This window comes from Spea bombifrons, chromosome 12, assembly GCF_027358695.1.
Source record: "Spea bombifrons isolate aSpeBom1 chromosome 12, aSpeBom1.2.pri, whole genome shotgun sequence".
Classification (NCBI taxonomy): domain Eukaryota; kingdom Metazoa; phylum Chordata; class Amphibia; order Anura; family Pelobatidae; genus Spea; species Spea bombifrons.
Window position 1 is genome coordinate 4258519 of NC_071098.1, and position 65038 is coordinate 4323556.

Consider the following 65038-nt stretch of genomic DNA (forward strand, 5'->3'; position numbering starts at 1 on the left):
GGCTGGAGCTAAGACTGATATCGTCGTGAGACTCGTGACTAGTAGTAGTGCGAGCAGGAAGAATAGACTCTGCACTTGGCCTCTCAGTCTCAGGCTCCTCTGCTACCTCGCTAGGTGGAGTTCCACTATGTGTAGCCCTCTCTCTAACTGTCTTTACAAAAATTTTGTAAGGACTTGGTGGCTTGCTAGAGGTACTAGGAGGACATGGCGTGGCGGTACCAGTGGGAACAGTAGGCGCAGCACTAGTGGTGGTAGAGGCGGGGGTGGTGGTGGTGGTGGTTTTCCCTACAAAGGAATGAGATCGCTTTGGTTTGGGACCCCTCTGAGTCTTGCTGCTAATTTGGCTCTGCTTGGTACCTTGCATGCTGCTGGTGGATGGGGAAGATGCTGCTTGGGGCAAAAGGCACTTCTTTTTAGTCACTGGGCTGGTACTACTTGTGCTACCCTTTAACTTTGAACGTGCTTCTGGTGCTTTAGGCTTTCCGTAAAAAACCATAGAGCTTGTGGGCCTAGCCGCACTACTACTGCCTGCTTTTGGTGCCTTTCCTTTACTTGATGATCCTTCAAGCAATGCTTCCCCAAATGATAAGCGAGAGCTTGGCCTACTTGGCCGACTAGACTGACGCAAAGGCTGCATCTTAGAGCTGGTGGTGGTGCTGGTGGTGGTGCTGGTGGTGGTGGTGGTGGTGGTGGTGGTGGTAGATGGAGCTTGTCCCTCCTTAGTCCCAAAAGGAGGATCCATTTCAAATTTTGTGTTGTGTGTGTAGTGTAGTGTAGTGTAGTGTAGTGTAGTGTTTAAAAAACTATAAAAAAAAAATAAAAAAATAAAAATAAAAAAAAGGAAAAACGAATTAAAGACAAAAAAATTAGAGGAAGTTCTCTTCAGTGCTACTGCTTAAAAAGTAAAACTATGCACTACTGCACTGTGCTGTGTGCAATCTGCCAAAATCCTAAAGTTATTTAAATTATTAACTCAAGATTAACTATTTAATAACTAGCAGTATTTTATTTTTAATTTGAATTTACACGGGCCTAAGAGCTTAGCCTACTACTATGCTAGCCTAAAGCTATATTTCCTTACTATAAGTCTACCTCTAGGCAGACGCTCTCAAACCCACTAAGCTAAAGTGAGGTTAAATCAGATTCAGTATATGATTTATTAATTAATATTAAGTTATATAATATTAATAGATTAGAACTAATTTACTTATATATTATGTATTATAGATAGAAGAATATAGATTATGAATTAGAATTTAGAATTAGAATTACTTATATTATAGATTATGAATTAGAATATTATTATTTATAATATATTATAGATTAAGATTAAAGAAGATTAGAATTATTTTAGTACTACAGCTAGTAGCTTGAAGCTTTGCTTAGTACAGCTCGTCACAGTCAATTTTTCTTGAAAAGAATTAGAAATAAAATAAAATGTCACAGCAAAACAGTTATCTTCACTGCTTGCTGCACTCACTAGCCCAACAAGTTCACTTCACTGATGGACTGAGGTGAGCAAAACACTAAGGGTACTTTTAATAAAATTGAAATAAAATGTAAAATAAATGAGAAAATCTTTGCAAAACAGTTAACGTCACTGCTTGCTGATCAAAAAAAAACACAGCACTTATGCGGCTGCACTCACTAGCCCAACAAGTTCACTTCACTGATGGACTGAGGTGAGCAAAACAAATGAAATAAAATGAAAGATTAATTAAGAAAAATTGACTTGGTCTCTTACTGTTGCTAAAACAAAGCACAAACTATAGAGCTGCAGCACCAGTACTAATAAGATTAGCTGAACTATACGCTAGTAGTAATTAATTAATATTATTACTTTTATTTATAGCTAATTTAATTAACTATTAAGATAAGAAAGAATTAGAGAATTATTGATATTACTGATTTTAGATTAGACACTAGTAGATGTTCTGAATGTCTACAGTACACTCTACACTAGTATACTATTACTAACTATAACTGACAAATATATATATTTTATAATGAATTCAATTATTAATTATATTAATTAATATTACTGATTTTAAATTAGACACTAGTAGATGAATGTCTACAGTACACTCTACACTAGTATACTATAGTATATATATATATATGACTGACAAATATATATATATATATAATATTATAATGAACTATTAAATTATAGATTCTATTAAATTGTAATTTATAAATTCTATTTAATTTATTTAAGCAGGACAGGCAATAGGCACTAGTGCCAGCCCAGGGCAAGGGCACCCCAGTGCCACTGAGGCACTGGGTGCACTGTCAACTCAACAGCACTTACACTAAAGTTGATGACAAATTAATTTTAAAAAAATTAAATTAATCAAATTATTATTATTAAATTAATTATATTAAGTAGCACTGAAGTGAGGATGAAGTACACTGTGAGAAAGGCTTACCAGTCTCACACAGAACAGAACAATCTCTCTCTGTAACGCTCGGATGCAGCACAGCAGTGTTGCCAAAGCAGTCACAGCGAAAAATGAATGGATCTCTCAGGCAAGCTCTGGTCTTATAAAGGCGCCTTCAGAATTCAAAAAACAGCAGCACAGGCATTGGACGAGACCCTTAGCGTTACGTCACAAGAGTGAGCTGATTGGACAGACGAGGATCAGCTCACTCCTGTTTGAAATTTTGGCGGTTGCGCGGCAAAAACGAAGACGATCACGAAGAATCTTCGATTCTTCGTGATTGTGAGTCTTCGTCTTCGCCTACGGTTTGCCGGCACTGTATTCTGTTCTACGTTCCTTCGGAACGAACAAAAAAACGGCCTCTTCGTGCTCGTTTTCATGTTCGCCCGAAGACGAATGCACAAGTCTAGTACTCACCGTGGCTTTTCTATTAAAAATCATGTTTTTATTACCTATTAGAATACCTAACATAGAACCTGCCGGCAGATCGGCCCCATTCGGCCCCCGTCTAGTCGCCCGTTTCTCCTGCTGTAAAGACTCAAACCTTAATCAGTTGTTGGTCTCGTCTTAGATTCAGGAGCCGTATGCCTATCCCATGCATGTTTAATCCCCTCACTGTGTTACCCTCTACCACTTCTGCTGGGAAGCTGTTCCACTTATCCACCACCCTCTCAGTAAAGTAAAACATTCTTCCATTCCATCTCAGCCTCTGATGTTTTTTTGATTACGGCCTCTCGTTGTAATTTCTCCTCCTTTGAAACTTGTTATTTATAAAACACTCATTTTCCTGCTTGTGAAGTCTCTATAATGTTTGATGTTTTTTTTTTTTGTTATGTTTATTTTTCTGAAAGCCCACGAATTATTTTGCTTGTTTTTTCTATATGATTGATAAAAATATTTGCCGTTATCTTTTTTTCTTCAAAGAAATCTATACCCTTCCACCATAAACACAGATCTCTGGGGACGGGATGACCCCGAAGCCAGTTCTCAGGAGTCTTCAAAGATCGAAGAAATTGTCTGTTTGGGATATAAGGAACTCACAGGGCGGCCGACGCGAAACGACTAAACAAGGGACATCAAACTGCGTCGCACCTACATACCTCCCAAGTGTCCCTATTTAGGAAGCACAGTCCAAGTCTTGTTTTTCCTCCCCGATGCCCCTCTTTTCTAGGAGGTCAGAATGTTTGCTGGGTATGAGGGGATCGCAGGGTTCTACAGCCCTAAAAGCCCCAATAATGTGTAAAGAAACAGCAGGAAAAACTTTATAAATAAAACGGGGTAAATAATTTTTTTTCTTTCCTGTTACTCAATTTAGTCAATAGGTCCCAAAGACTTTTCCTTAAATATTTAGGGGGTATTTTGGGGTAAAAAAATGCTATTTATGGGCTGATGGTATATTCTGTATGATTGAAAGTCCCCAAAAGCATCGAGTACACCAAATGATGTTCCTGTGCGGTCCACGCGTGGGAGTGTCGAGGAATTTTAATTGCCTCCAAACATGCATTTCTAATAGGATAATAATAATTAACCAACTGGAATTGCTGGAATTGACTGAAAACGACGCACTTGGAGTGTAAACTATCTGATTGATACACGATCCGCTTTACATGAGCAATTATATCCAGATTGGAGTCAACGTAATTATCCCTGCGCTTTCACCCGGAAGAAGTGTTACTATAAATATGACCACACACACATATCCATACACATATCCATACACATATACATACACATATACACACACATATACACACACATATACACACATATACATATATATATACATACACATATACACACACATATACACACACATATACACACATATACATATATATATACATACACATATACACACACATATACACACACATATACACACATATACATATATATATACATACACATATACACACACATATACACACACATACACATTCACACACACATACACATATACATACACAGATACACACACATATACATACACATATATACACAGATACATACACATATACACACACATATAAATATACACACACATACATACACAGATACACACACATATACATATACATACACATATACATACACATATACATACATACACATATATACATAAACATAGGAGAGAGAACAAGAGGCCATAATCTAAATCTAGAGGATCGGAGGCTTAGATGTAACGGAAGGAAGTTTTACTTTACTGAGAGGGTGGTAGATAAGGGGAACAGCCTCCCAGCAGAGGTGGTAGAGGGTAATACAGTGAGGGTATTAAACACGCATGGGATAGACATACGGCTCCTGAATCTAAGGCGAGACCAACGACCGATTAAGGTTTGAGTCTCTACAGCAGGAGAAACGGGTGACTAGACGGGGGCCGGATGGGCCTGATCTGCCGGCAGATACTATGTTTCTATGTATGGCAGTATGAGCTGCCTCTGACATGTGCGGAGCTAGTGGAGTAGCTGTCTGAGAGTCCTGGGAGTGGGAGTTCACACCAGCTGGGGTTTCGGATATTCTCCCTGCCTTTGCAGTAAGCGCCCGAGCTCTATAAATAGTAAAGTCTATAGGATCTCATACTGAGGGTAACCGGAAACTGTTATCATGCGCCAGCTGGATCGCCGGTGACCCTCAGTGACAGTGTCAAGGAGCCGCGTCTCAGAAGGTTCATTTAAGGCATTTTGTTTCTGATAAGACTCTCTGCAGATCACGCAGGAAAACAAATTGCAGACGTCGTCTTAAGAGATCAGAAACCGCGCACACTGGATTTCTGACGATTTAAAGATTTTTCTGAGGTCCTTCATGATTTATGAATAATAAGTCATATTTTTATAGCATGAATTATTGCATATTAATATTTTGTAATATATATTGTAAGCTCCCAAGTGCAGGGCCCTCTCGTCCATCTATAACAATGTTACAATATGTTGATATGTGCTATACAAATCAATAAATAACAATAATAATACAAATAATAATAAAATAATAATAAAAAAAATAGCAATTAAAATAATAATACAAATAATAATAATAACAATAATAAAAATAGCAATTAAAATAATAATAATAATAATAGTAAAAATAATGCCAATTCTATGTATGGTCATCTTTCAATACATTCGCTGCCGCCTATTGTAACAGCGCTACGGAATCTGCTGGCGCTATTTTATATTTATATAAATAAAAGAAGCGCAATGCTTTAGTTACATAGTAATTTATGGTGAAAAAAGACACCAGTCCATCAGGTTCAACGCGGCTGCTGCTGCACATAATATTATTGTGATGTTTTGTGTTAACGTCCGTTTGGAACGTTGAGAAGTAGGAAATGATGAGAAGACAGATGGATCTGCTTAAAAGGAAAAGCGTTGGAGAATAAAAGCGCAAAGTACTTATAGAGTACGAGTTACTTGGTACCTATAGGGAGAATAAAGTGTTAGATGCGGCTTGGTCTCCATGTTGTAAAAAAAAAAATACCTGGCCCCTAAAGCAGCTTATCTTTTCAGCCCTCTTGGACAGCTGGACAATGACAAACAGCCACTTGCAGTAGTGAATACCGAATAATAGAAGAACAAAAGGAGGCAGGAGGGTATATTGGAGGTCAATGCGAAAGGCTCAAAAGATTTGAAAAGAGGGCAATGATGGATCAATTGGGAGAGTCATCAGGGAGCAATCAGGGAGGGCGTTCAATGAAGGAACAAAGTCAGGAGAGGTAATCAGAGGAAAATAACACATAAATAAACTGGGGACATTAAAAGGAATGGAAGTGAATGATACAAGGAAACAACATGGAAGTATCCAGAACTTATACAGGATCTAGAAATCCCAATAGAAAACAAAGGAGATAAAACAACAAATAAAAATCATCAAAGGTAAAATTGAGAAATTTGAAACTAAATAGTAAAAATAGTAAAATGATCTAAAATGTCACTAGGAACAGAGGACCCTGATAAAATATTGCGTATTATTTACACATTATAATTTCTTATAAGGATTCAAATATAAAGATTCAGTAAAGGATCCAGGAAAATGAAATGAAAATGAAAATTTAACATTAAAAAATCCCAGTCTATGCAGTTGGTCAGCGAAAATATACATTTTAATTTGAAAACAAGTCTAAAAAAAATATAATAATAATTGAGGTTCTTGTAGATCTGTAAATTTAAGGGGTTAAAGTTACAGCCCGTATTCCGAAGAGGTCAATTATGAATGGAATGCTCAAAATCATGAGTTATTTTTCTTGGGTTTTGATTTACCTCACGTACCAAATCAAAAAAAAAACTGAAACCTTAAATTTTGAAGGATCTTTGTTGGATTCGGTTCTGTAGGAAAAAAGAAAAAAAAAAAAGAACCTGATACAAAGTCTCAACATGAGGTTCATCGTGAATGTGCGTTCCTGGCTTACAAGAATTGAAGTCTTCCCATTCACACATAAATGAGCAATGAGTCCTCCCGGGAATAATCAACTTTAATCCCGCAGAAAATACACAATTTGTTCACTAAGGGAGTAGCCAACTAGCATTTTCCAAGAAGCAGATGGTTTTGGCCAACCCTCCGGTTTAAAGGGCACTTTGCCACTAACATTTCAGGAAAAACACATATATGTTTGTTTTTACTCTAAATCCCCGTTGGTTGGTTGCATTTATGCGTTTTAAGTCGATTTTTGACTATTTTGGCCAGCTGCAGGTGCATCGATTTAATTTGATCCTTTTCAAATTACCGTAACTGGCAGGAAGGGTTCATAAATAAATAGTTTGAGCAAATACACTCTTTTTTCTTACATCATTATTTAGTTTAGAGTAATCTTCTTCAAGACCAGAATCTGGAGGTTTCAAACCAGGCCAACTATGATTAATAACGTCCAGTGACACACATCCATAGTCATGCCAGCTGCCGGGAACTACAACTCCCATCATGCTCTGCATTCGACGCAGCTACAATGACTGCGGTTACTTACTAATACAGTTTTTAAAAACCCTAAAAGAGCAAAATGATTCATTCCAGTGAGCATCAGAGAGTGGAGTCCAGGCACTAGGCCCTTCAATCTAAGTGACAATTTGTTATTTGTTTTATTTGTTGTAAAAATATAAGTATATCACATATAGAAAGTTGTATACATTGTGTCTCTTTTAGATAAAAGGCTTAATCTAGTGGGAATTTTAATTGGTGAAATTGGATTTATTTTGGCTATTTATTTATTGCCTCAGCTCAACTTAAAATACAGAATAAGACATATAAAATATATAAAATATGAATTTTTTTCTAAATAATTAACAGTTTTTTGTTTTTTTTCTCTACCAGTATTACAATATTTTTTTTAATTATTTATTTTATTTTGAATATTTAACAAAAAAAACAAAGACTCATTTATTTGTAAACAAAATAACAAAGTCACAAATGGGCAGACGTAAAAAAAAAAGTTGGCTGAATTTATTTTGGGGGAAAAAATGTTCTTTTTGGAGATTTTTTTCATGGATTTTATCTGCCGGGGTTTTCCCCGTGAACACTTTGGATTTAGAAAGCGTTTGGGGATGCAGGTTAAGACTCGTTGACAAAGGCAACCCATTAAGAAAAGTGCGAGGATGCTCAGAGGCTTGATGGACTCGTCTGCTGCCGTCCCTTTCAGTTTTACCGTCGGATCCTCTGTTGTGGTTTTATGCTTTCAGACGTATCCTGCGGTATTGAAAGGAGTTATTCACTAAGAGCTTTTCATATGCACATTTCAGGAATTCAAACACTTGCGCTTAACACTGAAACAGCCGTGGTTCACTTTTATTACCCATTAACCCCTTAATGACAAAGCCCCTACATGTACGGGCTCAAAATGCATTGTTTTCAATGGGTTTAGGGACCGCCCATTGTCCTTAAGGGGTTAAACAGCACAACAAAAGAAAGAACAATTAAAACCCCGAAGAATTAGAGCGCTGGAAGGTCAGGTGGGGAAATCTCTCTCTCTCTCTCTGCTTTTTTCTGCCTTAGAAGTGTATTAATTCTACAAAACAGAGGAAAAGCCCATTTTTTTTTCTGACGAAGTCAAATTAATTGCGTAAAGAGTTAAAACAGCAAAAATTTACAAACATACATTTTTTAAAAAATATATTAAATTAGTAATAAATTGTGTATAGAAACCTTATATTTTTAGAGGCACACATGCTGGTTGGAAATTATGCTAGTTTTGTAAAAATGCCAAAATATGATACAAATATTGCCCACTGCAAATCAATCATTAGTTCTCCTTAATTTATTAATGATTTGTACATTTTAACAATTTTGCATTGGAAATAGAATCCGGAGGTTTTGTCAATTTTCTTTATTATTATTATTATTATTTTGTTTTATGAAAAAAAAAATGCTATATTTTGTGTTTGTATTGTATTATGACACGAGCTACAACAATTTGGGGTACATTAGGTTTTATGTACAGAGCGTCAGCAGGTCCCATAGAGTTATTACAATTACAATAACAATAAAAAATAAAATTGACCATTTACAAAAAGAACAATAACATTAATACAGACAGTATTGGTGCCGACGGAGAAATGGGCTCTGCTGTTTTGCAGACATGTACCTGCCAAGCAATTTATGTCTTAACTTATACCACCCGATGGGTAATAAGCTTAAAAATACATTCTATGTGCTGGACAATACTGAAAAGGTAACATTAACCCGTTGTTAGTCTACACTCGAGGAATAATATCGAGTAATAACAAGCAAAATCTAAACGAATCACTCGAAATAACCACAACCTTATTAATAATTAGAATACGGGAAAAATGTATATATTTTCATTTACTGTGGGTGGGAGCTTAGAATGGAGGGAATGTATAACGGATGAGGATTGGAGGAGTAACAGCAAAAAATATGTTTTTTTGGTGTGTTTTACCTAATTTTCTGCTTTTAATAGTTCTTTTACTGGTAGAGGAATCAGGGGAAGACAGGCAATGTTAAACTACAGGAGTCAGTAAAGTCAAATGCCCCAAAATATAGCAAATTAATATATATTTGCCACAACAATATTAATAATTAGGCCAAGCCTTAAAAACAAGAATTAACCAAGATGGAGATTTTGGGCCTAACTTGCGAAAAATCAATTAGTTATGTTATATCATACTTTTAATGTCCTGACTCCACCTCCTTTTTTACCGCCGTGGCCAATCAGCTTCGCAGAAGGAGGAGAAACAGCCCAATAAAGAAGGATGACAGGAAGCCAAGATGGCGGCCTTGACTGGCGGCACTGGATATCGGGATTTCCTTTGTGTAGAGACTGGTTATTCACGACTTCTAATGTCAGTCTACATTTGTTAAGTATGAAAAACTGAAAAATATAAAATCCGGGAAAGCTACAATGTCCCTTTAACCCTTCAAGTACCAAAAATTCAGTTTTTTTTAACTCCGTTGGCATTTTAATGTATATTAATCCTCCTAGCGATGAAAATTTTTATTTTTTGCCTCCGATTAGCATCCACAATGCAAACAACTGACGTCTAATGGTTAAAAAAAAAAAGAAAAGCCGTCATCCATCCAAGAAAAACGGAGGACTCGGCGATAGGGGGGGAACCTTTCGCAGCATGAAATTCATACCCCACTATTAAAGTAAACCGTACTAAAACTGTTTCTTTATCTGGGTGTGTAAGGTAATTTCAAAACACTTAAATCCCTTCTCTTGTTGACTTTTCTTCCTCGGCTCAGCTCCTACCCAAATTTTTATGCTTTAGAAATTCCTAAAAGATTTGCTAAATCCTTTAATTTTTTTGAGCAAAAACAAAGAGGCAGCTGTAGAAAAAAAAAAAAAAAAAAACAAGATCTCTGGTAGAATTCTTAAATTCAATAGATTGAGTTTTTTCATAGGTTTTTTCGAATGACGTCTACATATTTTTGCCAGAAAGGATATTTCAATGGCTCTATGCTAGAATGTAACGGTTCACTTACAAGCACACAAAAGAAAAACCATGTTTACATTTTGCTTGTATTAGGTAATTGTGTATTACTAATTTTATTTTAAACATTCCAATATACAATTTCTACAGATTTTTTTTCCGAGACTCAAGGAGGTTCATCTATTAAAACCAAGGACGACTTGTGAAAGCTCACAATGACCAAGAGCCAAAATGTCGAGGCGAAGCGACTGATGTCTGTATGGACTAAAGTTAGGAGTCCACCTGAATGTCTTCTTTGGATGTTGGGTTACAAGTGGTCCTGGTGAGTGACCCTCAACAAGAATGGCCATGATGGTCCTTCAAGCTTCTTATTAAATAGTTGAGATGACAACTGGAATTCTGGGTTCCATCTTGGCTCTTAGGATGTTCTATAACCACAATCGATGCCGCTAGTGATCCCTATGTCAGGATGGTTCGTTTAGATGCCTTAAGCCTACCGAGACACAGAAAACACCAGATTATGATGAATGTCCCATGTGGACCATAGGAGAAAGAAGGAAGAGAGATCTGAGACAACATGGTCGCTGATATCCCCAGTGAGCTCCACACCATTAGGCCAACGGGTCGCGGGGAGCATGTTGTGGTAGACCCCTAGGTGACTCGGGGTTAATCTACAGCTGCACTTCCTGTGACCCCCGGTAACATCTCCGCTGCTTTTAGGAAAAGGAAATTTGTGTTCGGCTAATGGAGGCGAGCGGTCGGAGTCAGTTGTGGTCTCCCTGTGGATGTGGTCGCTAAATCAAAGCAAGAGTGAAAATACGTAAAAATAATATGGGATGAGTCAGTGGAGGAGAAAAAAAAAATAGTATGACGGTGTTTATGGTTAGAGAAAGTTGTCCTTTGAGTCATTCATATGGCTCTAAACCTCTGAAAAGTAATTGACGCGACAGATGTGCCCTTCGTGACCTCAACCGGTCCATGTGAGCTACTGTATGCCGTCCTAATAGACTGGATGAATTGATTGAATTGTGCAGGTGTATTGATCATAGTTTAAAGAATGTCAAATTACGGTAGATATGTATTAGACGGAGAAAAGTATCTTAACGGCCCGTTCTCGGGATCTGTATGATTACTGCTCCCTATTAAGTTATCTCTCTCTCGATTGTTAAGTTGCTGATCGTCATTGATTGGTTCAGACAACCTTCCCCCATATGGAGAAGAAAGGAGAGAGCTTCAGAACAGAAAATATTGATTAGGCACCGCCGGCTCTCGCACAAGGACTACTTTTCCATCGGCTCCAATGTCAATAAAGAGACTAAACAATCGTGCCCTTTCCGCCTTTTTGTTGGGTATTAATTAAAAAATGTATGATTTTGTGGTTTTGTTGTTGTCCGCTTCTGTTCTGCTGCTCCGCGCGATATAACGGTCTCATCCTTGTAGAAGGTGGGTGACCGATCTGTATTTCTTCTAACCATCTCATGTTTAACCCCTTAAGGACAATGAGCGGTCCCTAAACCCATTGAAAACAAGGCATTTTGAGCCCGTACATGTATGGGCTTTGTCATTAAGGGGTTAATGAACGGACCTTGCTTTTGTCCAAAGCCACCCTGAAGATGTCCATCGATTTCCACCAACAGCCCGGAGATGTGGCTGATTTTTTTGCGTTCGCGGCACCTGTTTCTACAGAGTAAATAGTAAAATGGTACTTTAAGGGGTTAAACACTAATTGGAAGGAAATTTGCTATTTCTACTGTTTTAACAGGAAGAAATGAATGATGCTATATAAAAAAAGAGCAAGTTCCGTATTGTCGTGCCACATGTCCGTAGCCGTGCCAAAACCAAAGTCATTTGCCACTTCCCAAATTAAAATGCAATTTGCTGGGGAAGAAAATGTTGTGATTTCAGAAAAGCACTGACTCAGTTTGTACATTTTGTATAAATTCGGTCAACGTTCTACTAACGTGAAACACGACTCAAACAATGGAACGGGAGAGGAAATAATAATAATAAAAAATAAAAAAATAGGCAGCCGGGCTGGTTTTGCATTTATAGAACGGAACGCGGTCGGATAAATAAAATGGAGGAATTAAACAATGAGTAAGGATGCACCTGTTTGATCGGTGTTCCCGCAAATGAATTTTCAGGAATCAAGGATAACGCAGGGTTCTCGGAACGACTGGAGGGGGATTGAAATAAACCGGCAGCTGCCCGTTAATGTGTAAGCAGGAAGGATGGTGAGTAAGGTACCTTGTGAACTGGTACCGAAGACAAGACGTGCGGGAAATATCACTCTAAAGGGCCACAGCGCCTTTATATATATATATTACGATCACAGATATTATTTACTTAAAATATAACATAGAGGCTTTCATTGCTGCTAGGGCAACAAAGCCTTTCCACCAATCCATGCTGTCTTCTTCTTTTGCGTGTCTAAACACTATAATTTCAGCTGTCCACGTGGGGGTACGAATGAAGAAGAAATATTAAAGAGTTAAAAAATTATTTGTAGGTTTTGGCATTGAAAAGCAAGAAGATTTATGGTTCTAATGGTATAATTAGTAGATAAAAAAAATAATTTTAATTAAAACACAATATGGGTTTAAATATAGAAATATATATTTTATATATACTATATATATACACACACTATATATATATATATGCACTATATATATATATATACACTATACATATATATTATAAATATTATATATAAATACTGTAAATATTAATAGTTAATAAATTATAAAATTGAATAAAAATGTCTATTGCATTAAGAAGATAATCTGATAATATTATAATAGCAAATTATAAAACATTTTTATTCTTTTATAAATAAAAAATAACACCCTTTTGCTCTTTCTTGTAGTTCTTGCCCCTAAAATAAATCTCTTATCGCGTTCATGTTACAATGATGCATTATATCACTTTTTCACCCCCGTTGCATTTTTCACATACCTTTTATGCAATAAACAATAGGAATGTAAAACCTTTAGAATATCTAAATAATGTGATTTTATTACAACATATTTTTTGCATATTTTTGTTGGCATTGCAAGGAGCAAAATGCTGTAAACAAATTCTATAGTTATGGTCTTATGTAAAGCTGCCAGCTGGGTAGAGGAGAAAACTCGGTGGATTCCGATTTTATATTATTGTTAAATTATAAATTCTATAGAATTCTACAGAATTCTACAACATGAAGAGGTAGTGGGCACTGGGAATGTTGCCCAAGATAATAGGTGAAGAAGGCCCAGCGTGCAGGATAAAGGTCCCAGCTGTTTACTAACGAGAGCTCCTTATGATGAATGGGTAGAAAAATGGTAGTAATGGGCAAAATAGTAGAATGGATATGTTTTCAAATTTCTATGTGTTTTTTATGCACTGGAATTGTTTTTATGAGGGTTGCTTTTATTGAAACAGATATTCAGATGGCAGAGGAGGAGAGGGGTCATTGGGGTCTAGGGTTTAGGGTTCATGTGATACCCAACCTTAATGGCGGATCGGAGCAACTTCATGAGACCCCCATCATGAACAATTTTAATGAATAAATGCAAGAAGGCAGACAATTGCTCTCCTATAAAAGGACAACGCCAGATACAAAAGATACATTTAAATTAATAACATAAAAAGCACCTTCTTCAAGCCAAACGCAATATTTATAATTTATGTTTAACCCCTTAAGGACAATGGGCGGTCCCTAAACCCATTGAAAACAATGCATTTTGAGCCCGTACATGTACGGGCTTTGTCATTAAGGGGTTAAGGAAAATAATGCATATTAAGGCATCTTTTTAAGCATTTTTTAGTATGAAAGTACAGGAGAATTGCAACAATTGGTAAGAAACCTGCCATCTACAAGACATCAATAACTTTATTTTGCAAGAAAAACACGTCTGTTGTCAAAAATAAACGCAAAATAAAAAAACGTCTGAACTTGTTTCTTTCCCGCGTAGTAAAATCTTCAGCTGAATGTTTTTCATCTTCACACAAAGATTCTTACATTTTTTTTCTTTCTCATGGAAAATCAGGATAAGCTACACAAATATAACAGTGTGGATGAAAAGTACAAAAAAAAAAATGCAAATACACGGTATTCATGGAAGTAATCAAATTTTCCACTGCGAAGCAGCCAAACTGTAAAAGAAAGACAATAAAAATGAAAAATGCCAGATAAAGAAAAATAATATTTTTTTATTAACAGAGAATAAAACTTGCATTCTGTTTAAAATTCTAGAGCGGATATTTACGGGTTTAGATACAGAAGCTGACAGCGGATAATGGTTTGCGGTGACTAATTCCCAGTACTCCCAGTTCCATTCTGGATATCTGATCTTATATGTAAAATTAAACATACCATGGGTTTGTCGTTAAAAATATGGTAGCCAATGAATTGCTGGAGGCAAAGGGGTGTAGTTGAGTAGTAACTCCTCCCACTAGTGAACTTTTTGAATGACATATAGCCCACCCATTTTGCTCAGGCCCCACCCACCTTCTGTCCTAGCCCCACCCACATTTTTTTTGGGTGTGTGTATTACCGTGTCATTTTATTTTTGGCCACTAGGAGGCTCCAGTTATCTTTGTGTGTATGGTTAGCTAGAAAATAAAAATGACAAGTTACTCCGTGCATTATTTAAAATCTACCCTATTAAATTATGTATTTTAATATTTAATATGCAAGTATAATAAAAACTTAGAAAATAAAACAGCTTATAAAAAACACGCAATTCTAATGCAGTGTTTGCACTCTCTCTGGATAGATTGTAAGCTTGGGAGCCGAGCCCTTTTTACCTAATTTATCGGCTCGTCTTAGTCTTTCAGTTCAAGTTTGAATGTGTGGCCTGTAAAAGGCGCTCTGGAAATTGTTGGTGCCATATAAACAAAAGATAATAAAAAAATAATAGTAACTAATAATAGAACACCTTGGGGTAGAAAGTACAGTAAAATTATGATAATCTGCTTTTAATTCAAATACATTACATGATCAAATATATACATTTATCTGAAATATCACAAACGCTAAGAATGTCAGGTACACGGGCAAGACACGCTTACACCTAAATGGACCTAGACCCACCATATGAAAAATATACAAAATCTGACATTTGAAAAAAAAATGCATCAGAGGTCATTATAGATCTGAAACATTGTAATTTTGTATCCTTTTAATGCTGTTAATCATTACAACTCTCAATCGTGTTAAAACTTCAATAATCACATAAAAGGGCGGGGTTAGCCAAAGAAAACCTTTAGTGGGTGGAGAATGGGTGGGGAGTGGGTATGGAATAAACAGTAAGCGGGTGTGGCCAAACACTTCCTTCCCTATCCTGGAGACCTAGGAGTGCACGGCGTCAGCCTGAGACTCTGGGTCAATCCCAGTTCCCGAGTATGCTAATGAAGTCCTTTGCGCCATAGACTTTTATTAGTCAATGAGTCCATCTGGGTGGTTAAGACTCAGTCACTATATTGTGTACCACCAGGTGGTTTAATAAGGACTAACAGAAAACACATAGAAACAGCTGTTAAAATGGTTATGTACAACAATATATTTAATTCTCACAGAAAAATATGTTTTTTTTTATAGGACTTCCCCTTTAATAGCGCGATCTCTATAGCAGATCCATGAGATATATTGGGAAGAGAGTTCATGAATTCTTAGCTATAATTATTAGAAGGGTTAACCTTAAATAGTATCCACTGAAATGTTCATCAGGGTGTGTCGCGGCAATTAACAGATCCAAACACACAAATCCCTGCCTGATTTTTACGAGCTTATACGCATTCTATTTATTTTTCTTTCCAAACTTTTCCTGCTAGCCTTTTTTTTTTTTTGTTGACATCACCCAACCAAGAATTCCAGGATTTATTTTGCTGTCCTTTCTGGAACGCATTCTTTATGGTAATCTACAAATCAAATAAAAAAAAATAATAAAAAAATTCAGATACTATCAGAAAGTCCTAAATATTTGGGAGTGCAACGTGTTTAATGGGGGGTTGAATCACTCGTATTTAGCTTGTTTTTACTCACCAAATCATTACTCATTCAAACCTTTATAAGATCATAAACTGAATGTCATTTTTTTTTATCTCTAAAAACACAAGCAATCAACCATTTTCAATCTCCTCTATACAACCTCCTGAGCCAAATGTTTATCATTTCTTCTAAAGGTCAGATGCCCGGTGTGCCGCAGTATGACATCATATGCACTCCAGTGGCAGATCAGGTGCGTGAGCATGAAAATGTATCGCGCGGATAAGCATCGTTCGGCCGCACTTATGTCATTAGGCGGCAGCTGGCCTTAAAGTGCCGGGGCCACCTTGTTATCCACCAGTCTGCTCCGGGTGGCCACTATGTGGGGGTCACAGCTGGTAGAAGTTGGAGGAACAAAGGGAAACATCTAGAAGATGGGCAAGTGGTGATGGGCAAGTGGTGATGGGCAAGTGGTGATCACTTGGATATTGTAACCGATCAGCCCCTTCTTCACATTCTGAACTTCATAAATTATCAGCTTTCGTCGACGAGGTGGAATCGGTTAACGTAGAATTTCTGTGAGAAGATACACTTTAGATACTCGCGTTGAGTATATTGTGTCTGTGGTCCTGTGTCGTCTATGAACATCCGTGAATTCACAGTTCCACCTTATTTGTCTTTGAAACAAATATTTATACTGCAGCAATCATGCATGTTATAAAAACCCTAAAGTGCCTCCTGTTTTGCTGACTGCGCTGTTTCCTTTCCACCATGTTTTCCTTTACGACTTTTTTTTTAATTTTTTTTTGGGGGGGGGGATTTCTTCCCTTCTTATAACCACCAGGTTCCAAACTCTCATTACAAACACCCAGGCCAATAGATGCGTTCGTTGTCCTTGACCTCTCTGCCCAAAAATCAATCATCCTGTTGTGGTTTTCTTGTTATTTTGTTGCATTTGCAGTTTTCCTTTGGTAAGAAGGAGGGGAAAAAAAATATCCATCTTTCTACAAAACATCAACCTAATTACATTTTTAAAGTAAACCGAGATATCTTGTTCCTTGTGAGTAGTCAGTGACTCATCTTTAATTAAATGACTCTGGCCCACATACTTGATGGCTGACTTACCAGCCAACGAGTCATAAAAAGTACAGCAAATGGAAGTATATAAAAAAAAATATGAATTACATAATACTTCCAAAAGTCTCGAAGATTTCCTGTCCGCTCGCGTCCCTCCAAATACACCACAAATGTTTGCCTTCCATTAGAATCCACATGGGCAGCTTTTTAGTCTTATTATATATTATATATTTTATTATTATTATATTATATGTAGATGAGATTCTATCATCTTTTTTTATTATGAAGGGTAACATTCCAAATGGAATTTTAAGTTGCTGGTTAATGATGAAGACCAGCAGATCCTTATGGCTTTTTAAGTTGGATGAGGCTGAGCAATGAGCAATGGATCCGGCCCCAGGGCCAACAATAAACACTAAAGTATCTTTGAAGGCAAGTAACCACATTACACAGGTATCTTAGATTAGAGGAAAGGGAAACATCAAATGATGACCAAAGAAGTCTACTGCCCCAGCCTACCATTGTTGAAGTTTACTGATATAATGGACACAAGCCTTTTGGGTCTTAAAATGATATCTTATAGGCTCCTAAAATGTTTGGCCAGGCGCTTATGTTCTACTTCATGTTGTCCATCCCTGGTGCCAGGACTCTTGTCTTATCTAGTGTCAAAGTCCTAAGATCATGCCAGCTGCAAAGGTGGACCTCATCTCCAGGCACTGACAACCATTGGGTCAGAATAGGTCAAAATTGATCAATAAGGTTTTTTCTACAAAAATATTGGTTTGAAGGCCAGCTCTGTTAGGAAAAACCAATGCCTCCCAAATTTGAGAGCCACGGATCTGATCATATAGGGTTGCTTCGAAAAAGGACCTACACCTTGGGGGAAAAGGGACGGGAACCACCATAGGCATCTCATTCCCATCAAGCGAAATGTCTTGTGAAGCATAACTTGTTCAATCGACGGTTCTCTTGTGTGAGCGCCAGCGTGTTTATCCCTCCCTGTTAATATTTCATCTAATTATTCCCATTCTCCTCACTCCTTTCGTTTCACACGGGGCATATCAAGAACGAATCCCTCTGTGGCCTCCAAGCCCTTCAGACCTCATTAAATGCCCTTACTGTAGCTTTAACGTGGAATGCAGCGTGAATTCTCCTCGTCACCTCTTACTGGAAGGTTAGAACGTTCTTGGTGATTGACAGTTTTTTTCGCATACCTGTACCGTGCGTGCCGTACCTATTGACAATCCATACAAGCCGCCCGCATTCCACGGAGAAACACCCGTACGCCACATCCCGCCCCGAGGAATGGTCGAGGTTATAAAACATTTGCCCGAGCTGTTAACACGGGCTTCACGTCTATAAACCGAGCGTGTTGCTACAACCGCTCCGTCAGTTCAATTAATCGCGTTTCCAACTCAGCGAGGATCAACCCATTATTTGTTTAGTAACTAAAAGCCAGAGGATAGCGTTGAATCTTCTGCGTCTCTCTAATCTATATGTGTCGGATCAGTTGATATATATACATAGAACTCGGGTGCGTGCCGCAGCGGCGGCCAGGTGTTAACATGTTGCTTCCAATTAAGGCATTAGACCCATGAAACATTTATGAAGGTTCTCGCTGCTGCGCGGAATTCTTATTTTCTGTCGTTTTGGAAACTACGGCGCATCGGGTTACAAATCAAACCCATCCTGAGGATTTTTAATGACACCGGCGCGTTTGATGATCCCTTTTTTACGCATTCTTTCCTTGGAAGGGAAGCCGGTTTTCTTTTATCTGTAGGACTCTTTTGCTGACTTCCAACTGAAGTCCTACATCGGTCTTCAAACTTTCGACGGGGAGCGAAAATTATGATTTTATTTTTCTTCAAGGACAATGGCCGGGAGGGTCCAAAAAAAAAGATCTGGACTGAAAAGTATTAGATTTAAAGTGTATGAGGTCACAGAAATCTCCAATAAAATGTAAATATTACGCTACATTCTATATGTTAAAAGGAACCAACCGTGTTGCGATGTATTAAGATCTCGGATAAGCTCCATGGTGACACATTTCCATGAAAATAGTTATTATTTTTTATATATATCATGCAATATATTTTAGCTTTTATCAAATTAATGAATGGGTCTATTGGGGAAATGCTTTCTCCGTGAATGGCTTCAAAGGCAACGTTCTGCGAGGACGACGGGAGAGTCGCGATGATGTTAGGTTTCTGAAAAGCTTCAGACTTTGCCATATCCTGTTTTTTTAAGCTGGAAATGGAACTTCAAGGATTTGTGTCTTAGTTTATGACATCATCATGTTCTATACCATTAAATATGTGGGAGGTGGAGTCGCAGGGGGGTTGGGGGTGTTTAAAAAATACATGCCCCCTCCAAAAGAGATCATTTAAATAAATTAAAATGAAAAAAACGCTGGGATGTGGCTAAAGTAGATATAAAACGGGCAGGTTGAGCGGGGCTGCCATTACGATCCATCTGAAACTGAAGGGTAACTAAAAATGTGGTGTTCTAGACTTCCTTATAGTAAACCAAAAAAAAATAACCATTAAAAACAAGGAAATTCGCAAAAACTGTGAATTCGGTGTATTCTATGCCTGATACATTGATGCACCCAAGCCTTCTCCTTTGACGATCGATAGCTGGCACCTCCGTAATGTCTACAGCCGCTCCAATAAATAAAAGGTCACCCATTAAACGCCTATTTTAGAATGGGTTTTGGGTTCTGCTCTTTTCCACCTCTGGAGAAGCCTGGATTTGGACTTTAAATTCTAAAAGATCCTACAAGGATCCCGAGTCAACCGGGCCTGCGCGCCCCGCAACGTTCTAGCAGAGGCTTTTACCAAAGATACAGAAGCCAAGACCCCCCCTAAATGCTAAACGTTCCAGACGCAGAACCCGACGCATTCTGCTCCATGCCGAAAAGACTCCAAACTAAGTGTTTTCCTCTTTTTGATCACTTAGCTCCCTTTCTTTATTTTCAGTCCGCGCGGACAACGCCACTTCCAAAGTCTAACCGCGTCCCAACGCCGCAACAATGAGAGAGCAAACAGCACACGCTCCATGGGGCGAGGATAATTGTTTCTTTTTTTACCGTAAAGAGGTTTTTTTCTAGAATTACGTCCATTGCGCTGTCTGATGTGTCAATCACCGGCGGTTGACAGGGTCCACTGGAGATGGTGTTTTTCTAGAAGATCTCCGGTTGAGCGCATTTGACTAGACCAGCCGTACTCGCTGTTTACCGAGACCTGCGACTGATCTTGAGTTATGTATATCCGCAGGAATTCGCTTCAGCGATTCTTTGAGACGTCCTTCACGCGCATGGACGCGGTCCCCCTCCAGCGTACACAATCTATAGCCCAATATTGATATTGCGTGTTATGACAGCAGGCAGCTTCGTGAGGTCACACCGCCGTCCCTTAAAGAATGTTTTTGTGGTTATTTATATTTTTGATTTCGTTTCGTGCTCGTATGTTAATATGTAATTGTGACGCGGTTTCATACCCAGAGGTTACTGGCCCATAACACAAGCATGTCGCATGAAGCGGTTGACATCAGCCGGGGATAGCCATGTCATATGTTTGACATCATCCAACGCATCATCGAGTGTGTCTTGGGTTGGGTTCCCCTAAGCCCTTTGGCTGTTGTTGCGCTACGGTGCCGGCTGGGGGTAAGAGGAGTTGTGGTTTGGTTATGATCTAAAGGAAGGCAGCTTGTTTTTCACATACAACGTGGAACTTTCAGTATCAATAACGTAACACAATGTAGCCTATGGGCTTCTACATTAAGGTGGTGACTGTGAAATTCCTAAAGAGCTGATTTTAGTATAAAAAATATAAAACTGGAGGGCCAGAGGCTTAGATGGAATGTAAGTACATTCACTTTACTGAGAGGGTGGTAAGTAAATGGAACAGCCTCCCAGCAGAAGTGGTAGAGGGTAATACAGTGAGGGTATTAAACATGCATGGGATAGACATACGGCTCCTGAATCTAAGACGAGACCAACGACTGATTAAGGTTTCAGTATTTAACGGGGGACTAGACGGGGGCCGGATGGGGCTGATCTGTCGGCAGATTCTACCTATTATATTAACTACTATATCTAATAGTTTAAGTTTTAGGGACTGCAGGGTAGGAGCTTTTAATTTAAATTTTAATTTTTAAAAATGGGGGATTTCTCACTTGAGATATTTGGTGGAAAGTATCAATTTCTGCCACGTAACTACTTGTGATGTCACATGCGCGCAATGATGTCAGCGGGTGGAAACCGCTCTCCCTCTTTGGTCCACGTTCTCACCCCTCTTTCCATCCATGGGAGTTACTGCAGAAACTGGCGGTAACAATTTTCCAAACTTTCCCCCACCTCTAGACGTTTTTATCCACGTCGAGTTCAGGCGAGTTCCTCCGGGATTCCCCTTACACAGAAATTAAAGGATTACAGCCCACAAAGAAAGGCTGTATCAGTCCCAACTAGACTGGAAGGGGTACATCCCGGGCAAGGCCGGGCACAAGAACCCTAACACCCCTTTATAGGAAGGGCACATGGAAAAGAAATGAGTGAAGACTGGGTTATGGGTGGGAGTGGAGTGGGCGACCACTAAACGCCCTGTGTTACCACTCCAAAAACATGGCGTCCGTGTCACATACCTAGCGCGTCCAGTGGTAAATCATTCACCATTTGGACAATTGGCCCCTTGTCACGGTTTTCTAGAAGGACTCCAGGGGGCCATTATCATTACAAAAACAACAACTACAATCACGTCCGGACTGGCCACCTGGCACATTGGGCAAATGCCCCGTATCACTTCACACGCCCCTGATCTTCCACTCGGCCGCTGCAGCCCAACCACGCTTTACGTGAGCCCCGCCAAGCTTACGTCAGTCGCCTCGTTACCCCCGGCCCTGACTACACATTAACGTCATCACGGAATGTATCAAAAACGTTGCATTCCAGACAAAATCCGCTTCGCCTCGGACTCGAGAGAGAGAGAGAGAGAGAGAGAGAGAGAGAGAGAGAGAGAGAGAGAGAGAGCGTAGAAACGACTAGAATGAGTTTTATTAAAATCCTCTAAAAGCATTGAGTGGCTGGATCCGCGCTTTATCCGCTAATGTCTTCAAAGCTGGTCGGTTAATCGCTCGATGGTTTCCTGTCATAACAAGCTTAGTATTAGATGCGCACCTGATAATTAAGTATAATTAACCATCGCTGACATCCCTACATAATACCTTAATATGTCGAGATGTGGACAGAATTAATTATACGTGTTAACGAATGTAATTGCTGTGGGGAGTCTCCTCTTCAGTTTATTTTTTTATGATGTTTTATCGATGATCCCAAATAAAACCGTCAGGCGTACTCGCCATCATTTACGATCCATTTTCCCGCTTAGTAACATTCTATTTTATTGCTCTCACCCCATAATCATAGTTCTGAGCTACACGGGGCAGTTTTTATATAAGACGGAATGGCGGTGCCCAATTTACCGGAGGAGCCACTGGTTATAATAAATAAAAGGATTTGATGGCTGCGGTTGGAGTTGGGAGCCCCTAACTGGTCGGCGACCAAAGAGGTTATTTCAATTGAACACAGGTTCGGATCAGTAAACGAGTTGTGAAGGAACCAGCGTGAGTTATTCTCGATATAATTGGCATCTCATGAGGCTTTGCTTTCACTTTATCGCAGTTCATCCATCATTATTAGAGGGGGTGGAGGGCAGCTGGGGCCACAACGGTCATTTTCACCCTTAGCGGAAAACAATCAGCGAGGTTTGCAGATATTGTCACAGGCACCAGAGCCGGCTCTGTAGGGTTGCCATCTCTCTCTTTGTTCGGCCTCCTATACCTCTCACGTTGCCGCTATAACTACACATTCACTGGAGAGATTGAGCCCTCGATGGTACAATGGATGCAAACCTTCTGACGCGTAGACTCCATGGAGGAAATTAGAAGCTTCTACCCTAAGTGGAGTCATTTCATGAGCAACAATAGCCCATAAAATGTCACTAGTGTTTGTCACAAAGCTTTGTGGTTTTTATGTGACCTTTGTCAAACCGTAAAACTGAAGTTGAAAACACCATTTGATGGACGCTTTTTTTCACTCAGGTTGCATCGGTTTTACAAGGCGTGCAGGGTTTTCATAATAATGTAATACATAGTAATGTATAGATACACTATATGGAGTAAAGTATTGGACAGCTGACCATTACACCAACAGGGACTTTGATGACATCACATTCTAAATCCATAGACAGTAATATGAAGTTGGTCCCCCCTTGCAGCTCTAACGGCTTCCACTCTTCTGGGAAGGATTTCCACGAGATTTTGGGGATTTTTTGTGGGATTTTTTGCCCGTTTATCCAGTAGAGCGTTTGTGAGGTCAGGCACTGATGTTGGACGAGACGCCCGGCTCGCAATCTCCATTCCAGTTCATCCCTAGGCTGTTTGATGGGGTTGAGGTTAGGGCTCTGTGTGGCCGGCCAAGTTCTTCCACCCCAAACTCATCCCACCATGTCTTTATGGAGATTGCTTTGTGCGCTGGGGCGCAGTCATGTTGGAATAGAAAAGGGCCTTCCCCAAACTGTCCCCAAAAAGTTGGAAGCAGAGAATCTCAGTCGGGCATTACTCTCCATCTCAGTCGGGCATTACTCTCCATCTCAGTCGTGCATTACTCTCCATCTCAGTGGGGCACTGCTCTCCATCTCCTAAAGATGTAGAAGATGTAAGTGGTGCCGACCGGGTCCCCTCGAGTCTGCCTAGGATTTCAGCCCCAACGCACTGCTCTGAGCAGCATGACAACCTCACGTCTCTAAAAATACTTCACAGCTGAACCATAAACACTTTCATGACACACTTAGACATGAAACTACTCCCTAACCACATCAGAAAATCTAATGATAGTGTCCCATTCCTTCCTTTCTTCTATTGAGCTACGCAGACTCCACGCAATGTGTCGTTTTTTTGCTGATCTCAGGCAAATCTCCGCTTGTCTACAAAGGCTACGAGGGTAAGTTTGTCCTGGGAACACAACAAATACGGAATACGGAACCTTCATGCCTGGAACCTTTCTGGGTTTGCCCTTAATCCCAAGGTTCTTACCCCAATTTCTGAATGAACGGGATAAACATCTGAGCATCCAAGCCGGAGATTTTCTTTCTCTGCTTTTTTGGATCCATCGAACAAAGACTCTGCCATAGAATATTTATGATGAGTTTATCAAACTTACCTGTAGCTCTAATGGGAATTCTCCCCAACCCGTGAACCTCTAGCGCTCTTCTGCCCCTTCCCATGCGACCTGGGAGCCTCCTGTAGCTCTGAAAACTACAGCAATGATGTCACACGCAACATAATGTGCGACATCATCGCCTAAGTACAGAGTTTGCGTATTGGTCACAAATCGCGCCCTTATTTTTCTGGCATGCTAACCACTGATGGTCCCATGTGGAAGCCCTGTATTGAAAGAATACTTAATGCAAGGGGTGTCATGGTTGACATCATCAGTGATGTCACCGCCACTTTGGTCCATGGTCCGTCTGGGAAAGGCAAAGCTGGATCATTGTGAAGAAACAGGCGTCAAGAGGGGGTTACTTTTCTATCATGAAGGACTTCATTCTTTAAAAAAAAAAAAAAAAATCGGAAAGAAAAATGGGGGAATCTGACATATTTTGGGATATTTTTTTAAACAAACCCAATGTCTTAAAAAAAATGTTTACGGATTGGTAGCCACAGCGTGTATCCTCGCCCACAATCGTATTTTTTGTTACTAAGTATCAGGGTTGAAGCGAAGGAGCACTGTCGGAACCGAGGAGCGGAACACCCACCGGTGCTGACTCAGGACTCCTGTGTGGGCAGTAAGCAGAGGGGTAAACGGTTAACGCTCCACACCAGCCGCGTGTAAAAAAAAAATACATACCCTAATTATAACCTAGAAGCAGACAACGCTCGGCAACCGGGGTAATTATACGTTCCGAGGAAATATTTCCCAAGGGTCTACCAGGTGCAATGCGTGTATCGTCCCTTAAACGGCAGGACTGAAAATGGCATTTTTTTAAATGATTTTATGTCGTTTTACATCCAAAATGTGATTTTTTTTCTTTTTAATCTGATGATGATACCTCTAATTCGGGAATTCTTGCTTTTTTTTTTTTTTTTTTTTTTAACCAGACTGTAGATGCCGAAAGTGGGAACCTGAACCTGTCCATATAGCCCTAGGGATGCTATTAAGTGGGGGGGGGGGGGGGTGACTAAGCGGCCCCGGCACTTTAAGGCCAGCAGCCGCCTTATACCATGGCCACATATACAAGTTTTTATGTTCACGTAGTGTGCGGCACATTTTATTACTGTGGGACCCTGGATAATCCTCTTTTTTTCCCTTTATACCCTATTCCTGCCTCTATCTCCATATCAAATCGACGTTAGTTTTTTGGGTGGTTGTAGACCAAAGTTTTAAAAATAAGCAAAAAAATATTTAGTTATTATAATTGATTTAGTTTCAATAGGCATTGGAAATTAGATTTTCAGTTTCCATGGCAGCAGATCAATAACACTTGGGGAAAAATGGTTGATACTCTTTCATGGACCTGTCATGGGTGGTCATGGGTGGCTAGACCAATGGGTCCTTATCTCCCGTCAAAATCCATGGGACTTTTCTTTAAAAATGATCTATATCAGGGGTGTCCAGCCTACGGCCCTCCGGCTGCTGCAGGACTACATCTCCCATACTCCTCAGCCAGCCCCTTAGCCGAAAGAGCATTATGGGAGATATAGTCCTGCCGCAGCTGGAGGGCCGCAGGTTGGACACCCCTGATCTATATGGAAGTTCGCGGGGAAGCAGCGGAACGTGGAAATGCTCGGCTTTTTTTTTTTTACGTTAGGAATGTCTCGCAGTGAAAATAACCGTATGGGGTTTTCCAACATAAACGTGGAAAGAGAGGGCAAGACAAAACTTGATGGGGAACAAAAAAAAAATACCAAGGAGTGCGTCTCGCGTTCTACTCGATGGGCTGAGATCTTCTGAGGTCTCGGATGATCTGATCTGCATCAAAAGCTGTAAATTAGATTAGCCGTATATGATAATTAGACGTATAGCGGCCAATGAGAGATATTATATTAAAATATGTATGATATTATTTAAAAAAAATCTCATTTCTGGCCCCAAAAAAATGTTAGCACGTAATTTTTTGCAGTTTTTTTTATGAAAGCTGACATTAGTTTGGTCTTTTTTTTACAGTCCGATGTGGGCTATGCACAAAGTTAGGATAAAACAAGAAAGATTTGATAGCGTCCCTTTAAACAGCATTATTCTCCTTATCCTTAAACCATGTTTTTTTTAGGGTCCCGTTTAGCAGCATCGCTCTCCTTATTGTGAAACCTCAATTTTTTGATAGCGTCCCTTTAAATAACATTATTCTCCTTAAGCCACGATTTTATGATATAATATAATATATATATATATATATATAATATATGATATGATATGACATAATATAACATTATTCTCCTTATCCTTAATCCGTGATTTTATGATATAATATATTATATATATATATATATATATATATATATATATAATATATGATATAATAAAATAATATAACATTATTCTCCTTATCCTTAAGCCATGATTTTATGATATAATATATTATATATATATATATATAATATAATATAATATATGATATAATAAAATAATATAACATTATTCTCTTTAAGCCACGATTTTATGATATAATATAATATATATATAATATAATATATAATATAATATAATATAACATTATTCTCCTTATCCTTAAGCCATGATTTTATGATACCGTCCCTTTAAGGCATTGCTCTCCTTATCCTGATGCCATATGCTGCTTCTTTTATCTGTCTTACTTTCTTTGAAGAAACTCTTGTTTATACTTGAAGATTCTGTGATGTGATTAACGCCACCCATTTCCTCATTTTTTTTGGGGGAAAAAAAGTAGTTTATCTAAACTTCTGGGACTTCTCTGTGATTTATTTCAGGGTTATACAGAAATGGCGGAAACAAACAAACAAAATAAGTAAATAAATAAGACAAGAAAAGACAAAATATAACAACCTATCAAATATATATATATATATAAGGATACGGGTAAAAAAATATATATATCACGAGCCGTTCTAAATCACTGAGCAGTTCTTGTGCAAAAGAAGCCTTTGGTTTCCGTGGGAACTGCTCCATATTTCTGACTTTGCCCTGATTTTTTTTTTAACAAATAAACTAATTTAAATGTCTGCGCTCCATTAATTTTTAGGTGACTATGTTCCTTTAAGCGAAATAGGCACAGACCCTCTGCTGCCCCCTGCTTTTTATTTTTAACTCTTGTAGTGACAGAGCTGTCCATTGCAAGGCATTTAAAGAGAGGCTTGTGGATTGTAGCCAACGGACTTGTTATTATTTATGCATTTATATAGCGCCACCATATTCCGCAGTGTTGTACAATGGCTCATCATAGTTTTAGCACAGCTACAGATCTTAGGGACGTGTTCAACCGCTGCACTTTGTTAGAGGTCCCCTAACTCCTGGGTGCCCAGGGGCATAACACTATACAGTGCTATTCTGGTAATAAACTATTATGTTCTTAATACGTTTTGGACCGCCCTTCATTGAGAAAACATTAATAAAAATAAATAAATAAATGTATCCTTAATATGGTTTCGACCTTTTTTTAAAAATGTCCTTATCTAAAAAAAATAAAAAAAACATAATAATTTATTTTTTAAAATAGAAAAAATGTAAAAAAACAAAAACAAAAGTTTTTGCAATAAAGTGTGCTCATGCGGAACCTGGTGAGAAGTCTCTGCACCTGCTGCAGAACCTCTTGGACTAAAGCTCTGTTAACTTTTGCTGTTATGGCTCTCAGTTGATGATCCATAAGTGATCCACAGTGGATCCTGATATGATCTTCTTATAAAGTGACTTTTCACCCCCACCCTGCTGCTGCTGCTTTCTGCCAGCTCTGGGGCAGACTGGAGGGGATCCTGTGCCCAGCGCAGACATGAGAGCAGCAGCTGCAGCGCCCAGCGCCTCCTCCCTGCCCCATCTCCGGCTAATGAATGAACCGAGTGTGGGACTCCCGGAGTACTAACTGGAGCCAGACCATGTCCCGCCCCAGGGATGGGGGTGTCCGTGTCTCGTAACACCATCCCTGACCTGCCCATTCCTCCTCCTCCCCTCCTGTAACCCCCCCTACCCACTCTCCTTGTTGCTCCATCCCGGGATTCCTCCAGCTGAGCTGACATTCGCAGTCTGACCCGGGCAGGAGGCGCACAGTCTGGGCACTCTGGGCACCGCTAGGACTGACACGCTGCCTGCACTGCGCTGCATCCCGGCCGCTGTCACCATCTAGAGGTCGCTGTGATGCCCTCTGCCACCTGCAGGTCGCCCTCCTAGAGATCTGTGACTTCTTCTCCCCTGCAGGTCCTTTGGGGACCACTGCCACCCAGCTGCCTGGCACCTCATCCCTTTAACTCCGACCTCATCTGCTCCCTTTTGCCTCGAAATCTGGATTATATATATATCACCCAAAGGAGCAAGAGAGGCACCCCCTGCCACAGAGACACCTCTTTGCCCCCCAGGGGTGGTCAGATCATCCTCACTGCAAGAACAATTTATAGTTGGGATGTTTGATTTTAACAGGACAGTGAGGAAGAAGATAACCTAACCACTGAGGATCTACAAAAGCAACCTATTTCATTTCTCTCTACTTTCTGCTTTTTGGGATTCCTCCCCAACACACCTTCCTCAGGATGACCCCAGAATACTTCTTGAGGTCTCTGTTGATGATGATATTAGCGGTGTTCTCTGCTAATGCCAGCAACTGGCTGTAAGTTGGAAACTTTTTTTTTTTTGTAAAATGTATATTTATTTGCTTTATCACTGAATTATATTTAAAGGGAAAGGCTTTCTGTGTAAGTTGTTTCAGGAATCTTGTCCAGTATACACTGAATTAGTTGGACCCCCATCACAGCTCTTTGGGTCATCCTAGAAGTTCTGGGCTGCAGCTTCTGCACAACCTGTTCCAGATCCGGGCTGTCAATCAGCTTTACTGTTTTTTGCAATAGTCTCAAAAAAGAGGGATTTACAATATATTTGTAATAAAGCTAAATTGTGCTTTATAGGTATATATTTTTATATACTATATATACCATATACAGTGAGAACACTTGATGCAAGGTAGACGTCTCTGCTTTCCAATAAGGGGCCCAATTATATGTTAAATATAATGTAGGTATATATATATATTATATTATGGATATTATATATATATATATATAATATTATGTATATTATATATAATATAATAATGTTGTATATGATTTATAAAAAAGATACATTGTTTCAAAGGGAGCAGGTCCCCCGGATTTATAAAATGAGAATTTGGACAATTATTATGCCCTTCTCTAAAAAAAATGATGCTTTATAATAATATCAGTAAGATGTTAAAGTTCTGATCAATGATAAAAGAGGATTATTGGCCCTAGCATGGATAATGGGCCTGCTAGTGCACACGTTACACAACCTGCTTGCATGTTCTATAAGTAATCCCATACACATCTCTACAATACAAGGCTTGGAGCAATTATTATACCCCCAAGAATATATATAATACCCCCCCCTGCCCGTGAATATAGATATTGGGTGCTGTGATTTATAATCCTGGTGTGGATAATGGGCCTGCTAGTGCAGGGGACACACAACCTGCTTGCCTGTTCCTTGTGCAGTGTCCTGTAAGCAAAGGACACATCTCTACAATGCAAAGCATGGAGCAATTATTATACCCCCCAAAAATATATAATCCCCCCCCATGAAAGGATGTTGGGTGCTGGGATTTGTAATCCTAGTGTGGATAATGGGCCTCCTAGTCCATGGGACACGCAACCTGCTTGCCTGTTTCTTGTGCAGTGTCCTGTAAGCAAAGACACATCTCTACAATGCTAGGCATGGAGCTACCCCAGGCACTTAGGAAGTTGGAAGGCTGTTAGGATTATTTTTGTTGAAGTGTGGTATACTAAATCCGGCCACTCTGAAACTGATCCCATAAGGACAGCTAGAGGTCTGTTTGCAGATATAATCCCAGTTTCCTACACATATAATGCTGAAGTTACAATTTGCCTCCCTGCCCCGCACGACAGGTGACTCCTTACATACATGTAGTGCTAAACATGTCAATCCTTGCATTTTTATTTTATTTTTATTTTATTTTTATTCCTCCTAAACCAAACCCTTTATTTATTTATTTATTTATTATTTTTTTTTAGCAAGCAAATAAATCTGTTTGCAAGTAACAAGTTAATTATTATGACTCATCGGAACATTGCTTTTAATTGTTATGACTAATTTAAACAGGGATTTTAATTCATATTTTAGTGACTAAGCACTGATTTCGTCACCTGCTGAACATGAGATTATTGGTCTTTTTTTTTTGCTTCTGTAACATGTGAAAAATGATTGAGGCCAATTACAAAAATGCATGTTTTTGTGATTTAAAAAAAAATAATAATATTGAAATGTATTTCTAGATACAATAGGTATTAAGTGGTTGTAGGGTGACATAAATAAATATTATATATATATATATTAATCAATATTTATTGTACAGCACTATATATTGCATTAGGTATGACATATATATATATATAGTGTAGGTATATAATTTAGGGGATCACAAAGGCTACATTTATCTATCTCTCTATCTATCTATCTATCTATCTATCTATCTATCTATCTCTCTATCTATCTATCTATCTATCTATCTATCTATCTATCTCTCTATCTCTCTATCTATCTATCTATCTATCTATCTATCTATCTATCTATCTCTCTATCTATCTATCTATCTATCTATCTATCTATCTATCTATCTATCTATCTATCTATCTATCTCTCTATCTATCTATCTATCTATCTATCTATCTATCTATCTATCTATCTCTCTATCTATCTATCTATCTATCTATCTATCTATCTATCTATCTATCTATCTCTCTATCTATCAACACAAAATATTTTTACATTATACTACAGTTAATTGAGTTGCTACAGTTACAATATTAACAAAAATCCATGTATATTTATATATATATATATGTAAAGGGTTAATATATATATATTATATATATATTTATTTATTGATATTTATATTATATTTATTTATTTATTTAATAATATTATATGTCATTGATAATTTTGTCCATTGTAACTTTGTTTCAAAAGCAGATTGCTGATAAATAGAGAGTAACACTGGCAGTTTGATCCAGAGGTGCGCAGGCACGGCAGGGTTAAATTATTAAATGATGGGGTAGCGTAGGGTTTTAGGCCAGCTATTTTCCATTTAGAGCCCTGTACATGTTACACGCCACACGTCGGCCCATGACAAGTGCAAACAGCAGTATGTGGGAATCTTTTTCGTTTGGCCAGGTCATGGCTTTTACACGCAGCCCGGCCGCGCATGTCAAACCTTGGCCTACAACATGTGGCGCCCATAGGCGCTCATCGTCACTCTACAGGTTCAATGGTTTTATTGCATGGCGTGTTTTGCAACAAAATAACTAAAAAACCTGATTTTTTTTTTGGGGGGGGTTATCATGTCCTGGTAAAGGACCCCTAGTGGTAAAAACAGAGACCTCCCCCTGGGAGACGAACTGGTGACAAAACAGACACATTGACTCTATAGACTCTTATAGCAAGAGGGGATTTTTCATGCATTATTTTTTTAAAAAAATTGTTTTTCTTTTCAAAACTTAACGTACGGCGCTGAAATCTCAATTTGAACTCAATTTGTAATATTTAGTAATTATTAAAAAAAACGATGTCATTACATCTCAAAAAAATGATAGATTATGAGATTAATAAATGGATTGAGAGATAATAAATAGCTGATAGATAGATAAATAGATAGAAATTTACAAATATGTATGGATATGATGAATATTTTTGGGCGGTTATTTTTATTTATTTATAATATAGCAAAGAGTACTTTTTTATATATATTTTTTTTTAAAAAAACATCAATTTATTTTTGAAAAAATAAGAAAAAGAAAATTGTAGAGGAACTGGTTAAAGTAGTTGTTTTTTGAAGAAATCCCTGCATTCTATTAGTTACTGTTTATAGATACAGGGGCTGGAATTGATTCACTTGATTCAGTCCCAAAAAGAATCCAGGATTACGTTCTGTCCGCATTCTTCCTTTTTTTTTTTTATTCCAGAAAATGTCTTTCCAGGTAAACAGATTTACTATTTTTTGCGTGGGGATTTTTTTTTTCGCAGTGAGAAATATTTAGTCCGTACATTCAAAGGGTCTGACAAACCTAGAACTAGACTAAGACGACCCGAAACGTTGGGTAAAGAGGGCTCGGCTCACAAGAGCTTACAATCTAGAGGGAATGCTTCAAAAGCAACAAATAAATATACTATAGCGGCATTGATCTCCATGCCTCCGAGTGTTTGCAGAAGGAGCTTGTTTCAGCTCCACTTATGGAGGGTGCAGCACTCCCATTATTTGCAGAAGTTGTATTAAACAAAGAGTCATTTTTATCAGACTTGGCCATAGAAACTCGGCCCCATTCGGCCCCCGTCTAGTCGCCCGTTTCTCCTGCTGTAAAGACTCAAACCTTAATCAGTCGTTGGTCTCGTCTTAGATTCAGGAGCCGTATGTCTATCCCATGCATGTTTAATACCCTCACTGTATTAACCTTTACCACCTCTGCTGGGCGGCAGAAACAGGCCACCTTGTTATAGAGATTGCTGTATCACAGAAGCACCTTGATAAATATTATTATGCCGGTGAGATAACACGGAGGTATGGAGGCTTGCAGCAGCTCACGGTATCAGTCCAGCTCCGGTGTCGGAATTCCGGGTATCAGGAAGTGAGGTTCGGAGGTCCGACCAGCAGCTCCGACCCGGACTTGACGTGATTAACAATGAAGGAAGACCACGTTTTCACCCGGTGACATTCAAAATCCACGCTGACGAGGTGATTAACACGGATCTCAACGGGTTCAATCATTAATTGCGTTAGAGATGTCCCCTGAGGGCCGGGCCCCTGTCACTCGGGGTCACGGGGCCATTTCTCCGTATTTCTCTGATTAATGTGTAATCAGTTACTGTAGAGACTGAACGACGTGCGACGGTCCGTAAAAATATCCACTGGGTGTGCGGCCCCCACAGACTCGCTCGTTACAAAAAAACTGCACTCCCCCGGGACTCGAGGGGTTAAAAAATGTTTGCTATTCCAGCTGCAGGATTAAAAACGGTAACTGATGCGGCTCTCACAGGCATACCTGCCAAACGCCCAAGAAAGGGTACTTCTGTCTTTGTAAGGGGGGTCAGAGCCAAGACCGGAGGGCTGTAGAACCCTGCGATACCCTCATACAAAAAAAACAGGGGCATCAGGGGAGGAAAAAGGGGGGCAGTGACTGGTCAAACTCAACTTTTCTGTAGCGCAACAGCACATTACAGGTTAAGAAGTGTTAACCCTTTTGGTGGCAGGGGGTGTTTTTGGGAATGGGGGCTGTCAGTTTGTTACTCGCACCTGTACTAATGAACAATGCATTAAAGTCTCCTCTGGCATGGAGGGGGTTAATGGCATAAGATGGAAAGTAAAGTTTAGTAAATAAATCTGGGTGTAACTGTGGCTGCAGGGTCACCGGCCTGTCCGTAGGGGAATATCCCCGCTCTCCCTTTTCGGGACGCGGGTGGGTGGTCCTGCTGATGTCGGTGGGCGGTCTTTTTGATGTCGGTGGGCGGTCCCGCTGATGTCAAGGGGTGTTCCCAAAGCATTTTTGAAGGGGAAGTGGGCGGGGAGTGCAGCGTGCCGCAACGCTGTTTCCATGACCCGGAGTTTCTCCATCGTTGCCAGGTGACCCAGAGAAGCAGCGCTTCACCCAGAGACTCCGGGCGACACCACTGTATGATCAATTCATATTCCAGTGTCATTATTTCACAGCCAGCACCCTGTGTTTATACATTTGTGGAAGCTTAATACTAACTGGTGGTATATATAAGCTGATCCTGAGAGGGTGTTAGATAACAGAGGAACAGCCTCCCAGCAGAAGTGGTAGAGGGTAATACAGTGAGGGTATTAAACATGCATGGGATAGACATACGGCTCCTGAATCTAAGACGAGATCAATGACTGATTAAGGTTTAAGTCTTTACAGCAGGAGAAACGGGCGACTAGACGGGGGCCAAATGGGGCCGATCTGCCAACAGATTCTGTGTACTTTCTTCCTCCAATAACATCATTTTTTCTTTCATGTTTTCGGAGGATTGTTTGGCCTGCCTGTATATCCTCTCTGATGTTCCGGTATTATTAAGTTTTATCATGTTTACCATTTACTGGTTTTCATCTTTTTTTATATATTTATTTTTATATTTTTGATACTTTTCTGGATATTTTTAGCTGAGAGACTCGTTGGGTCACCGCAGTCGGAATTTCATAACTTTAACAAGTTCTTGTAAATGAAGCGGCATAATTACCAATCCCGCGGTGGTCCCGGACATTTAAACCTCTTGCAATCACATGTAATTAGGCTTTTAACGAGCGCTGATTATTTTTTTCCATTTTGCTGTCATCTACAGACAGCTTTATTAAGCCCTGAACGCGCAGTTTAAAGGATTTGGTCTTTTAGGATTCTTTTTTAAGGTAAAATAAGAGGTCTTCTGATCTCCGTTTGTGATGGGAGTGATAAAGGGCCATTGGAACCCAGGAGTGATGGGAGTGATAAAGGGCCATTGGAACACAGGAGTGATGGGAATGATAAAGGGCCATTGGAACCCAGGAGTGATGAGAGTGATAAAGGGCCATTGGAACACAGGAGTGATGGGAGTGATAAAGGGCCATTGGAACACAGGAGTGATGGGAGTGATAAAGGGCCATTGGAACACAGGAGTGATGGGAGTGATAAAAGGCCATTGGGACACAGGAGTGATGGGAGTGATAAAGGGCCATTGGAACACAGGAGTGATGGGAGTGATAAAGGGCCATTGGAACACAGGAGTGATGGGAGTGATAAAGGGCCATTGGGACACAGGAGTGATGGGAGTGATAAAGGGCCATTGGAAATGTGCGTCTCTTTCAAAAACAAGGACATTTGTAAGTGACCCCAAACTTTTGAACGGGGGTGTGTGTGTGTATATATATATATATTTTATTTTTTAATATAAAAATTCACCGTTTTTAGACGTTCGCTATGTCTCTCTTTCCCCTCCCCCGCTCTCTTGTGCCTCTCATGTTAATACCTAACTAAGTATTTTCGGAACATTATCATACGTGCTGAATGGCACTTTATTGCGCATTTAGTAGGATTAAGTAAAATTACTCCAGAAACTTTAATTTAGTAATCTAACCTTATAAGTAATTTATTTGAATACCGATAGCTGTTAGTAATAAATAGTAATGAAACCGTAAATCTTAAATTCTTTGCCTTTGTGTTAAAAAATAATCAACCAAAATAATTCTAATAAATCGTATTTGATAAAAGGTATAATAAAGGCATTAGACTACTGAACCATTTGAAGCCATTAAGGGGAACGCGGGGCCAAACGCAGCGGCATGTGTTGTATATTCAACTTTAGGGCCTGCCAGCAGAAATTCAGGCTGCTTGGCATGTATGCTTTTCATGTAAGAAGATTTTGTATTCTAAGGTTTGTAGAGGAACTTTGCTGAGAGGGTGGTGGATAAGTGGAACAGCCTCCCAGCAGAAGTGGTAGAGGGTAATACAGTGAGGGTATTAAACATGGGATAGACAGACGGCTCCTGAATCTAAGACGAGACCAACGACTGATTAAGGTTTGAGTTTTTACAGCAGGAGAAATGGGCAGACTAAATGGGCCGTCGGGGGCCGACTATGTGTCTATGTAGTATTTTTGGTGTTTTTAACGCGCTCCCGTTTGATGCCGTGAAGGATTTCTCTCGTTCTGTAACGTATATCCGTGGCAGATAAATCCGTGGCTGTTAATCTGCGATACCTGCCAGCCTGACACGGCCATACCGCTCAGCAATAAGATGCTGCATGATGGACGTCATGACAGAAACTGTCGTCAGAATCTAAACAGGACAGACGGAGGTATTGACCGTGAGCTGAGCCGCATAGCTGGCAATCCTTTGGAGGTCACGGCAGCGATTGGGAGTTGAATGTCCCGATACTTACAAAGAGCCTCGTGCTGTCGGTGTGTTGTAAGCACTGGAGCTCTAGCGCCCCCTGTACACCACATTCTGAATATACCCCCGGTATAAAACATCAGTCTCCTACTAACCCAAACCCACCCCGCTTTCTCTGTCTCCTGGGCATCAACCACCCACGACCCACCTCTCTCACATATCCCCAGTCTTCATGACCCCACCACAACCTACCATGACCCTACCATGACCTTACCATGACCTACCACGACCTACCACAACCTACCATGACCTACCACAACCTACCACGACCTTACCATGACCTACCATGACCTACCACAACCTACCATGACCCTACCACAAGCTACCATGACCCTACCATGACCTACCACGACCTACCATGACCCTACCACAACCTACCATGACCCTACCACAACCTACCATGACCCTAGTTACCACAACCCTACCACGACCTACTACAACCCTACCATGACCTATCACGACCTACGTTACCTTGTGTTGTATGTATGTGTTTTGTACAAATTTGCGGCAGCTAAAATCTGAAAGGCTGAATCAGTTACTCGATACAGACGAGACATTTCATTTCCAATGTTTTCAATTTGGGTTTTGGCTGAAGCCGATTCGATTCTCAACGCAGCTGTCCCGAACAGGAAATAAAATCAAGAATTATGGCTGTGGTTTTTAAGTAGGTAATAGAGAGAGTAAATGAAGTAATTGCCTCTTATTTGCTGTCAAAATCAGTTTAAACCAAAATATTACTTAAAAATGAGTATTTCCCCACTTCTAAATAGTTGTTCTTACCTATAACTTTCTTCCCAACTGAGAAGGTCTCGTGTACACGCTCACATACTGCTTGATTTATTGAGTATGTTATTATTATTACTCTTATTATTATTTTATTATTATTATGATGAGACATTTCGCAATTCATACCAGTGTCCAAAAATGAAGAGAGACCCCAACAAAACAAACAAAAACAAAGCAGAGAGCTCTGAATTTTTGTTTGCATTTCGTTGTTTTTTTTTCCAGTCTCACTCACACTTACTCAAGCTTTCTCTCACACGCTCTCTCACACTCTCCCTCTCATTATCTCCCTACCTTCCCCTCTGACCACTTTCATGGCCAGCAGCTCTGCTTCTTCTCTTGAATCTTCTTTTTCTTCTTTCTTCATCCACTTCTCCTCGTGTCTTCTTTCTTCGTCCACTTATCCGTGAGCCATGGGCTCTTCCGCAAAAGCCTCCGGGGCGCACCCTCTCTCCCAATTGGAGGAACGGGGGAAGAGGCTTTCCCAGTAGCTCCGCCCTTTTGCGGAAGTACTCCAAGAGGCCAGAATAGTGAAGAAAAAGAAGCATTTCTCCACCCCTCTTTCTCCACGACTCTATCTCCATTACTCCATAGAACTGCACAGTGGGTAAGCAGGACATCGCATTTCGTTTGAGGTCGTATAAAAAAAAGGAAACTGTACATTTTCTTCATTTCCTTATCCCGGTTTGTTTTCACTTGCAGAACGATTAGAATGTGGGAGAGGATCTTTATATTACAACGTACACTCCGTCTCTTCATTTATGGCTCTTCTGACTTTAATAATCACTTAACCTTTAGTCTTGTGGTTTATACGTAACCGAAGCGCTCAGCTGCAGAGCCCTTTCTGAGTAGTTGGGGGGTAACTGCCGTGCGTGGAAACCATTGTGGTTGAGACGGCTATTATGCTTCCATAACATAAATTTTACAGTTACAATTACAGAAGTCAATATCAGGTACAGATGTCAAATTTATGTCCGACGCTGCCGAATTCACTCATTGTAATGAAAAGACTAAATAAACACTTTGGGTGTGTTTGGCTTCCGATACGTGGGGGGGGGGGTTTACGAATTGAACAATGGTGGTTTAATAATCTCAGATTCTGCACGATTATATATTTTATTTCCTTGGGAAAAGGGATTTTCAAAAGGTAAATGGAGAGTTTACCATTTTTTCCTTTATTTAGAGATTTATAGAAATATTTCTGTATTCCTATTAGAAATATTTGCCTTTAAGACCATAAATGTAAATAATCTGCCCCTCTTGAAATAATACTGCAATGACATCACAGGTGGGAGGGTGTATGATGTCATACTCTTTCCATTATTTCTATAAGTTGCTTGTTGCCACGTTCCACCCACATAACACGCTAACCCCAAATGCAGTCACCAAACGAGACCGGTGGTCGGTGCAACTGCGGTGACACAAAAATAAAAATAAAAAATTAGCTTTATAACTTTTTTTACCAAGAATATAAAGTAGACGTCTGCAAGATTACAGAACACACACAAAAAAAAGGAATAAATTAGCATATCAGTTGGTATACCCGGTGAAACCTCAAGTTACTTTAAGGTTTATATCCCTATATTCTTTTTTATCCGGGTTTTAACCCTGAAAGCGCCAGCCGCATTCCCTTACAGTGTTACGCAATCCCCATTCCCTCGGAGCCTTAATTAACCTTGTAATGCCCCCCGCCGGTCTCACAAACAATATTCGGAAAGATCCTGGCTTTCAACAGCATTACAGCGGATACGATGTAGCGTTTCACAATGTGTCACCTGCCCCTGAGTGCGTAGTTCTTTGAATACCATAGCTTGACACGGCGCTGCGTCGAGTCTCGCTGTTCCAGTAGGGGGCTGGATTAGTGATTCATTTTCACATTTAATAAGGCATCAAATTTTCCATAGCTTACTGTAAACAAGTTGAAACCCGTAGAATATGTAGCTATACTGATAATTAACAGCATTTTTTTTTCTATACAGAAAGAAAATTAATGCCCTAAAGGGGGACATAGCCTGGAAATGCAATAAAATTTATGCAGAAAAATTTAATTTTTTTTTGTAAACTGCTTGTATATCAATTAATATCCAATTTAAATCGCAACATGTATTTTTTACAAATATTTCTTAATGTAAGATGGTGTAATTTGCATATGAATAAATATGCATAAATTTTCTCAGTACCCAATCTGAGCTGGAAAATTGTTGTATAATGATGCAGCGATTGGCTTTCGTCTGTCATTACAAACTACTTTTAAGTCAATATACACTGACACCCACATACTAAACCCGCCCCTGAGGAGCAAGTGTGCCACTAGGGGCGATAGAGAGTCCACCAAATATCTAAACCTATTGGGTTTGAGAACTATGGCTACTCACGGTTTGTATCGTGATGGGACTTGACTTGTTTTGGAGGTTCTGATTATATACTGGACATGTTAGAAAAGCTATCCAGATGAAGGATCACGTTATAATCCTATGGTTACCAAGGTTGTACAGACCAGATTACATTTTCAGCAATCAGAAGTCTCCTTCTTTCAACACAGTTTCACCATTCATTATAAGCCGGGCAGTAAACAAGCCGGTGGTGCTGAATGATACAATCAGGAGCACATCAGCTGCTGCTACCAGGTTTATATTCGTGGAGTAGGTCAGCTGTCCGTATAGATAAATATCCCCTGACATTTATATACGGAGCTGGGGTCTTAGAGACAGAGGAGTCGGGAGAGGAATTACGCTACAGCTTACAAAATGTATAATACCAAATCATTCTGTCGCCCTTCTCATTCATGGAAGAACCTTTTTAGAGATACATTTATCTTTTTAGAGATACATTTAACTTTCAGCCAATCGGAACCTGAAGAGGATCTTCTAAAGCATAAAGATAACACAGATAAACCATCGGCTACCAAGTTGTTGGTGGGCTCCTAGCGGGTGCAAAGGATCATGGGTATTAAGCAAATGTGGTATTTTTCCCCCCTGTACCTAAAATGTTTCATTGTTGCCTGACCCCTATGTTGCCCATCGTGAACCCGCCATTATTGTATCCAATTATCTTATATAACTTTACATTTTCTTTCGTTACATTTTTAAATCATTTTTTTTAAATGGTTTAAAAATAAATAAAAATATATTTCATTTGAGTTAAAAAGAAATGATTATAAAAAAAACTTCACTTCATGAATTACAGTTTAAAAACGATTAATTATGTTACTAATGGATTTATTCCCAGCCTAATAACCGATGCCTTCAACATGATTTATAAGTCCTTTTTCCCTCTAATGATATCAAGTTAGGTAAAAACGTAGAAGATTCCAAGGCAGTTAAAGATGGTTGAGCAATTTTTATTTATGATATCGTCTTCGTGTCACAAGCTGGACTGCTTTTTTTCCGTCGGTGTAACAGGAAGTTTGTGTTATGTAAAATGAATAATTAACATGGACGTTGGGCCGTGTTATCATTCTAAGAAGAGGCCTGTTTGGGGAAGCCCAAATAATCGCAAAATAACCAAGAATAGAAACACTTGTCGAGTCTAATACTTAAATCCAATCATGTTTTATGCTTTCTGGTTAGAAAATAGGATTTTGGAACTCCTCATTTCTTGTAGGATGATTTGTATGATTAGAACTTAATTAGTAAGACTTGACCTGGGGTGGTCAGGGGCTGTTTCTATTGATGGATCAGCGGGGGGGGGGGGGTATTATAGTTATGCTTTGAATTGGCCTGGGAGTTGATCAATCTAGATGCGGACTTTCGGTCCCTGGAAAGAGAATTCCCTTTGGAGATCCAGCAGAGGTCTCCTAGACATGATGGCCACTAAGCCTCCTTAGATAATGTTACTGCTTCACCTCCTTCATCTCCATTGTATGCTGAGATAATAAAGTAGACCTCTATGGACTCTTTCTGACCTCGGCTTTATACGTTTTCACGTGGATACTAAATAAAGTCCCCCGTTGATTCCATGAAAGGTTTCTCTAATACAGAAAAATTCAAAGCATGGTCTTATATAACTGATGTATCAAAGAGGATGTGAGATCATGAGATACTATGTATTTAGGATGCAAGCTGTGTAGCCAACCTAGAGGTAGACTAGGTGGGTCGAAAGATTCTTTTCTGTCGTCAAATTCCACGTTTCTATGGTTACGGTTGTCACATTAAGATACCAATATCATTGAGGGATCTGTAAAGTGTGAGATTGGAATCAGCAGAAAGTCAAAGCAAAGTTGACCTATATGGACAAGTGCGAAGAAAGAGCCATTACCCCAAATCACATTTTGTGAAAAAGATTGTTGCTGACATAGATCGGTTCTAGTGGAAGGAAGAAGAAGGTCACGACACATAAAGTGGTTGTTGCTACAAAGCAGCCATATGTTGAATATTAACTCAAGAAGCTTGATACATATAAAAGTGTCAAACTGTATCCTCCGTCTTACTTAAAGATGACAGGTCCCATTATAATCAATGAATAATCAAAAATAAAAGCTGTCTTAATATCGTGGAATTATTATTTTATGGAAACAATATATATATATATATATTTTCTTTTCAAATGGTTGGTGGGCTATATGAGTGAATTCCAAAAATGTTACCCTTTGCTTATAACTTCTAAGCTAAACTTTAACCTGACATGCTTTGTGTCATGGTAGATCATACGTGTTGGAAGCAAAAATATATAGGTTGCAGAGGGTGATACACAGAGGGGATTTAAGCATGCGCAGGATGGACACGAAGCTCTGGCCAAACATCAAGGAAGGTCGGAGGTCTTAAAGCAGGTACACAATGATCGGACCATATGGCTCAGAGGTCTCTTATAAGCATTCACATCCTATGTACGTAGAATACGCGGGGATACGGCCCTGATATATCCCCAAATTAAACATTTTCTTTAAACCCATTTGGAGCAACATTATCTCTTAAAACCTGCGCCTAACGCAGACCCCCAAATTAATTATAACGGTGTCCGTCGCTCAAACTAGGAGAGTCCTCTTATCAAAATCCTATAGAAAACCAGAGAACAGACAAAAAAAATAGACATTTACATCTTCGAAATAAAGTCCCACTTAGAACAACGCGTGAAAAATGCACGGAACTCAATCCTCTTTCCCTCGGAATGCCAACGAAGACCAAATTGTATCGGATATTTTTTAATAAACATCAAACTGTCTAATAAACGTATTCACAAAAAATACAGAATTTAAATGCGAGCGCAAGTCTTTTGGCTACAATGTAACTTTTTTTCCGGAATCTTAAGTTCTGTTCGGGGAGTCCGTATTCGGTCTGCACGTAGCAGCTGGTAACTTTATCAATAATCTCGTGGCATAGAATCTCCTGACCCGCGGCGGGGTCTAGAAGGAGGTAACTCGATCAATAAGATGAGTTGGTTGGAACGTCCATGTCTGGATCGTGTAGCAGGTGGTAAATCAATAATCTGGTGTAATCTAAAGTGTTAGCGCTGGGGGTATACTGGAAGATAAATATGGTGTCGCGTTGGTAGGAAAGGACGTTGGAATAGTTGAGACCGTTAAATCTTCTTGTGGGCATGTCTGAAATGTATAAAAGACTTTCCGTGAACCCGATACCATGGAGTCGGAAACATTCGTCGGTGGAGGTTGCGTTCTGTGCGAGCAGCGCTGGCTACGTGGGTTTGTTACTAATGAGACTATAAGTATTCCAGAAGCTTAGCACATATTTTATAGTTCAGCTTTTCCACCCCCAAAAAAAATGAGTTATGGGAATATATAGAATCTTAAGTTTTTACCGGTGGGCAGGGCTGCTCCAGGTACTGCTTGGGTTCGATCCACGAAGCGTAATAACGTTAATCGTTCCTCCCTTCAGTACTTTATATTCCTAGCTACGGCGAGATTTCATTTTTACCTCTGTTGCTGTATTTAACATAACTAAATGTCGCATTATAAACATTGTTCTTGGTTCTAATGAAGGTCCAAGCCCTTTTAAAGAACTTTTTTTTTATTGATGTCAAACTTTGCTTTATTCGTATTTTTTTTTCAGGGAACACTTAATTGGCATGCGGCGCGAAAGTAGGCGCTGATAGGTTGTCGCCATAGAAACGGAAAAGACTTCCTGTGATACGGGTCCTCCTGGCCATGAATGTGTTATGTTTTGGACCTTAATTCCTGTGTGTTGTAACATGTCGTTGTGAACGTTTATTTAGGAATTATTATTAATTATTATATTATATTAGGAATTTTATTACTCAATTTATTTGAATTAGGTACTCACTAATGAGCGTACCTGGAGCCCCCCTTGTGGGACGCTAATGTCAGTTGGCGGTCCCTCCAACATTTCGGAGGGTCCTGCTGATGTCCCCGCAGCGACCCCGAGACCTGGAGAAGCGGCGACATGGAGATCTCCTGCACTCTTGGCGTGTATAAAACAGTTAGAGAACATGCAAGGTACATCTCCTAAAGGTGCCCTCGGCAGAGAAGTTTTACACTAGGGTGCTGTCCTGGGCCTGAGAACCTTGTCAGCTGCCATCCGTCTACTGATCTCTAGGATATAGTGTCATATCCAGGGGCTTCATGCGTCTTCTACAGGGTAAATGGGGCGGTTGGGGCGATCAGAGATCTCCCTTGTAAGTGACCCATTGAGCAGGGGTCCACTGCGTAGGGCAGCCTGTCTCCGGTTTTGTGGCAAAGTGACTGAAGCCCCCCAGACCTGCCCCCAATATACGCCGGTGGTCCCCAGTTAAAGAAGACATATAACTCCCATACCCGCTCTCACACCCAGCTTTTGGATACTGACTCCTAAATCCTGTTTGCTCACAAAGCCAGAAAAACAAAAACCTGTTCAGGTTGAAAAGGTTTTCCCAGCGCTGCCTCTCCCGCTCCGTTCATTTCGATTTGTCACAATTAAAACGTTTTAAACAATAAGGATAATTTACCAAAGCCCAGAAAACGTCACACGGAGACAGTGAATGCACCTCCATTAATCAACGCTGTATGTGGCAATAGATACTGACGTTCGGCAATTAAAATAATCGTACGGAAAAGATCCAACGTTATTACAGATTTGGTAAAAGGCCAGAAAATTGTCCCTCTCCTCCTATTATAAATAATGTGCTTATTGCTATAAATGTGAAGTTAGGGTTTGTTTCCTTCTCAAATCATTGAGCCTAAGGTTTGATAAGTCAATAAAACCATGTATTCATATATATATGTGTGTGTGTGTGTATATATATATATATATGTGTGTGTATGTGTGTGTGTATATATATATATATATATATATATATATTAGGGAATATACTGTATATCATAAGCCTCTTATGGTACGGTGACCATGGAATCCCACCACACATGGTCCTGTTGACATACTATAAATTATCTGCGCATGGTGATACAGGTTTATCCCCGCCAACCCAGAAGAAGAAGAATGAACGTTAAGGTAGAAGAATGAACGTTAAGGTAGAAGAATGAACGCGCTCTTCATTGAATCTGTAAAAGTCATTGGTTAAGGAATCAAAAACCCCTAAATCTAGATACCCCACGGTACAAGGCCAGGAGGTGGAAAAGGTTCTGTAGGTGGTGAGCGCTGCTACAGTTCTTCGAATCGGGAATCTTGGGTGGAAGTTGTCGGAAAGGAGATGTTTGTCAGAGGTTAGAACATAGAAAAAAAAAACAAGTGAGCAGTGTGGCAGCTGGAAGCTGGCACTCGCAGCTATTCTCTGCTTACTTTGGCTGACTCCGGAGACCTCTGGCTTTTCCTAGTAGTACTTGGATACCGCGGTAATCAGGATTTCTGACAAGATAGATTCCGAGCATGGAATGCGCATCTCTTCTCTATCGGCCAAAATAAAATAAAAAAAAGTTTCAGGGTTGTAAGCGTGAGGGTGTATCGTGGCCTTAGCTTCCTGCATGATATGTCAGAGGGAAGACGATGGATCGCTGGGAGAGAGACAGATGGATTAGGAGGCTGCCAAGATTAAATTTACGGGAGGGGAAAAGTTTCCAGCTTGGAAGAAAAGTTGGATTGTCAGCTTCATTGACTGTGTGTGCAGGTTCCTGAAACCAGAGCGCCCTCCGATTCAAAAACCCTCGGTCGTTTTGGGTTGCGTGTGTCGGATTTCTTTGCGCGTTGACGTAGAAACAAGGAGGCCATTTTCGTGGTCAACCCCATGTAGATGCATCAAGTGATATCGCCAAAACATTCTGCAAATCAAACGGAACGTTCGGAAACTGTTTAAAATAACCTAGCAGAGCCTACGGCATGAACAAAACCAAATTCACATTTCACTGAACCAAATTATCCCCCCACCCTTTAACAGCGCCCCCAAAACATCTTCTGGGAGAACAGAGGCCATAGGTATCCATCTAAAGAGAGTCTCTGGTTGCCAACAACGTTGTGTCGATAATAGTCTCTACCGCTGTATTGCGTTACGGTTGATGGTATTTGATTGACACCCACTGTACAGCGCTACGGAATTTGATGGCGCTATATAAACAATAACTAATCATAATCTACATTCCCCCGTACAGGTACTTGGCAAAGCTGTCTTCTGTTGGAAGCATTTCAGAGGAGGAGACGTGCGAGAAGCTAAAAGGGTTAATCCAGCGCCAGGTGCAAATGTGCAAAAGGAACCTGGAGGTGATGGACTCGGTGCGCCGCGGGGCCCAGCTGGCGATAGAAGAATGCCAGTATCAGTTTAGGAACCGCCGCTGGAACTGCTCCACCCTGGACACGCTTCCGGTGTTTGGAAAAGTGGTGACACAAGGTAAGAAACAAAGTGTCCATTCTAACAAGTATTTAAAAAAGAAAACTGTATTTTTTATGCCATTATAGGAGATTGTTTTGAGGGGTTTTATTGGTTTTGGGTAAAAACATTATTATCTGTTTGGGTTCTAGAGCGGTGCCTCTAGAAGGTTTGTATGTTTCGTGATACTTTGAGACAAAAAAACAGAACTATCTACTTAATTTTCATCCGTCTGCAAAGTTACCTATTTTATATAAAAACATTCCTTTAAATTTTGAGAAATCTGGGTTTTTGGCATTTACTATATATACAGTATATACAGTAAATATATATATATATATATATATACATACATATACATATCATGATTATAATATATATCAGTTTAAGCAAATTAAACCTTATAATGTTGGAAAGTATTATTTTTAATGTGCATGTTAGCATTTTGAATGAACCGTACAACTTCATGGCAGATCGGCCCCCTCCGGCCCCCGTCTAGTCGCCCGTTTCTCCCGCTGTAAAGACTCAAACCTTAATCAGTCGTTGGTCTCGTCTTAGATTCAGGAGCCGTATGCCTATCCCGCGCATGTTTAAATTATATATATATATACTGTATACTCTTTAAATGACAGCCTTTTAAAGCAAAGGCAATCATTTGTCTTTGGTTATAAAAATGTCCATTTTTAATATTTGGTGTTATTATAGCACTCCTTCTCTAATGCAATAAATATGATTTTCAGTAAAGGAACTTTCTTCCAATTTTCCCGATGCGCCCCGTAAATTATTAATAGGAACCAGGCACCCAACCTGATAATAAAACCTAAAAATGTAAGCTATTTAGACTTATGAGCGGAACGGCCCAGGGTCAATAATGTAAATATTCCAATTTCGTGATAGGCAAAGCTTCGAGAATCCAGGCAAAATCCCAATTCCTTTCACATTGAAACGATCAAGCATTTTATTTGTAGGCATGCGAGGTGTGCGGAAAATCACCGGTGCGACCATAACGGATAAAATGCAGCAATTACAGGAAAACTGTGAATATGAATATTTCTATGGATAGCAGAATGTCGCAATATTGTCTGAGCTGAGTGTATGAATAAAGGGAACTTCATTCATGTACCTTTCAAAAGTTTGGGGTCACTTAGAAATGTCCTTGTTTTTGAAAGAAAAGCACATTTTGTCCATTAAAATAACATGAAATGGATCAGAAATCCAGTGCAGACGGGGTTAATGTTGTAAATGACTATTGTAGCTGGAAACGGCTGATTTTTTATGGAATCTCTTCATAGGCGTACAGAGGCCCTTTATCACTCCCATCACTCCTGTGTTCCACTGGCCCTTTATCACTCCCATCACTCCTGTGTTCCAATGGCCCTTTATCACTCCCATCACTCCTGTGTTCCAACGGCCCTTTATCACTCCCATCACTCCTGTGTTCCAACGGCCCTTTATCACTCCCATCACTCCTGTGTCCCAATTACCCTTTATCACTCCCATCACTCCTGTGTTCCAATGGCCCTTTATCACTCCCATCACTCCTGTGTTCCAATGGCCCTTTATCACTCCCATCACTCCTGTGTTCCAATGGCCCTTTATCACTCCCATCACTCCTGTGTCCCAATGGCCCTTTATCACTCCCATCACTCCTGTGTCCCAATGGCCCTTTATCACTCCCATCACTCCTGTGTCCCAATGGCCCTTTATCACTCCCATCACTCCTGTGTCCCAATGGCCCTTTATCACTCCCATCACTCCTGGGTTCCAATGGACTTTTGTCACTGCATAACTTTCTAATGTTAACCACCCGTCCTTCACAGTAGTCTTAATGTAACTACGGCCAATCATCTGCCATTCAAGGGGAGGAGCCAGTTAGAGGGGTGGAGCAATCAAATATCTTTTTAAATATAATTTTAATGAAAATATCTGCCCTAACTGCCGTAACCGGCTACCCTACCTAGAGCAGCTGTCGCCTTGACTGCTAGCATGATGTATGGCGGTGCACACGTGTGTGTTACTGCGCGCCATCGCACATTCCACTCTCAAGATACGTGTTACGGAGCAGACTTTATTCCTGTAAATATTTGGTTTCATTAATGCAGTTGTTAACTTTTTCAGTTTAGTTGATTGCGTTTTACATGGAAGCTGTTTACTTAGGAATCTTATTTGGTTACAGAAAGACGCATTTTCTACAGGAAATAAAATATATTTCCACGCTACCGTAATTGCATTCTTTTAGAGTTTAGGGCTTAGATTTGGGGTGTTTACAGTCAATATTGTTTTAATTATTGGACGTACCTGGGAACTGCGGGATGACCCGGAGTCTCTGGGTGAAAAGCTTCTTTATCGGGGAGCCGGGGGAAGCATTTTAAGTCCCTGGGCTGGACAACGTCACTTAGTCACGCCCACTCCCCGCCCAGGTTCGGCCCTCTTTAAAGTCTTATAGGGGCTAGCCAAGCCCCTCCCAATCATAACCACACCCACAGAAGAGGGCGGGAATCGGCAGCAACCCAGTATTTAGTCTACATGCCACGGTATGCTAATCCCACAGCGCACTTCGTATACTATATCATTATCCTTTATATAGTGCCAACAATCCCTGCAGCACTTCTTACAGTCCCTTCATTCAAAAGGGTCTGACAGAACTGAGAGACTAAGACGAGCCGATTAGGTAAATCGGGCCCAGCTCGCAAGAGTTTACAATCTAGAACGTTTTCTCATTTAGATACGAGGACAGATACATTTGCTTGCAGTAGTGCTTGCATTGGACCTGAGAACAGTATCTGCTCCGGTGATGTTGGGAGCACAACAACCTGCAAACCCAAAAAACGAAACTCCGGACATAACGTTTTATTATAAATCAGCGCAGAAGATATTTTTCTATAAATTCCTTCTAAACAGAACTCTGGACGGAGCCTTGTTATGAGAACTAGCGATATTTCACATTTTCCGTGGCTGATAAGATATTTATTAAATAAATACAAGCGAGAGGCCTGTTTATTGAAATCTCCCTCCATCACGTGACTCGGGAAACCATAATATTTTCAGTTCATCTTCTGAATATTTTCTCTGTTTCGGAGGAATTTATTTGTATTTTGATTTCTATTCGAGAAATAGAGAGATTTCCTGCATATCGCACATTTTTAGTACAAAGATACAGGAGAATGGGGCTTTTTCTTTCTTAATTTGTTTTTGTGCAGAAACAGATAACACGGACTTTTATTTATAAACTAGAGCCGGAACAGCCAGAGACGGCGGATTTAGCGATCGTTACGGTGTAACAGCGCATGCGCGGAGCCGGTGTATTAAAGGGACGCTCCGGCCATCCTGTGCACGTTAATGCATATAATAGCTGCGTTGTCCCTTTAAATTTAGTCGAGGATTAATGACCCCCCCCATGCTTATGAGAACCCTCTCCTGCCAGATTCCCTGTTTCAAGCAGCCAATCAGTGGCGTGAATTTTCAGACCACAGAGAATGAGGGCAGCTGCAGCTCAAGAGTTGCAGCTTCTATTTAAATAAGTATTTTTTCATTTATTTATTATTTTTTAAGTCTAGTTAATGATAGTAGGGGTTATGTGAATTCCATGAGAGCGCTTCCCTGTTTCAAGCAGCCAATCAGTGAATTTTCAGACCACAGAGAATGAGGGCAGCTGCAGCTCAAGAGTTGCAGCTTCTATTTAGGATAAGTGGTTTTTTTTTAAGACTAATTAATGCATATTATAAAAACGACATTATTTTTAGGGGACTGTCTGGGACACTGGAGGGTCCCTTTAACAGCAGATATATCACTCTAACAGCGCTATTTCACAGATGGGACGTGAAACCTCAGCTCAGCATGCTTGTCGGGCATTAAATATCTTCAAGTAAAAGTGTCCTCGGCTCCGTTTCCGTTGCGTTTTTGCTGACTCACACCACTCTACTACTGACTGTTTTTACTGCGGTTGTCTAAAGGATTCGGTGGGGGAAAAAAGGCAATTTATGGTAAAATGGTTATTTCCTATTAAATTCAGGACAGAACATCATTGTTTAAAGCATCTGAAGAAGCAGCTGCAAAAAAGGAGAATTTATTTTCCTTTCCTAATTATGGTTTGGAGTTTTGATATTTAAGTTAAAACATTCCAAAATAAATGAACTCTTAATTAAAGGGACATAATAGGGAAATGACAAAAAAAATACAAAAAAAATACAAAAAACATATATATATTATAAATTAAATTGTAAAAAAGACCCTTTTCTTCTCTTACGTCATCGGTCTTATTATATTAATCATAGTTAAAGCGTAAAGAGATATAAGAGTCCATGACGTTGCGTGAAAGTCTTTAAAGGAACCCCGAGTATATTTTCCGGGTCACAGCGCACTCGGTGCCGGTGGAGAGGACGCTTTGGTTCTTTTGACACGCGGTATTCATGCTTTCGCTTTGCACAGGTGTTAGAAAAGAGATCTATCTCAGTTCTCCTGTGGTTGGGTTATTTTTAAAAGCCCAGCTAAAATTAAATAACCCCCCGGCATCGCAGGCGGCTCTGGCTCGCAAGCATTTGGTCATGGAGTTCATTACTACAGGTTTAATAGAGATCTCTCGTCATGTGGTCGCCTCCAACACCTCGAACCCGTTGGGTTCCCGTCAGCGTTGGGTCTTCACCGTTCTCTCAGGGGGCAGACTTGGAGTGTATGCGCAGAATTGGCTTCCTTGGTGGAAATGGATTTAGCCGTCCATGGTGATACCCTTTATCGGGTCAACACAGAAGAAGAAGATGTCTTCTTCAGTTGGAGAGACCTCTGAGGTCCTGAAAGCTCAAGCGACTCCACATCTTTTTGTTCCCCCAAAGAAGAACGCGCAATGGCGTCCTTCCAACAGGAACTACTTTTCATATGGCCATCGTTCCAGACCTCTGGGTAAGTTGTCAGGCTGTCTGACCTCACATGTTCTTCTTTCCACCCCTTCTCTCTCTCTCTCCAAGCTGGTCTACACCCTGTGCGAAAGTCCTAATGGCTGCAAGGACCCATTGGCTTAATCCTTTGGGTACATTGGCTGTTGTAGATGAAAACTTGGTTTTAATGGACAGATAAAGCAATGTTTTCATTGGTCCACTCAATGAGTGTCATTTGAAGTCACTTCATCCTTGAATGGACATTTCTCCTTTTTTTCCCTTTTTTTCCTTTTTCCGCTATAAAGGAAAACATAGATTTTCGAGAAAATATCTTTATAACATTTATAAAGCAAAAATACTGATTTACGTGCCACGTCAGTCATATAAGTTACAGGAAACCCCCCAAAAACCCATTGCACCATAGCTGATCCATCAGCCGTCTCTCAACATGATTTCTGCTGTTTAAAGGAATCCCAAACCTCTGCCGTGGATACGGAGGGGATACGTGGTTATTAATAGCCCCTTTTACTCAGTACTCGTCATTGTGGGTCAGAATTATCACAGCCTCATTTTCCACGCTGGCAGAACTCGCCGCGTTTGCGGTAATAAAATACAAGGCGAATCTCTGCCACCGAGGAGCACCACCTCCAGGCTTCGCCTTCCTTTACTCCTTTCTTCTAAGGGGTTACGTGAAATAGAAGCGGAAGGCTTGTGGCTATTGAAATTCTGGAATGGAAATACCAGCGGCGCTACAAAATCAGTCTTTTTCTCTTTTTTTGGGGCAACCACAATGTCAGACGTAGCACACGAGGCTGGAGTTAACCTCCGTTGACTTGGACGGGATTCAGCCACCGCTCTCGCTCGGAAGATCCTTCCTCCTCTGCCGCATTATCTGCACTGTGGGGTGGCCACCAGCCAAAGGTGACCACCAAGGTTGCCCCACTCACGATCACAAGCTGCCTTCACCTTAGGCTTTAAAAAAAGATCGACTAAACGCGGATTCCTTAGGAAACTCCTTAAATCGACGCATTATTTCATCTGCCCCAATTACACTAAATCAGGGGTTCCGTTTGCCAGCGCGGTTAAATGATGAATGCCTGATACACATCTGAATGTCCTAGGCATGTCCTTAAATCATTAAAATTATTCAGTGTTATTACCAAAATTATTTTTTATTTTTTTACGACCAGAAAAAAAAAAAACCATCCCGTGGTAAATTTATCATCCGTGCTTCACTCGTTTGGACGACGGAACGCTGGAGAAGACGTTCTAATGAGGGACATAAATATTAGATAAAGGGGATATTCTGCCACGTAGTTACAGAAACGACAGGAACAACATTTATACGACCGACGCGGCTGACCGACTTATTCATAGGGAGGGGCAGCGCTTTTGGGCAGGGATCTTGGAAAATAATACAAGGACTCGATATATATATATATATACATTATACAATATATACATATATACACTATATATATAATTCAAATTATCGTAAGCAGAGCCCCAGGGTTTGCATTATTCCTATAATAGGGAGCTCTATAGCGATATGCAAGAAATATTCCATTGTACAGCGCTGCGGAATATGGTGGCGCTATATAAAACAATAAATAATAATCTATTTGGGTGCAAAGGCTCAACAAGTCCCAGGAGCTAACTATTTTACTGCAGGTCTTATTTTTTACGCTTCTTTCTATTGCCGCCATGCCTTGGGATTTAAATCCTTTTAATTTGGGCAACCCGTCTTATTGACGACTGAAATAACGCAGGATATATAGCAACAGATTGTAAGCTCACAGGAACAGTGTTCTATTCTCCTTCTGTACCAATATGCCTTAACGTGTCTTACTGTTACGTTTAAATTGCCTTTTGTTAAATATTTTCACCATCACCGATTGTAACAGCGCTACGGAATCTGCTGGCGCTATACGTAATGTAAATGATTTGGGGAAAAAATATAGATACAATGTATTTTGACAAAATGATAATGGCTGTTAGATCCGAGACAATGCGGTTCATCTTTAACGCGTGACTATAATGTTTCGTTTAGGGTTTTAAGACTCATCTGCAGAAGAAAATGCTTTTTTGGGCGAAACAATGTATTATCACTTTTTTTTTTCCATTAAAAATGTGAAACATTGTAGAAGAAATAGCTATTTCTCTGACATTCCCCACCAACGATGATTGTTCTCTCGCTGCAGGGACCCGCGAGGCGGCTTTTGTCTACGCCATATCATCGGCCGGAGTCGCGTTCGCCGTGACCAGAGCTTGCAGCAGCGGAGACTTGGAAAAATGCGGCTGTGACCGGACGGTGCATGGGGTCAGTCCACAGGGTAAGTGCTTATATACTGAATAACAGGACTGGTACAGGACAGTTTGCAGGGATGAGACGGATGAGATGCTCTCCTGCACACCAGCTTCTATAGACCATGTCCCGTAAGGGTCAGCCAATCGGCACCGGCCTGTACATCACGGAACGCTGGGCGCCAGCGATGGCCCGTCTTCCATTATGTCTCCCGTCTCGGGAAGGACAATCATTTTTTGGTCATTTCACACCTGGTTGCCGCTTCACGAGTAAATGTTCTGAGGACGCCTATTAAAACTTTAAACCTGGTTAATAAATTATAGACGAGCAAAATACTGCGAAGGAACCGAATTACTATCAAGTAGATGGGGTAATGATTTATAAGAGAAGAAAGTCACAACGATTCGGCTCCTTAATTAAAAATGAACCTTTATGGTGATGGGTAACGGAAGGTCTCTGGTTCGTGTTCCTCACGTCTCTTCTTCCTTTATTTTTAGGGTTCCAGTGGTCCGGCTGCTCGGATAATATCGCCTACGGGGTCGCGTTTTCTCAGTCGTTCGTCGATGTCCGAGAAAGAAGCAAAGGCGCGTCCTCCAGCCGGGCCCTGATGAATCTCCATAATAACGAGGCGGGGAGGAAGGTAACTGTTTCAAAGAACACATCAAAGCACGGCTCACTTACTGCAGATTACAGATCTGCGATTCGATTAGCGGGGGATAAAGAGCCGGTTTGTCTTTCACGCCTGGCCGGCTCGCTTTGGCTCCAGAAGTCAACATTTGTAGACGCCATATTCTGTAAATTCTGTTATTAACTTGTTTTAATCATAATAGTCATTATTATTAACTTTTCCAGTTCAGCTGTTCAAATTGGCATGGCGTTAAAGGTGCTGTTCCACTTCAATCCTAAACATTAAGTGAACTCTCTATGCCATCTCCCATCCTCCTCATCCAGCTCCTTAGCTGAAAGAGCATTATGGGAGATGTAGTCCTGCAGCAGCTGGAGGGCCGCAGGTTGGACGCCCCTGCTCTGTGCTAAGCAAATAAGAGAGATTTGGCGTTTTATTTTTCCCTCTACAGGTTTATCACATAAAAAGACCTTTAAGGACCATTCACAGTAACTATGGCAACAGGCTTGCATTGGTGTCATGTGACAAATAAATGAGGCCAAATCTTATACTATTAAAGCTTATTTCTGCTAAGGGCTTGGGCATTCAGCAGGGATAGTAATAATGTTCATATTGATACATTTTATTATAAAAGGGTTTTTTTAAGAAGAGTTCATGAAATAGCTACTATAATCATTTTACCTATTTACAGAAATACATTTTGTTGCAAAGGAGACAAATACTTTTGTTGCAAATTTTATATATATATATATATATGTCTTGTTACTTTGAACCCTGTGGAATCTTCTTAAAGAAACTATCTTTTATTGTCAGGCCATCTTGAACAACATGCGAGTCGAATGCAAATGCCATGGCGTGTCCGGATCGTGCGAGGTGAAGACGTGCTGGAAAGCTATGCCCCCGTTCCGTAAAGTTGGTAACGTTCTAAAAGAAAAGTTTGACGGGGCCACGGAAGTGGAGCAGAAAAAGATCGGCTCCACCAAAGTTTTGGTTCGCAAGAATTCTCAGTTCAAGCCGCACACAGACGAAGACCTGGTCTACCTAGACTCGAGTCCCGATTTCTGCGACAATGACTTAAAGAATGGCGTCCTCGGAACCACAGGCCGACAGTGTAACAAGACTTCCAAGGCCATCGACGGCTGTGATCTCTTGTGCTGCGGACGGGGGTTTCATACAGAAGAGGTGGAAATCGTTGAGAGGTGCAGTTGCAAATTCCACTGGTGCTGTTATGTGAAATGTAAACAGTGCCACAAAGTAGTAGAGATGCACACGTGTCGGTGATCAACATTTAAAGAATAAAAGTTTTCATCGCAATGGACAACACAGATCACTCCTGACCACCAATGTCATTCCTCCCACCATGACAGGTGACACTACAGAGACTTCAAATAAAATGATAAAGAGGGGGCAATAGATTTTTTTTTTTTTAAAGGATATTTAATGTCCCGCAATGTCATTGTTGTATATTTGTGTTCTTATTTATTGCTGGCAAATAATGATGCCGTGGGTCAGTACTTACCATCGACACATGGTGGATCTTCTTCTTTTTTTGTTGCTGCTTCTACGTGGATGGAGACTGAGAACCGACCTACAAAAACTGCTGAAGGAACTAAGTTTTGGAGAACAAAACACAAGAGAGAGAGAGAGAGAAACTCATATAGGATGACCACTATCCACCCTCTTATTCCAGTGACACCTAACTTTCACGAAATGACCAAAATGACTAATAGAAAACCTGCATTATATTTTTAAATGAAAACAAAAAACGGTAGCATAGTTATTTTGTATCTATATCATTGTATATACAAATATATATTCATGTTTTGTACTACAAATATTTCCGAATGAGATTTTAACAACTAAAGTGCCTACCGGTCTTGGGATTTTATAATTATTCCTTGATGGGGGCAAAGAACCAATGGACAAATGTGCACATTTGTCGTGTCCTTCAGTGATATAAACCAGCCAATAACGTTTGGTGTATTTCCTGCTGAATTCTATTGGATTCATTCTATTGGACTTGGCGTATCATCTGGTGTTGGTTATGAGTTTGTATTTTTGGTTTTATTCTAGAGGAGTCAATCCCCGGGATCCAGATCATTCTTGGGAACAAACAAAAAAATCCATAAAAGGTCGATGTTTTGGTAACGAGCTAAAATGCTTAATTTGGTGAATAGCCAAAGTTGGAGGAAAAATCACATCAGCAATATTAAGTTACAGAGAAAGGCCAAGTTTTAGAATGAAACATACATTAGGTATGTAAATCCTTATAAAATAAGGGAGTTATTCGCTAGTTTACAATCAGTGGTAGGTTTAGAGAAAATACGTTTGCTCATTGGTTGTCCAGCTTAGTCCTCTTTGGACATCATCCTAGCAGAGCGCTGACAGCTGTCTGATAATCATATAACATTACATGGAAAACCCATAGCACAGGGCTGGAAGGGCAGACAATGAATATGGCGGATAGTTCATTGGGCTCGTACAATAACAATGTTGCAATTACTCACATGGTCATGACCATGGAAGGTTTCCAGCTGACCGTTGAGCAGTTAACATCCATGCTTTCCGAAATAGGCTATCACGAGGTTTTCCTTATAGCTGGCTCCATCTTGCACCTGGTTCATAACCAGTAACGCTAAACCAGCTCTATGACTTGACCTTGGATCAAGTTCTAGTACTAAAGACTCCATCGCAGAAAGCTAATGATATGGCTGTAACCAGAAGAATTCAAGGTTTTCATAGCACCTTCTCCATTTAGTCCATGAATCATTAAAGCGGGGTTTTGAGAACAATTGTGATCTAGCAAAAGAACATTGTATCTGTTTTGATGTCATGAACCCCTGACAAAGGTACAGGAGTGAGGCCTACAGTTTGTAGCGTTAGCGTGAAATAGATCCTTACAGGAATGTAGTCTTTGATGAATGTCCTTTTAGGGACGTGAAACGCTAATTTCCAACAATTTTATACAGAATTTACTCTAATGTTACAGGATTCAGAATTAACCAAAATTACAATGTTTGTGCATTTTTAATTTCCTTCATTTTTATCCTGTTCAAGAGTCAACCTTGAGAGTTGGGTATGGAAACCAGGACCCAGTATGAAAATCCCCTAGTGTGAAAAACCTTTTTACCAAATGCAAAGTTATCAGCAATAAAATAGTAAATCTCGTTCACGTTCAGAAGAAATGGAGGAAGAAAATGCCAGATGATTTAATTATTGTGTTTTAAGACTGGAAAAAAAGTATAAATTATAGTAAAAATATACATAGATCTCACTCTAGAATTTATATAAAACCTCGACCACAACAAGGTCTGGAAAAAAAAATAACGTTCGTTCAGATGTTCCCTTTTTGACCACTTAATGTTTTTTTTAAATTAAGTAAATGTGTCATTTTTGAAATAAATAAAATACTAGTTTATTTTTAATACAATAAAATATAATTCGTGTTGTGGATTTCTTTTTAATGAATCAAATGTTCTTAAAAGGGCTGATTTCCCTGTAAAGTCTTTCTCTTTTAGACAATCTAGACAAAAAAAAACCCCACTAAAAGTATTTTTATTTGAAAAGTATTTTACCTTTACCTGTATTCCCTGGGATTCCCTGGGATGTATTTAGAGGAAAGGTGGAATCATATTTAGTAGACATAAACTTTCTAGAATATCAGTGGGTTCTCTGTAAAAAAGCTTATCACCATGGCAACCAATAAAAACAACCAACCAGTTGAGTCATGTAAACGTTCCATTGGTGGCTATGGTGATAGAGACTTCTTGGTAAACTTCACACCTGAATCGCTTTTCACAGTTCTTCCATGTTAGAAGAACCATCGTTAGAACCCATGTTGTGTTTCTTAGGTTTCCGCTTTAATTTTTCAGGTTTATGTTTTTGAGGGATAGTTTTTGGTGTCCAGTTAAAAGCCAAGGGGTAAATGTAAACAAGGGATTACTTACGGAATCTGGTCATTAAAAATGGTCAAAAGAGGACAGAAATGGGAAAAGACACTCTTGCTCAAAGCCTTCCTTTGTTCAATCAAGTTCCGCAACTCTTGACTCTCAACTCGTGTCTTCAGGTGAAATCGCATAAGACTCGGAAGCGTTCCGAGACAAAGTATCCTCCAGATGTTACCTGGTGAGTCCCGATGAGTTGAAGTGGTGTCTACACAATCTGGATCACAAGGAACTAATTTGTTTGGGCCAAATCATGCAGAAGACAAGCTCTATGATTAATTCAGAACACCCCACGTAACATCGCCCTGTTACAATGTCGGTAAGAGGACAAGCCTGAGCATCTTCCAAAGGCTGAATAGAAACGGTTACAACCAGAAGCTCTAAAAGCCGGAGCCTTGATGGATTGTAAGACACTTTGTAGCATTGACCTCCTACTTGTCATTCACACCGTATTAACCAAATAAGTAATACTGAGATTCTTGCCCGTGAATCCTCCGCGGAATAACAAATTCAAGCCTTTCATCCAAACCTCCAGGTTATATTCTGTACATACCTTACCTGTACAAACAGCTCACATCAGATTCATCATACTGACAGAGTATTAGAATTTCACCCAGACTTTTTTCATCACTTCAACTCACCCTGTCTTCCAGAATTTGTTTATCTTGCCTTCTGACAAGCGGAAAAAAAAAAATCTATTTTAGTGTGCGTTCTGTACGGAACATATTAACGCTGTTTTTCCTAGCTCGCCGGTACACAATCACACACAACAAAATAGAATGACATGTACTTGTGCTTCTTTTATGTAAAGATGGCGGCCGGCGGCCCATTGGGTATTTGCCCGGTGTGCCGGATGGCCAGTCCAGGCCTGGTAAAAGATAACGAAGCCCTTGCCAGACCCGTTGGTAGAGAAAACCCCAAAATTAGTCGTCTCAACATTCAGATTCCCATCAAATGGTTCGCAGCCCATGGGTGCACGCAAAAACACTTAAAATTCCGTGCGTCTTAAGAAAAGTGCGAACGGAAAATGTTGCTAACACCACATAAAGCACAGTTAATATAGTAATTGATATTGTGGTTGATTAAACACATGTAGATATTGCTAAGTTATCTGGAACTGAAAGAAATATCACTGAAGTGTAAGAAGAATTCTCGGGGGCCTCTCTTAAAACAAGACATCACGCTTTTAAAAATTGGCTGATTATATACAATTTTAATGCACCGAAAATTGGTCTGTAGAGAAAATCAGGACATGGTGGCCGTGATCTCGTCGAAATGTTGGAATCTGGACAACAAGAAAGTGTTATATTAAGTTCGAGCAGCGGTTCTCAATCCCATCTTTGAGGACCCCCTGCATTTTATCTATATATTTATAGACATTCGATTAAGTGCCCTCCTAATTCCAGGTGGTCCTGCGTGGGAGCTCTCCAGGCTGGACCCGGAGTCTCCAGGTAAAGCTCTGCTTTCCCGGATCTGCAGGTCACTTTCCCCTTTCTCTGGTGTTTAGCCGTGCCTATTCCCCGCCCACTTTCCCCCTTCTACCCAAGGCTGTCTAGCCTAGCCCCACCCACACAACTGTCTGGCTCCACCCTTCATGAAGCCACCCCCCCCCATGAGAGTGAGAGCTCTGTGTAGCCTGAGAAGTACCCAGGTACGCAGGTGGTCCTCCAGAACTAGTCGGAGAACCATTGAGTTGGTCTATCTGCTTTAAAAGCAACATTTTACCTCTCCTGTATCTTTGTAATTTGATTGGCCTCAAGATTTTGCTTTGAAAAACTTGATCTTCAGTTAATTCAGTCAAAACGAGATCAGTAAAAGAGAAGCACAATGTCAACGGCCAGGCAAACAACACATTTTTCTCTAAATTCCATCTTATTTTCAATTATTTTCTAATCAACAATGGAGGACAACAGAGGTTCATTCCATTTACTGGATACAAAGATACAATTACTCTCAAACCATCAATACTAGAACTTTAGGAATCAGTCGAGAAGGAACGTTTCCCCATTTTAAAGCACAATTGGAAATCCATTCGAAGAAATGCCTTCTTCTGGGTCAACAGTTGGCCTAAACTTGATGGATTTTCTCTTTTTTTCAACCTAAACGACTTCTATATGTTATTATATGTTTTGGAAAAAGGCTCATATAATATATTTTTTTATTAACTGGGAGAGATTTTTTTTTTTAACACTAATAACGTCTTTAAATGGTGAAACTCAGGTAATATAACGTTCGGTATTAATGCGTTCCGTCAGCAGGTAAAATGAAAACTCTTATATTAAGAAATTAATGACAGCTTTAAAAAAAAAAAAAGCAAGCCCGTGCATTATGTACGACTCCGTGGTCTTACCTTGGAACGCAAGGAATTTAGTCGAGAAAGTTGAAGACAAGTCCGGGCTAAGGCAGTGAAAAAATAAACAAGAAATTAGGAATCCCAGCTATCATCTCTCCGAAAAGAATAAATTCTCATTAAAACCAACACCTGAGTTACCTGAACCATAAGGACTGACAGTGGGGGAGATTCCTCAAAAGGACGTTTCTTACAATCATTTTCTTTATTATATATTTTTTTTGTATTTTATTTTTGTATTATTCCAACCTAATTTGTGTCCTAAAGCTAATTAACCCCTTAAGGACAATGGACGGTCCCTAAACCCATTGAAAACAATGCATTTTGAGCCCGTACATGTACGGGCTTTGTCATTAATGGGTTAACGAAGGGCTTTTGCTTTAATTTTCCTCGTTTGGCGCATACGCGGTGATCGCTGTACAATGGGCCATAATCATCAAAGCTAAACCAGAAGAAATTTACCGTAAAGAAAATTCGGCAGCAATCAGGGTTTCGCGTTGATTGATCCTCCTTCTATAAACAAAAGCTTTAAATTATTACAGGAAAAAATCTACCAAAAATGCACCAAGATCGGGAATATTAAAGAATGTGTTTTTCCTATTTTATAGTTTAAATATGTGGCGTTATTTAGAGACAATATAATTCTGTGGTGTCAGTTTTTGCTGTTTTGTGAAAGAACCTAAAATTCTGAAAATGTAATGTTTGAGAATCATACCCAGCTCTGAGTACAGTAATAACCCCCAACGCTGTATACAGTAATATACCCCCCCAGTGCCGTATACAGTAATAACCCCCAACGCTGTATACAGTAATATAACCCCCCAGCGCTGTATACAGTAATATAACCCCCAGCGCTGTATACAGTAATATAACCCCCAGCGCTGTATACAGTAATATAACCCCCCCAGCGCTGTATACAGTAATATAACCCCCAGCGCTGTATACAGTAATATAACCCCCAACACTGTATACAGTAATATACCCCCCAGCGCTGTATACAGTAATATAACCCCCCCAGCGCTGTATACAGTAATATAACCCCCAGCGCTGTATACGGTAATATAACCCCCAGCGCTGTATACAGTAATATAACCCCCAGCTCTGTATACAGTAATATAACCCCCCAACGCTGTATACAGTAATAACCCCCCAACACTGTATACAGTAATATAACCCCCAGCGCTGTATACAGTAATATAACCCCCAGCACTGTATACAGTAATATACCCCCCCAGAGCTGTATACAGTAATAACCCCCAACGCTGTATACAATAATATACCCCCCCAGCGATGTATACAGTAATATACCCCCCCAGCGATGTATACAGTAATATAACCCCCAGCACTGTATACAGTAATATAACCCCCAGCGCTGTATACAGTAATATCCCCCAATGCTGTATACAGTAATATAACCCCCAGTGCTGTATACAGTAATATAACCCCCAGCGCTGTATACAGTAATATAACCCCCAGCGCTGTATACAGTAATATAACCCCCAGCGCTGTATACAGTAATATAACCCCCAGCGCTGTATACAGTAATATAACCCCCAGCGCTGTATACAGTAATATAACCCCCAGCGCTGTATACAGTAATATAACCCCCAGCACTGTATACAGTAATATAACCCCAGCGCTGTATACAGTAATATAACCCCCCCAGCGCTGTATACAGTAATGTCGGTCGGTGACAAACACCTGGTTTTATCTCATTTTCTTCCACTAAACTCCCTTTATCTGCAGACCTGGAGCCGCCGGTGCTGTCAGTCATGTGATATTTTGGGTGACTTTCCCGGCTCAAACCCCACACTGAGCTGATGCTTTATGGCGATGCTAATGAAGTCCGTTCCTCGATAGACTTTCATTCTTCAGACAGTCTGGTTGAGTGATTAAGACTGAGCCATTCTATTGTTCCCCACAGGCAGTATGATAAGGAGTCGGGGCGTTGGTCTAGTAGATTGGGGCTCAGATAACTGAACCGGAACGTATAGAAATGACTATTCCACAGCTTATATTATGGGGGCAAAAACTACAACTGTTTTAAAAAAGAAAACAGCGCAATATCTTTGAAAACACAGAGCCATAAATTTACATGGTCAACCAATGACTCCAAAAACAAAATCTCGTTTTATTTCCTTAAACCATAAATCGAACGTCAGCGTTCCTCTCCTTACAGGCGGACACCAGGCTTCAAATCTTCTTCCAACAGACAGGTCGGCATTCAAAACATCTACAAAACAAGTATCTGAAACCAGTAGTTCTCAGACATGTGGGGGGGTCTTCTGCGCTTCTTCCCAAATAATTCAATGAAAGGCCGCTGACCTGAGGACTGCAGCCAGATCTTCTGCTCATTGTCCGACTGGGATGAAGGCCGAGCGACGCGGATGAAAGCGTAAAAAAATATATGTTCCCAATACTTAGAAAAATTAAATCTGATTTGTGTTACTGTCAGATCAAAAGACAAACGGAATCGTCTGCTTGTTCTCATAATTACATTCCCAGGGACCCTAAATCCTCCGAATACAATTGTGGGGGGCACCGGACACTTCCTTATTCCTTTTAACCCTTTAATTCATGGCTCTTAGATAAACAAGACCTTTTTTCCCCAAATACGTGCAATCCGACACTGTTAATTCACTCTTAGGCAAACAGATTTCAGCACAATCCTCGGCGGGGGGGGGTTCTATGGTGTATAAAAACATTGTAAGCGATAACTACGGTGATACAAATCTTATCAGGTTTCGTTAGTCGAGAAGCTTTACACAAGTGAGGAAGCTTAGAGGGAAGCAGCATTACGTGCTCACTGATGGATTTGTCAAAAGAAAATACGGAGAGAAGGAAAGCGAAAGGATATAAATATAAAGGGAAAATGAGAAAATCGTTAGGATTTCTCTCCCTGCTCGCCGATCGAAAAGTATAATAAGTGTTTCTGTGATGCAACTGAAATGAACGTTATGAGGTTTACTGAGAGGGTGGTAAATTAGTGGAACAGCCCCCCAGCAGAAGTGGTAGAGTGTAATACAGTGAGGGGATTAAACATGCGCGGGATAGACATACGGCTCCTGAATCTAAGACGAGACCAACGACTGATTAAGGTTTGAGTCTTTACAGCAGGAGAAACGGGCGACTAGACGGGGGCCGGATGGGGCCGATCTGCCGGCAGGTACTTTTTTTCTATGAATGTTTGTGAATAATTTTACCATCTTCTGTGTACCTGTGCCAAGCATAGGCCGACCAGCTACGGGCGAGCGTTCGGGTGGGCAGAATACTGAAGTTGGCGCGTATGATCAGAAATAAAAGATGACTCCAGTAAATGTCTAATTCATAAATGTCTGTTTTACTGTCCATTGACGATTCATTTGGCAACCATTGATATAAGGAGGTGGAGAGGCGTTACCATGGTATCAAGAACTGTACATGATAATTCAAAATGGCCGACATCCTGTTTTTAATAACTACTTAAAGATCAAAGCTTGTAAGCTCATAGGAACAAGGCCCTCTTCTCTTTCTGTACCAGTATGCCTTACCGTTTGTTACTGGTATCGTGCTAAATGTTAATCTTTATTCTCCCCTATTATAATATAATATAATAATGCTATAATAGCGCTACGGAATCTGCTGGCGCTTTGTAAATAAAATGTAATAATGTAACAGTTATTCCTTACAATAACCAAATGGGTTTAAACGATTCTAGACCCAGACTTTGCAGAAAGGGCCCTCTATATGGGTGGCAGGTGTGGAAGCGGAATTGGCATAAACCCCCTGAACTATCTGTCACCGAGCGATCATCAAGAGGAAAGACAGATGTCTCCTGGCAGAACATCACAGCCATAGAACGTATACGGCCAGCAATGCGTTTTACCACCGGCAGCTGTAGATCAGCTGCAGGACAAAAGACGAATGCTCTGCAGGTCACGCAGGGAAAGGGGACGCCGGGTCCAGGAGCGCGTTGAGGGGTGTCGTGTTTTTCGGGACGTAAACACAAGCTTGGCGCGTCACAGCTGCTTTATGGATTTTCTGCTAACGATGGAAAAGAATGTCCGTCCTGAGAACCCGCAGAGTTCCAAAAGAGAAGACGGCGGATGCGTATCTTCCGATTAGAACGCAAATGCCGGGGGCTCAAGTATAACCGGCTTGTTAATTGTGATTTTGTGAGGCTAAAATCAATGGGTTTTTTTTAATAACCGGCCGCATGATGGTCATGATGTTGCCGAAGACCACTTGGTCTTCAGAAAAGAGAGAAGAGAAAGTCCATTTTGAAACCAACAGAAACCTGGCAAATGTATTTGCCCCGTATGCATTCTAGAGGTCTTTTTTATGTTGGGGATGAGACGAACTCAAGGTTGTGGCGTGGCTGTGTTCTAGATCGGTTCTGGCCACTTCTATTCCCTTGACGTACCTAGAACCCAAGTAAAACAAGGAGAAAACTCAGAAGGTGCTGTGAGGGTAGTACCTGGACAACCAGGACTCAGCGCCAGTGGTTTGGGTGTCCCAACCCGAGGTAATAAACCTTGCTACATATGTTTCCAGCATCCCTGATTCTTTACATTGTCTGTGGATCTCTGCATCTCAAGAGAACGTTTTGAACAAACAAAATATTCAATTTACTTTGTCCCCCCCCCTTTATTCTTGAACTCAATAAATTAAATACAGGAGCGAACATTGCCCTGCCCGAGCACGTACGTCTCATAAACATGCCCCCGAGCAGAGTTAACCAGAACGATAGGGAAATTCACGCCGGATTACACAGAGTAAATCTAAGAACTAGATTTTTTTTTTCCGTAGGAAAATGATCCGGTAAAAAAGTATTACACGCACTAAACTCCAACACTAAACGTCTGACAGTTATTGGTCTACTGAGATACATCAGCCTCTTTATGCACTGAAACACTTACAAGAAATAAACA

The 65038-nt window shown here is 40.2% G+C and overlaps 1 protein-coding gene across 1 annotated transcript; it reads left to right on the forward strand.

Moving 5' to 3' along the window:
- The first annotated feature begins 28713 nt into the window (after positions 1-28713).
- On the forward strand, positions 28714-55817 carry WNT4 (Wnt family member 4). Its single transcript, XM_053452116.1, has 5 exons — positions 28714-29206; positions 45819-46054; positions 53106-53237; positions 53707-53849; positions 54648-55817. The coding sequence occupies exons 1-5, from the start codon at positions 29130-29132 to the stop codon at positions 55113-55115; spliced, it is 1056 nt and encodes a 351-aa protein (XP_053308091.1). The 5' UTR covers positions 28714-29129; the 3' UTR covers positions 55116-55817.
- The last annotated feature ends 9221 nt before the right edge of the window (positions 55818-65038 follow it).

Bases quoted from the DNA above. Each gene is read 5' to 3' on its own strand.
- WNT4 (XM_053452116.1), top strand. From the start codon at position 29,130: ATGACCCCAGAATACTTCTTGAGGTCTCTGTTGATGATGATATTAGCG. The intron at 46,055-53,105 runs GTAAGAAACAAA...CTCTCGCTGCAG, and splicing joins TGGAAAAGTGGTGACACAAG to GGACCCGCGAGGCGGCTTTT. The intron at 53,238-53,706 runs GTAAGTGCTTAT...CTTTATTTTTAG, and splicing joins GCATGGGGTCAGTCCACAGG to GGTTCCAGTGGTCCGGCTGC.